The following is a 70,543-nucleotide window of genomic DNA, read 5'->3' as shown; positions in this document are numbered from 1 at the left end:
CAAACTTTCCCGATGAGGGCAGCATGCCGGGCAGGTATTTATTGAGGAAATCAACCAGTCCGCTGTCATAACCCCACATCAGCTCCCCTACTGTCTTGGTCAGGAAGGGCCCCTCCTTGAAAGTCTTAAAGGTTGCGCTGATCATTAAACGCACGGCGAAGGGCATGTTTTCCATCATGACCGCTGCGCCCTGAAAACACAGATGGGGGAGGGCGAACACAGCAGACAAAGTGAGGAGACGATCGAGAGCGAACTCAAAGAAATGTGCGATAGAGAAACCTGGCCTCACCAGCACCAACATGTTGGGGATGGTGACGACGTCGGACTCGTTGCCTGCAGACATGGACGGCTCGAAGAAGTAGCGCCTGTACTCCCTGTAGGACACCGTGTTGTTGGGGTGAAACGTGATGTTGTCTTTCTGAATGCGCTTCCTGGAAGAACAAGGCAAAAATAAAGTTCTGTACTTTTATTCTAAACGTTACAAACACGACTTTATCTGTCCAGAAGCATCAGGCACAGAACATGACCCGCACACGCCTTTACATAACCGGGGCCGTCATTGTTATACCACCATTCTTTTGCTGGCAAAAGAAAATATGCAGACAAAATGAAGGTTCTGTGTACAAGGTCTACGCTCGGGGTCAAGGTACACGTTGTACACAGGATCCTTCTGATGTGATAAAGCGATAACGAGGACGACGGCAGATAAGAAAGACGAAAGGAAGAATAAATCGCTTCAATAATAGTCCTGTTATTAGTCTGCTGCGTATTAGACCTCAGCACTTCTGCAGCACCGACCAACACGTGTCCAGCAGAGGTGCAGATAATCAATTGACTAGAAAATGTTCAAATTCTCAGATTCCAGTTTGTGAAATGTGAATATTTTCTGGTTTCTTTTGTCCTCTGTGACAATAAACTGAACATTTCTGATCTGTGGCCAAAACCAGACATCTGAAGACGCCCCCCCCCGGGCTTTGGGAAGACATTTAATGGACCAAACAACTGATCGATTAATCAGGAAAATGATTGATAATGAGAATGATGGTTAGTTTCAGCCCCAGTGTCCAGAGCAGCAAAAACTGTCCCATTTCCAGCTTCACCTTCTTTGTTCAAAACACTTCCAGATGAAAACCAATTTAACAGCTGCTTGTGTTTTTAACAAGAGAGAACTTTGACTTCTGTTAATTGGAAAAAAAGGAGAAACATGTTTATATTTTGAATCAGAAATCTGGATAAAAACATCTTTACATGAAACCATAAGCTTAAAAACCACATCAGGGAGCCTCACCGATGTTCTGGCTGTTTCTTCATCACCATGAACACTCACACACACACCTGCCCCAAATACTCACTAGAGCACCACATGTGAATTAATCCACCGCTGAAAATAGTCCCCAAATGCACCATTTCCTCCTGTTTGTTTGATTAAAACCTACAGTGAGCAGCAGCTTAAATAAATTACTGAGCCTTCTTCTTTTTTATTGTTATTAATGTCTTTTGATTTATGTCTTCAGTAAGAACCAATGAGCTGAAAGTATTCGGAGCGGCTCTACCACATTATTGGTTTTTCACAGGATTTATTGACCATTTTTTATTGGCTGATACTGCCCCTCTGGGACATTACAATTTTACTCTACTCTGCTTAGAAATACAAAGAGTAACACCATCGGCACCCTTTCAAAATAATCTATTACATAAAGCAGCATGGCTGAACTTTTGTGTGCAGTGACGAGAAAAGTCTCAGTTCACCAAGTTTTTGTTGGTTACAGGACAAAAGAAAAGTCAAAATTAGGTCAAAACCAACACGGCTGGACCGTGTATGAAAACCTAGAGTGCTTTTAATTTGAAAGAAGGGACAAAAGAAGCGGTGACACTCGGTGACGGACAGACATCAGTGTTTTCACAGCTGGCCGCTGCAGTTATTATTATTATAGTTAAGAGACGGACAGGGAGTCCAAAGTGTGGGATCATACGTGCTGGATGGTGCTGAAATAAATGCAAAACTCATTCTGTGTGTTTGCTTGTAAAAATGATCTCTGAATGTGGCTCATTATTTCACATTTTTATTTATATTTCTCTGTAACTGACTCAGTTGAATGGTAACTCTCTCTCAGCCCTGGAGCTAAAACCATCTTCTGAAGCCCTAAAAACACATTTAAATAATTAAAATCAAACGTGTGACGACTACTGTCGCTTAAACGACACCACACACTTAACAACTTTCCCCCCTCCATCATTATTTGCCACCTTTCTTCCCTGAACATTGTAAATAAACTTCAAAACTACTAAAGAGCAGGTTCTGAATGTGTGAGTTTAACACTAAAGTCCTTCTGCTGCAGCTCCAGCGTCCACATCCCTCTTCAGTTAGTCAGAATCTAGGTCAGCACATGCTGCCGACAATGAGGAGAGCGTAAAATACAGAATGTACAGATTCAGCTGCCCCCAGTTTCTCCCTCACGCTACATATGGCATAGTTGCATAACATTTGGAGAGCTCCCCAGTAGGGCACTGGGGAAAGTCTGTAGATTGACCTACATATTGTAACTGCAGTACACAATGTTCCCAAAAGTGAGCCAATCAGACATAAAAAACACATGTTTGCTTCATCACATCAGCGCCATACGGCCAGTCTGGGTAACATCTATATGGGATACGATGGACGGATGGATGGAGACAATGAGGACAGGTCGTCTAAATTTCAATGAAAACATCTTATTAGACGATTAGTGGGAGAATCGAAACATCCAAAGCAGAGACGATCGATGGCAACATCTTGCAACACATGTAGAGGCTGCAGGACAAAGTGGAGTGAGATGAAGTGCAGGGAGGTGTGTGTGTGTGTGTGTGTGTGTGTGTGTGTGTGCGTGTGTGTGTGTGGGTGGGGTGAGGTGTTTGCCTACCTGTACACATAGGGTCCTTTCTGCTCCACCATCGGCTTCTCTCCGTTCAGGATCTCCTTTGGGTTGAGGACATTGAAGAAGTAGACGGACATGTAGAACGGCACGGGGACGTCCTTCCACATGGTGTAGGACATCTCGTTCTTCGGGTCGATCACCGTGTTCTGACATGAGGGGGACAATTATACAGTTATGCAACGACCCTTTACTTCCATTATTGTCTCCGTTAGCCAATTTTAATTGTGAAAAATCACCTGTGTCATTTCTTAGATGTTCAGACAACAGACCATCATGTTAAAGAAAAGCAAAACTTTACATTTAAAGAGGCAGGAACCAGCAAATTGTTGGTATATTTGCATAAAAACTAATAATTTTGTAACCTAATAAAGTCTGAATGGCACCAAACAAACATATACACTTAATATTCAATACAAACACTGTGTCCAGTCACTTTATTTGAGTTTTAACTTGGTTTAATTCCTTATTTCAGCATCATATCTGAGCCTGAGTAGCTTTTTCAAATGAGCATCTTTTTGGATGTAAACAGGAAGGAAGTTAACATGTGTGTTTAATCTACAGCTGCTCTGACTTACATTTATCTTTTTATTACACATCCATCACAGCTGACGCCTTCAAACTGTTTTCATACTCTGAACTAAAACTATTAAAAGTTCTATAAAACAGAAAAAAGCAGCAAATCTTACAAAGATGTCAAATGTGTATACTTTAACATGATATTCAACATTTAAATATGAATAATTCAGTGATGCTTGAAGAGATTTCTTTAAGATAAGAAAACCTTCTCACAGTCTTACAATCGGACAAACTCCTTGTTGTATTTCTCCACTGCAGCAGAACTGAAAGTTTTTAATTCTACAAAAAGCATCAGATTAAGCTGAATGAAAGGAGGAATCCCTGATGAAACACCCAACATCTACTGCTCATATGCACACATATACACAATATATACACACTTTGCATCATTTTACACTGAATTTCTACCCTTTATAGAACATTTTTCATCAATCACACCTCCGGATTATTGTGTGCGGACGTGAGAACTTTGACTTAAGTTGCCTTATTGACCTGAACATCATGGATTTTGATGCCAGTTCTGCTTACCTAAGGAAGCTCCTGCAGAGGACAACACTGACCTATCTCAGCAGATTAGATAAGACACAAGAGAAGAATTGACATAAAACACGAGGACTTTTTAACTCTGAACTCTGTCCTTATTAATCTAAATCTAAATAGATTTATCTACTCTGCGCTTTTCTTGCTGTCCAACACATCTATAATCAATAATCCATTAAATCACATGTTTTTATAACGGGGTTCTGCACAGCCTTTACATTGCACTGCACATGTTGCTTTGTTTATGAGACAAATACTCGTGAATATTGAATTGCCATTCGCAAAAGTTCATCTAATTAATTACAAGCTTTTTTATTTGCTTTCACGCGTCTTTTATCATTTATTATTGCTCTCACGTGGCCGTTTGAAGAACTTTGACACTTCGGCTGTGATTAAAACTTGACTCAGCACGAAAACATTGGTTTTAAACCAGCTAAAGATCCGTGACAGGACGCTGCTTACCTTCACTATTTGGTCATCGATGATTAGCGGTCCCACAAAGGTGAGCACCGTCCCGAAAAACACCATGAGGACGCCCACCACGATGAACCCGACAGCTACTTTGGCTTTATTGATTGCCATCGGTGGTTATTGACAGCTCACAGTCGGTGTTATTGGGACAGTTAGCTTTGTTTGAGTCCGGCTAACAGTTCGGCTACACGCAGCTAGCTAGCGGAGAAACTACAAAAGCGTCCGAGCTTCAAACGACGTCGCTTCAGCTGCTGATAAACGGTCCAGCCGCCTTATTAATACTCCTGATCGATATTGATGACTGCCTGCCATACTGGCTCAATTTATACTCTGCAGGTAACCCCCCCTTTCTCCTCCTCTCCCTCCTCCGCTGCGCCGAGGATTCTGGGAAATGCAGTCACCGCTCATTATCTCCACACTGGACACCCAGATTACAGCAGTAGAAGAAGAACTCTCACCCTCCAGATACAAAGAGTACAAATACTACAGTCTAAAAGTACTCTGGTATAAGTAAAAGTACTGAAGGCTGCTTAAGTAAAGGTACAAATACTACAGTCTAAAAGTACTCTGGTATAAGTAAAAGTACTGAAGGCTGCTTAAGTAAAGGTACAAATACTACAGTCTAAAAGTACTCTGGTATAAGTAAAAGTACTGAAGGCTGCTTAAGTAAAGGTACAAATACTACAGTCTAAAAAAAATACTCGATTACAAATCCTGAATTTAATGTTACTTAAGTAAAAATACTACAGTCTAAAAATTACTCTGTTACAAGTGAAGTAAAAGTACTGAAGTCCTGAATTAAAAATGTTATTTAAGTAGAAGTAAAAATACTACAGTCTAAAAATTAAAAGTCTAAGAAGTAAAGTCCTGAATTTATTGTTATTTTAGTAAAATACTACAGTCTAAAATACTCTGTTATGAGTATAAGTAAAAGTAAAAATACTAGACTACAGTCTAAAAATAATATATATATGTATATATATGTATATATGTATATGTACGTATATATACACACACACACATACATATATATGTATGTATGTGTGTGTGTGTGTGTGTGTGTGTGTATATATACATATAAATGTATATAAATACTGTGTTACAAGTAAAAGTCCTAAAATCAGAAAGTTACTTAATTATAATCAAAAATACTAGAGTCCAAAAATACTCTGCTATAAGTAAAAGTCCTGAATTCAAAATGTTACTGAAGTAAAAGTAGCTTGTACTTAAAGTATAACAGTAAAAGTACTCATTGTGCAGAATGGCCCATTTGACAGTGTTATTATATAGAGTATGATATTATTCTGTTTTTTATCACTAACAAATACATTTTACTGTTGTAGTTTGTCAATACGGAGCCAGTTTTAGATTCTCTGTGTACTACTGGGTGGATTACAAGCACAGTACTGCAGTATATCATAGAAGTACATCATGTTTTTGTGTAAAAATATACTGTAACTGAAATGGGGAGCATGTAGGGTGCAGAACATGTGACATTTCCCTCTGAAATGTGGGCCGGTAGAGAAGAAGTATAACAGAAGTGTTTCATGATCGTACTGTAGTAAAGTACTTGGTTATGTAGCTGCATACCACCGCTGGTCAACCTGGGGGTCGAGGCCCTCCAGAGGGTCACCAGATAAATCTGAGAGGTCGGCACATGATTGATGGGAGAGAAGAAGAAACAGCTCTGACGCACAAATCTGATCAATTTATGGACTTTTTGTGCAACATATCAGATAATATTACCTCTTTGGGCGTCGATGAGATGGTTAAAGTACTTTACTGGAGTATTTTCTGCGTTGTACTTTAACCTCACTGCATTTCAGAGGGAATATATTTACTCCATCTAAAGCTGAATACTTTTCAAATTAAACTTTAACACACACAAAATATGATCTTTGATTAAAAATATCATATAGATATATATATAATCCAAATAATATAATACCATTCTGCTTCATTAATACTTTTACTTTTGGTACTTTTACTTGTATTAGGAGTATTTTTAAAGTGTCCTGCTGCTACTTTTACTTAATATATTATCAAAAAAACTTCTTCCACCAGTGATAAAACACAAATGTAGGGTATTTTTGACATATAATAACCAAGAATCAGCAAACAAACAGTTGCATATTGTAAAAAAAAAATACAAATAAAGTCAAATAAATTAAAAAGAGAGCTAGATTCTTTGCATTCAGCCTCCTAAATGCGTGAATTTAGCAGGAAAAACTCGCTGTTCTTGTTTTTAGCGCCTAATTGACACCACCTGCATGCATAACACCGATCACTGAGCAGAGGTGACACATTAACTACAACAAAACAGGACGCTGATCGATACTGGAAGCCTTAATGTGTCCGTGAGGGTGCAGCAGTCAGTGGATCTGCATAGTAATCAGTAAAGTTACAGGGTAAATATGCAAAAACACAGTGTGGATTTAAATACCCACTCCTTCACTGTGGGGAACATGTGGAATAATTTGCTTTTGCTCAAAGAAAAAGAGGAAATTATGAGTCTTTTTTTGCCCCCAAACGCTGCAAAGAAGCAGGAAACAGACGTTGTTTGACTGTTTATTGGCTGATTTGTCACTCAGATTATGACTCACCTTTATTATTTGGTCTTTCATCACCGCAGGTCCCACAAACAGCAGAACGGCTCCAAAAACCACCGTCAGACTCCCTGCCACCATAAATCCAATGGCCACTTTGGCTCTGCTGATGGCCATGGCTGCTCTGACTGTGTGACAGGAGCAGAGGAATGGTACTTCCAGAGTGTGCAGCAGCAGCAGCAGCAGCAGCAGCAGCAGCAGCAGCAGCAGCAGAGATGTGTCCAGCTGCCGTGGCTCGTGCAGCCTGTGTTTATACTCTGCAGGCCCCGCCCATCATGTCACACCGTGGGGCGTGTGGACGTGATGGGCATCTTCATCCCAAAGTCGTGCAAATTCATGCCAAGTCACATTTCAGTCAGATGACAGCTCCTGTGCCATTTTTTTTGTTAGTTTCTGGCCACGTTTTTGCAGAAGGGGTGTTGTTATTATTAGTAGAAGTATTCATAGTTAACTGCACCTGATCATAGTAGGTCCACTAAAAGTGCTTGTTTGATCCACTGACAGGCTCAGAGTGTTATTCTAAGTGTGTGACAGCATCATGGAAAGGATCCCTACAGAGAGAGACCTGGAAGATCCTTTTGGTTTAACCACAAACAGCACACACACCAGACTACATTCACAAAAACAGGGATTTTACCTCTCAGAACTCAGGAGCTGCTGGTCTGCTGCTGCCTCGATTTGGTTAGTTTGTTTGTGTTATTGTGTGATTTTAGTGTTTTAAAAGGTTAGGTTGGATCCAACATGATATAATAATAATACTAACAAACTACCAGGTCAAGGCAGCAGTAGACCAGCAACTGTGTGTTATGCGAGGTAAAATTACTGTTTTGGTCAATGGAGTCTGGTGGCTTTGAAGAGATCGATGTAAAAGGCCGTTTGTGGTTAAACAAAAAGGATCTCACAGGATTTGAGTTTTGCTGCGTTGTTTTACTGTACTAATTCCAAAACTTCTTGTATCTGACAGTCATTTAAAACCCAAAGAATACAGGTTTACCAGACTCCATTGATAAAAGTAGTAATTTTACACGGTACTTTCTGGCCTTGTTTGCTAATGTCAGTGTGTGACTTTGGGGTGTTAAAGGGTTAGTTTGGATTCAACACATTATTATGGAACAAGCAATAACACAAACAAACTAACCGATAGAGGAAGCGGTAGTTCAGCAGTGCCTGTGTTATTGTAGTAAAATTACTGTTTTTTTCAATGGAGTCTGGTGGTTTGACACAACGGTGATCTACTGGACCAATTCAAACCCAGAGTATGTAAAACTAGGATACTGTGGAAAGTCTGACAGCAGTGGCACTTCCTTCTGTCATTGCGTGATGAATATATGACCAACAGCTACCACTTCTCACGTGTTTCCTCTTTTATTTGACACAAAATTGTGTGGTTGACAGGGACTGTCCTGGATTTAACTCTGCGTACAGCCCTTTAACAAGGAATCAAAGCATAAACACACATGGAACAAAGACTCTAACATGTCTCCATTGATATTTATCCTGATATCTCTTAACTGAGCAAAGCTGATGAGTGAAAAACGAGCTTTGATGGTGTTTTCCTGTTTGATTTATCTCGATACAGGGATCTTCACTCTCCTCATCTCTTCCTGCACTTTAAATTGTACTGCAGCTTTTTCTTGTGTGCATCCATCTTTTAGGGTAATGAGCCTTAAAACTTAAAAAGGACTGGATTTTCTATTTATATCTTTATATTATATCTATATATTTAAGTATTATCAGCAAAATGCACTTATAGTATAAAAACAACGCAGTAAAAAGTTCCCTGTCAGTGTTTCCTTGTTACATCTGATGATATATATCACTGCTGCATTAGTATGGACGTGTCATTTTACTGCTCTACATGCTTAAAGTTGAGCTCATTTGAACTATTTTATATCTGTTGGGTAGTTTAATCTACAGGAATGCATCATGGGACATAAGATCACCATATGTTCACAGTGTCGCCGCCCTGTGAGGACGACATATCTCTAAAAACATCTTTCATAAGCTCAGAAAAACAGCCCGGTTCTATAGTCGGTGTTCGGGGAGAGGACAGTCCTGTTAAAGGAGCTAGTTGCACAATTCTATAATCTTATTAGCATGCATGCATTGATCCCCCCAGCCCCCCCAGCTGTATCTATGGTTACGAGATGTAATACAGCACTAAGAAATACAAGAAAATACAGAAACGCAGGTTTAGAAACTTCCTGGTTCTGCACTGAATCAAAGCTTCACATCAGTGAATCTTCTCACATTCACCTCCTGAGCGACCTTTTCCTGTGTGAGTGTGTTCCTCTGTCAATTAACTGTTCTTTTTTTGCTCTTTAGTTTGTAAAACACACAAAAATTATTAATGTTATTTGCATTGAACTCATCAGCTTTAAGACGGTTTTCCAGCTGATCCAAGACCTTTATTTAAAAACAAACTTCTCTCAGACTGGAGAACACGATCATCATGCAGCACGTTGGTAAAGTCACATCTGCAGCTCTCTGCACACATTTTTGCTTGAAAAGTAAATCAAACAATTATTCTGTTATCTAAAATAGCTGCTGATTAATCGATCTGTCCATCGACAGATCGATTAATCGAGTGCGGCTCTGTTTTTCCATTTATTTCAACCTGATACTGCTGCTGCTGCATTTCTGCTTCTCACAGAGTGGAGAGCTGAAGCTCTGCAGTGGAAGTAAAAGTCCTGCATTCACAAAGTATTAGCATCAAAATACCGTCAAGTGCTGGACTGGTAAAAGGTGCTTTTCTGGTTCTGCTCTGTGAGCAGCACCTCACTGGTGTGAAGACCCACGAGTCTCCGTCAGTTCGCTCCCCATAACCGGCCGCCCGACCGCCGCCCGACTCCTCCGTCATCTTCTCCAACTGCTGCTTTTATTATTTCTATTTCCAACGAGCTCATTTCTGTGTATTCTAGTTTAATGTTTTTAATTTGTTTCATGTTTGTCTGTTTAATGTAAAGTAATTAACGCAGTAATGTCATCATATAATAATAATTACATATTATTATTATGAAGTTCATCATTATTTATTATTAGTATTATTATTTTACTACAATCTGTGAGGCAGGTAACTGTCTTTTGGAAAGTGTTGTATGAATAAACATCATCATTATTAGTAGTATTAGTAGTTTATGGTGTAGCTTAACTCATATTTGATTAAATAATATAACTAGATCCATATATTGAATCAGCTGTAACCTGTCTAAACAATAATTAGCCATGCAACAGCATGGTTGCAGTTATGTGCTGAGCTCTGCAATCATCTGGCTTTAATTGTGAAATACTGTTAAAGCTGACGGAGCTGTGGGGCGACGGCTTCATCAGCAAGTTGTTAGTGAGTTATTACACAAGAAATGACGAAGAGCTACGGTGCGTTCATCACAACAATACTGATTCAACGTACTTCATTTTCCAAACGATTTATAATTACGCCAAACAGATGGTGGAGCTGGTGGAGACCAAAAACAGAGCTAAAAGGACTCATATACTCAAATTTCTCTTTGGCTTTTTTAAGGGTGATCAGAGTTGTGTTGACAGCTTGTTCCCGCTGCCTCAAGTAGCCAAAAATACTAGTTATTGCATCCTCCTGTGAAGAGCTTTAAATCTATTCTAAAGCTAATTAGCTCATCATTACCATCAGAAGTGGTTACGCAGCACCTGCAGGGTTAATTGCAGAGCACTTCGATCTCTGTGTTTTACTCTGAAGGGCTCGAAGGCGTCTGGGATAAACACAATAAACATGCTGTGGAATCCGAGACACTTCCACCTATTGTCCCCACAAGGCTCATCCATGATCTTTAATCCCTCAGAACTAATTTGTACTTTTCAATCTGTACTTTTTGTTTTAAAAAGGGACAGACTATTTAAATTAATTGTATTTTATTGTGTCTAATGTGTTCAATTTTGTATTTTAATATTTTGTATTGTTGTGACGACCTCTGTACCGCACTCTGGCACAACAATTTCCTCCAGGATAAATAAAGTCGGTCTTATTCTTATTCTTATTCTTAAATATTGTTGTGCATGATGATAAGAAACCTGAAGAAGGACTTCTGTCCAACAGGAAGCACTTTCAGGTGGATTCAGGTGGATTCGCCACAAGGTGAAGTTGTGCCAAAAAGCCACAGCAACAGAAAAGATTAATTAATGCAGTCACATCATGGTGATAGTAAGATCACTTCAAACCTGATTATTGACTGGCTGCATGTAAATCAGGCTTTAGAGGAATCAGACTGCTGGAAATGCATCCCAGTGAGGTGAAGGCAGCTCATCAAAGAAGAAGCTGTTAGCATTTAATGAGGTGTCGAAGACGACATGGAAAGTTTGCTTGAATGGCATCGGTCTGGTCTGGTCCCCGAGAGCACATACAGGAAAGTACTTAGAGGCGGCCTCGGAGTGAGATGAGGGGGTACGACGAGGAGGATGCAGCAGAGGAAGCTCAGACACCATTCAAGTGTGGAGGATGTGGATGAGGTTCTCAAGGGCGGCTCGGGGTGGGTCGCGTTTAATTCTGGAGCTAAGTGGAGGAAACAGGATTGGGCAGAGTGTGCTGTTTGATTTCCAACGTGAGAAATTGAGGTCAGAACGACTCCCAGGTTGTGGATGTGATTGTATTGGGGAGGAACGCAAGGTCGCTCCCGATGGCAAAGGTCGGAGGTTTTGCCGTAAGAGAGGCGCTTCAGATTTTACCCACGGGGGCCGTTGTCACTCTGCTGTGATGTCCTCTGGTGGCTCTGGAGGACAATGACACCGGAGGGGCTTGGGAACAGTGAGGCGAGAAGGGGCCGAGGGACAATACAAGGCACAAAAGCACAATGAGGACGATGCCGTCTGATGCAGAAGCCTGTGCGATAAGACAGAGAGCTCCAGAACAGCTGCTGGAGGCGCTTCACTCTCAGCGGCCCCAGGCTGGAGCTGCAGTCACATCAGTCGAGAACATGACGTCCGAGCGTCTTTTCCAAGACCAGTTTTCCTCGACCTCGAGGGGAAAACATCAGAAGGTCAAGGATGGATGTGACGGAGACGACAGGAGGAGGAAAAGACCACTGCGGCGCTGAAAGAATCCCACTTACACTGTTTTAGTTTTCTTTCTGAGAAGAGAAAACCAGGAAAAAACACTTTAGTTTGTTACACACAGCGTATTAGATGTGTTCAATCACCTGAAGGTCTCAGCAGTGTCTCTGTTCTTAACTTTAAACACAACAATGGTGCTATTTCGTTCAAATTCATTAATACAGTGCAAGAAAGTTGATTAATCAATGTGTTTTTCCAAAAATAATGACTTGAGCGTGTGATTTTCAGTCTTATCTAGACTAACAAAGTTTTACAGTCAGTTTCTTTTTAGGGCTTTTGGCTCCATCGATCCAAATACAGTGAAAATCTGTCTCGCTCTACATAACCTGCCTCCCCAGTCTGTCCCCAAGTCTTCCTTCCCGTCTCTAAATGTTGGATTTTACTTGATTCTATGCTGCTTCTATTTATTTTGACTTTCCTATTATTCATTTTCTTTATTTCCAACGAGTCTGTCTGCAGTTCTTTATCATGCATTCTACGTTTTATAGTTTAGGCAAAGCAGCTTTATTAAAACAGAAAGGAAAGACCCTCTTTTTCAAACAGTCACTTAGAATCAATATCCAGTTTGAATCTTTCTAATGTGCTTTACTGGATAAATAATTCTGCTTTAATATGTCCTTAAACTTGGCTGGATGGTGCATCGCTTTAATTGTTCCTGCTGCAAGGAATTGTGGGACGGCATTCTCTCATGTGTTTGGGTAAACTACAACAGATGCAGCCCATGCTGAAGGAGATAAGAGAGGAAGCATTGAGGCTCTGGAAGTTTCCCGTGATCACCATTTATTGTAACATATCTGCATGCTAACATTTGCCAATTAGTAGTAAAACAAAGTATTCACACATGAGTTTGGCCTGATGGAGGCTTCAGATAAACAGGCAGAGGATCAATGAAGCTTCTACAATTCAGCCTGAGGGGAGAATAAATCACTGATACTCAGCTGGTGACACATTTTCTCTGGAAACCACAAAAATATCTCCTCATGACGGTGCTGGAGTCAAAGTCAGATGGTCACCGTTAGTCACAGCGGTTAGGATTCATCCTCTGGGGGACACGAATGTCTGCACAACTTCAACTTCACCAGCAGACGTGGAGATGAATGTACGGAGCCCCTATTTTAGTATGAAATGGCCCTTTAACTGCACCGCAGCATGCTGCTAGCTGGATGTTACAAAGAGATAAACTCTGACAATGTTTTCAGTCGTGCTAAACGTTTCCCCGCAGGGTGAACGTAGCAACTGTAGCTTCTTAGCTGTAAAACTTTACTTTGTTCTGTGTCTTGGTCTGTATGTTGTTATTCTCTGTGCAGTTCTGAACGTCTTTATGCTTTTATTCATCTGTTTTCTCTGTTTTTCTTCTCCTTCAGGTCCAGTCTTGTGCCAAACAGCGAGATCCACGGCTTTTTCATGACTTTTCCTCTGTGTCTAAGGCTGGTTAGTGTTAGTGTTAGTGTTAGTGTTAGTGTTAGTGTGAGCCCTGGCTGAGGCAGAATAACCATAACGTCTTCCTCATTTTCCTGGTTCATCCTCTTCCTCCTCTTCAAAATGCCCGGCCTCGAAACGCTGCTGTACTTTTTATGGTTTTCATCAAGATTTTTCTGCACAGCAGCTTGTGAACCTTGTTTGGGTGCTAAATAGATAAAGTTAAAGTAGAAGAGGACAAGAACATCAAAACTTCTCATTGCTGTTTGCCATATTTGCGTCATCGGCGTGTCACGTGGAGCAAATCAGCCTCTTGTGTTGAGCGATGGGAAGAAAACGACGGAGGTGTTCCAACATCACCTGGATGACGAGCGACTGTGTGTCAAACATGGACGTGAGGTTTCAGCGTGACGACACACGTGATGCCCGAGTGCAGAGGGAAGCTCCAGGGCCTTTTGTCACTACTTCCTCCTTTCTTTTTTTTTATGAAACGCCATCATCAGCATTTAGGAAGGAAGACATGTGAGGACAAAGTCTGCTCGAGCGCAGGAGCACAAGTGCTGCTTTTACAGTGTGGGGCGATGAGGGATTTCACAGAGCAGTCAGATGAGGGGCTGTGGTGGGCCGCCGCTCTGTGGCCTTATGTCTCTGTAATATGTATGAAGCGATCATGAGAACGTTCAGCAAGAGAGAAACTCTTCATCTCCCAAATTCACCAAAGCCATGAATAAAGACGTGTGGGTCATTAAATATCACCAGCGGTTCAGGCTTTTACTCTTACTGCCTCAGTGGATGGGATGACTTTTGTTATGAGAATTGCCATCCAAGGACATGCTCACACGTTGCCAGACAGAGTGGCAATCGAGGGTGTGCTCTGCAACGGTGGGAAGCCTCATACCTACAAGGACAAGAAGAAATTCTCACGCCAGTAGATGATGACACGATGTGTGAGAACTACACCCACAACGCCCATTATAAAACCTAACTGTATATGCTCACCAGATGAGCCTTTTACTCTGTAACCTCTATGATGTTGTTGCACTGTCAAACGCTCCTCTTACATGTAAGATTAAACTTTGTTATAACTTGCAAGCTGGCTCCAATCTCCTCTACCTAAAGAAGAAGTCTTTTGACAATTTGGCGCCCAACGTGGGGCCCCAATATCCATTCTCTTCCTCCGGTGAAAACCACAGACCTTGCGCAAGGCTGAGTGAAAAAACTCAGAGGTAAGACCTCCACCGCGGGATTCCTAAAAACCCGTTTTGGACAGGGAGGCCAGGGCCACTGGAGAGAGGGATGGTGACGGGGTGTAGCAGAGGAGTGACGAACCAGCTACCCTGAGTCCGGGACTCAACAACAGGGGTGAGTTAAACAAAAGGATAGGTCAGGGACCTATAGCAAGTCAGGGACTTGTGGTAAGTCAGGGACTTACGGTAAATGTCTTCAGAAAGACTGATAGGTCAGGGACCTAGGGTAAGTCAGGGACTTACGGTAAATGTCTTCAGAAAGACTGATAGGTCAGGGACCTAGGGTAAGTCAGGGACTTACGGTAAATGTCTTCAGAAAGACTGATAGGTCAGGGACCTAGGGTAAGTCAGGGACTTACGGTAAATGTCTTCAGAAAGACTGATAGGTCAGGGACCTAGGGTAAGTCAGGGACTTACGGTAAAGCGTCTTTAGAAGGACGACAAAAAACTAATCTCTCAGCGCCTGAGTTAACAATAATAGACGTCGGGAAGTCAGGGACTTCAGGGAGTCAGGGACTCACAGAGAAATAAATAAATTTTCCCTAAAATTAAAAAAAGAATAAAAAAATAAAATAAAATAAATAAAAAGAAAAAGAAAAAAAAAAAGAAAAAAGAAAAAATTAAAAAATAAAAAGAAAAAAAATGGGTAATTGCTGCAGCAGTTGTTATCGGAGTCAGGGACCTGACGAGGTCCAGTATGAAGGGGATGCGAAGCGCATGAAACAGGAAAAAAAAATAATGTAAAATATTTGAAAAAATGGCAAAATAAATATGAGTTTAAGGGAAAACTGCAAGTAGGAGATTGCAGAGAATTAGTGGCAAAGATTGAAACAAATACAAAGGGGAGTAAGATAAAAGCAAGAAAGGAAGGCCTCACAGAAGCCCAGGTGTGGTTAAACAAAGCACTCAAACAAGCTGGCCTTCAGCGCCAGAGGGAGAAAAAAGAGGGGGAGGAAAAGCAGAGACAGAGAGAAAAGGAGAAGGAAGCAGAAAGGGACATGAAAATTCCTAACCTTTATCCTGTGTTGTATTCTGCCCGAGATAAGCGAGAGGACCACGAATACAGACCCCTGGGTCCTTTCCCAAGTCTACCGCCATACTCGGATCCTCAACAACCACCTCTGCTGTCTAGGCCTCTCCTGGGGAAAGTCACTTTAAAGTCCTCACCTCCAGGACCGTCCTCCTCCTCATCTGCCTCCCACCACTTGCCTCAATCATCCATGACTGCACAACCATCTCTGTCCGGGGTGGACACACCACACCGGACCCGAAGCGGTAATGTATACAATCCTTTACATTACCTCAGTCCAACACCACCACCAGTACCTAATCTAGGACTTAAAGATGCAGAAATGTTTCCTATGATAGAAATGCCAAATCCCAGAGCAGGACAGAGTAATCAACCCCCCACTGTCAGAGTGTATAGACCATGGACTGATGCAGATGTAAAAGAAGCTGCTGCTGGCATCGTCCATCCCAAATTAAATTCAGAAGAATTCCTAACAGAGATAAAGAGACTGTGTGACAGTTTCAGGCTGGACACAGTGGAGACTGAGAGAGTCCTGCGATGTGTTGTGAAACAGGATTGGTGTTTGGTGAAGGGGACATGGGACCCCTTCGAAAATAATGCACCCATCTCGTTCGGACATGTGCAATACAATGAGAGGACAGAGGCACTGTATGGTAGAATAGTCCAACACTACAGAGGACAGGCTTGTTACTCTAAAGTGTTAGAGTGCAAACAGGGACCAGAGGAGACAGTGCTAGTCTATTTCAATAGGCTGAGTCAGATTTTTGCATCTCACAGTGGTATACCTGTAGACTGTGCAGACACGAGTAATTACAACCTACAGCTAAAAAATGCATTCCTGCTTGGAATGCATCAACAAATCTGCAATAACATTAAAAAGCACCTCGTAGGGTGGAGGAGTGCAGGGATTCAAACCATCAAAGATCATGCAGAACATGGTGAGGAACAAATGAATGTAAAGAAAAAGAAACTTAAAGCTAAAAGTAATGACACTTTTATTGTTGATGACTGTGATGAATTTCCCACTGATGAATATTATGATGTTTGTTACCGAGGAAATGATCAAAGAGGAGGAGGTGGACGAGGATGGGGACGAGGACACGGAGGGGACGGCAGATGCTACAATTGTGGCAAATTTGGACATTGGACAGAGGGCCAGAACACAGAGGGGGATCATGAGGAGGATGACGAGTGGCAACATGACAATGATCAGTCAGCAGAATCATTTTAGATTTGCAGCTATTTTTGATCCATGGGATTTCACATGTCTCAACAGGAGGGATGGTATCTGTGATAAATAAAACATTTACAATCTATGGTTATCAAAACTACTCCAAGACAAGGTACATTTCCTGAAGTAACCTACTATTTTCAAATTGTCTGTATGGATTTCATAGAACTAAACAAAAATTGAAGGAAAAAGATACTGTTTGGTGATAATAGATATGTTCCCATATTCGCATCCATGTTTTACTTTGTTTTCGTCTATCAGGGAAATAATGATTAGTTAGTAGGGGCAGGTCCACTTCACAGGTACGATGGGATGACCAGCCTGGAGGTGGACAGTTTCTGTTCTTTTACGGATGTTCCCATACTCAAAGTTTCCAGAGTAGACAACAGCTATTTTTCTCATTGTGTACCGTTTGTGTGCAGTTAATTTTTGACATTATTGTGACCCTCTGGGAGTGCCATAGTGCGGTCGCCGGGGCAGCGGGACCGTAAGAGAATTTTCCTGTCCAGAAAGATTGATTGTTCTGCCAGACAGGTTTTTCGCTCTTACACTCCATGTGCTTTTGATATACATGTAAGGTAAATTTCTTATATGTTATGTGGAAAGTTGCACTCTCGTGAGTGCAAACAGGAGGGAATGTTATGAGAATTGCCATCCAAGGACATGCTCACACGTTGCCAGACAGAGTGGCAATCGAGGGTGTGCTCTGCAACGGTGGGAAGCCTCATACCTACAAGGACAAGAAGAAATTCTCACGCCAGTAGATGATGACACGATGTGTGAGAACTACACCCACAACGCCCATTATAAAACCTAACTGTATATGCTCACCAGATGAGCCTTTTACTCTGTAACCTCTATGATGTTGTTGCACTGTCAAACGCTCCTCTTACATGTAAGATTAAACTTTGTTATAACTTGCAAGCTGGCTCCAATCTCCTCTACCTAAAGAAGAAGTCTTTTGACAACTTTTTTCACGCTTTGCCCAGCAGGGAAATGTTTGGCATGATTAAAAATGACATTCAGAGTTCATCATTTTGTAACATGCAGTTAGCGACATGATGCTAACTCATGCTAACACGTCTGTCGGCCCTCCACCTCGATGGAGACTGAAATATCTGTTGGATGGACGTTGTGCAGACATTCGTGTCCCCCTGAAGATGAATCCTGACAGCTGTGACTAACAGCAACCATCTGACTTTCCCTCTGGCTCCATCATGAGGGGACGTGGGTGGTTTTCACAGAAACGGAGGCTTTAAAAGTCTGGAGCTGAGATGGTGAACGGTGAGCTGTGGTGACGGAGGAAGAGGAGACAGAAACACCAGCTGCTTTCTTCTTCTACTCTTCTACTCTTCTACTCTCTCTGAGAGAAATATCTTTCTACTTCTCTACACTTTATCGGTGTCGCTGTCAGACTAAGATCTCTTTTACCTGATAGACCTGAGGCCAAGCAGCGTTCACCCAACAGAGAGAGAGAGAGAGAGAGAGAGAGAGAGAGAGAGAGAGAACAGTGACGAGTCCTGAATTCATCACTTGTAATAAAGCTGAAAAACACTCACAGGGTTCAACTGCTGAGCGTTTATGAGACCGCAGAGTCCAGAACAGACTTAAAGGTTGATTACACGACTGTGTTACAGTTTACAGAGACAGACTTAATGTGTTAATCTGATATGAGAAACTGTTTTATTTCTCATTTCTGAGGCAAATGTTGAATATAAGAGTCTTGAATGAACCCAGAAGTACCTGTATGACTCAGTAAGTGTGATTTTACAAACAAAACGAATGCATATCTTCTAAAATATGATCCATTGTTACAAATTAAACTACCAAGAATATATATATTAGTTCAGATTGGACCCACTAAGCAGCATTAAGGTACCGCGTACATCCATAACAATGAACTACTCAGCTACCAGGACTTTAACCTGAGTGAATGTTGGGGTGCAGGACTGTATTTGTCTGCTACTTTGCCTCCCACCAGTGGAACACTTCCTCCTCCACTGGAGATAAAGAGCAGCTTTGTTTCTCCAGAGCGACACGAGTTGCCTGTTTTCTGAGGACACATGCTCATCACAGCTCACATACAGCACTTAGTGCACAAGCTGCCAACGTGAGGCAGCAAGAGCCAAACACACAGATTTCCTCTCCGACTGTGTCACTTTGACTTGATGTGAATGTGGAGGAGTGAATAACAACCTTCCAACGGTCGGAACAACAAGCCTACTGCAGAGAGCAGAGACGAATACATGAAGTGAGTTTATCTACCAATACGTTTAGAGATGTTAAAAGAGTGAAGCGTAGTAGACACACACACACACACACACACACACACACTATCATTAGCAGACTGGCAGTGTAATCTCATTTGATATAACAAGAATAATGACAAGAAGAGAAAAAACAAATAAAAGAAGAAGAGAAAGAAAAGAGGCCATCTATCTATCTATCTATCTATCTATCTATAAATATAAATATATATATATATATAGATAGAGTCTCACACAGGCAGTCTGTGTGGAAAATACTGGCAGATTTAAAAATAATAATACTAAAATAATGTAATGGTAGAAACGTGTGGATCCTTTAGCAGGAGAATCACAAAAAGGGCAAAATGAAGGGAAGAGTCTGTAGAAAATGTAGAACTTTGAACAAATGATTTATCCATTTTTCTGGTTTTCCTTAAATCCACACTGACCCCCCAGGTTGGAAACCACTGGACAGAGAAGGAGCTCATTGTTCTGGAGCGCTGTGAGGAAAAGTGTCACCTCATTCAGTATTCAGGCGTTTGGTTGAAAGGCATCTGGAGAACAGAAGCTTCTCCTGTTCATTACTTCTATCGTGGCAAATATCTTTATATGACAAGTTTTGAGCCATTATAGAATTAAAAATGAACTAATTTGCATTATTCTGATTAAACATCAGAGCCAAAGGTTTTTACTGAGGAGCATCTTTGTTTTAAATCACTGCATGAATTAGAAAATGCTGTTTGGTGTCTGCATGAGCTGCTGAAGATGTGAATTTATCAGAAATCTACAAACAAATAGACAAAACGAACTAAAATAATACGTATTTTGGACATTTTCCTTCCTCTTGTCTGAAAGAAAACACATCATGGACGTAAAATGGCCCAAAAGGAAAATTATTTTGGACGATGAGGATGTTTTCTACATGCTGCCTCTTGAGCACTCCAGCTTTTAGATTCTGTGGACCACAATGCTTTGCAGTTTATAACCATCCCTGTATCTCACCTCTTCATCAGACACTTCTGGACCGGCCGTCACTACACTACACTACACACACATCATTTCTATATTAAAGTGACATGGAGCAGCAGGTAGCGTCCAAACACTTGGTATTTACTAGAGCCTTGTTTGTGTGTGTGTGTGTGTGGACGAGGACAAATCAATAATCTGCAGAGAGCATCGTCTCCTTAGTAAAGCAGGAAGTCCAGGTCTGAGCAGGGTTCAGTCTCAACCCACTACATACAGAGTCTCCTGTGGAGCACCAGGTTCAGAGAAAGGAACCGGAATCAGAAAGAGTTTCATGAGAAAACACTTCAGACACGATGAAGATGATGATGATGATGACGACGATGATCAGAACAGAACTTTGCATGAGAGACGAACTGAGAAGGAGCAGAGGATGAGGGGAGGTGATGATGGGAGGGGAGACACGTCACATTTCACAGGACATCCCTGTGTGTGTGTGTGTGTGTGTGTGTGTGTGTGTGTGTGTGTGTGTGTGTGTGTGTGTGTGAGCAGTGTGGACTCACATGGCTCTGCAGGACCTGTCTGGGCGTCTCTGGCTGTCTGCTGTCACACATGTACCTATGGGAGCATAAAAACACGTCAACAGACTCAAACACACACATGAATCAACATAAAATCCCTTTAAAGTTCGGTCAGAAGACGATAAATGACAAAAACCAAACAGCGGACGTGAAGTTTCAGAGCAAAAGGACGTTTTCTTCGTACCAGACTGTGACTGTAACACTGAGAGTCCAGGTCTGGATCCACAGCTGCATTCGGCCTCTTCTCCTCCAGCAGCGGGGGCCGTTTGGGGGCCGTTTGGGGGCTTCTTCCTGCCGTTAAGATAAACAGGACGTGATTAGAAAACATGTGATGATACAGACGATGAGCGTCACACCTCATAAACACATTTGATATGTATTATCAACACTTTTAATATGAATAGACTTTAAAAACATCATCAGTCATATGATTTTATTATTATTGTTAATTCTACGTCTTCTATATCTACTTTTTTAGTTTCCATCTCACATTAATATTCTTAATATTTCTATTTTTACATTTTTATATAATTTGGTTTTCATTCTATTTATTTAGTTATTTTTTTATTATTAGGATATTTTCTGCGTTTGAAGCGTCCCGCTGCATGTGCATGTGAAAGATGATAAATACAGTTTGAAATGTTAAACGTTATGTGACAGGATGAACTGAATCAGCCACCAGATCCTACAGATCCAGTCGGAGGTCACAGAAACATTTCCACAAGCTTTTTCTTACACTTTCATTTGGTTTAGCTAATTATTATTATTAGTCACCGTCTTTACTGAGACATTCAAAACACACAGAAGAATAAAACCACTTTAATCACTTTAATCAGTGCCAGTAAAAGTAGAAAGTTGTCCCAAAGTGTCCTGACAAACTACTTTAATAAAGTTAACATTAGAAAACCTGCCAAGGAAGTTTGTCTGCTGGTGCCGACCTCACAGGAAGCAGCAGTTTGTACAGCCACAGCGCCACCTGGAGGATGTCCACACACATAAAGGTGCTTAAAAGCTGTCTGACGTCTTCTGCAGGAGTCAAACACATTTTTATCAAATATAAAGCCACTGGTAAATCAAACCCACGTCGCTCTCACACTTTATATTAAATATTGATGGAATGGAGCTTCGTCCTGCACCTCCAAAATGATTTGTGGGTTTTATTACATTCCTGCACTGTACTTACTTCTTATTTAGCTTATAAACTCAACTACATTTATTCAGGTTCTGTATTTAAGTACAATTATAAACCTTTATTTTAAAAGTCAGGAAACATTAAACACAAATAACTTAGTCAGTATGCTGTTGTTTTATTCATATATATATAGACCTCATTGAGGAAACGCCATGATGACCTGATAAATCAATAAATTCATGTTAATATTTGGAAGCTCGGCCTCCTGATTATCTCATCATCTACAATCTTTTTTACTAAACTTGTTTTTCATACAATCATGAAACAGAGAAAACACAAATATAAGTTATAACAGGGGACACCTGAGCGTCACACACAGGACGTGACTGCAAAACCCAAAACTAACTTTCCTAACTGAAGAAAAGGAAATGAAAGGAAACACAGACTGACTGGTAAACTCCTACCTGTGTGTCTCACCTGTGCGTCTCTCCTGTGTGTCTCCTGTGTGTCTCACCTGAGTGTCTCACCTGAGTGTCTCACCTGTGTGTCTCACCTGTGTGTCTCACCTGTGTGTCTCACCTGAGTGTCTCACCTGTGTGTCTCACCCCGACAGTCGGCCCTAAACACAAGGTGGCACAGCAGGTCCGTCTGGGAGCCGAGGAGTGCACTGACTGTAGGAAAAAAACCTGAACTATCCCTTTAACACATCCAAACTCAGATAACCCTCTGTGGTGTGTGTGTGTGTGTGTGTGTGTGTGTGTGTGTGTGTGTGTGTCGTTCCCTCCACACCAGACAGTCTGTGTTGTTGCTGTGCAGTAAGTGATGAGCGCCCTCAGCCCCGCCCCTCTGACAGGGGAGTGACAGGGGAGTGTCCCGTGCACAAAAGGAGCAAACTCACCTGCACCTCCATTCACACCTGGGAGCCTCGGGGACTGCAGGTGAGCCGGCGGCCAGCAGGAACTCCTCCTCCTTATCTCACCTCGGTCAACTGCTGGTGATGAGCTGGTGTGCATGAAGCACTTGTTTCACACAGACCGGGACGACACACACACTCCTACATGGAGATCGAAAGCATGGTGGCAAACAGCGCTCTGATCAAAGCCAGAGAAGGTAAGAGTCCTCCTTCATGCTCCTTCTCCTGCACAAAGTGTTTGTAAAACTTGTTGAGGCAGGCTGTGGATGCCAGGTGCTCCTTCTTCATTATTAATACACTCATTTAGCCACTTTTCCCTCCACCCTTCATGACACGCTGTCTTGGCTTCCCTGAGCAGCGTGCTGCTGACGGAGGAGGGATGATGAAACTGATCACAGACCAGTCATGTGCAGCTCAGCCTTCTTTCCTTCCTTTAATTAATCCACACCGGTGCTGCTTTCAGTTTCCCCTCCAACAAATCTTCTCTAGCTCTAACCTGTTAGTCAGTGCTCGTCCTCAGGGAGGCTTCCCTCTGGAGACCTTGGGGCAAAAACCCATTTACAGATCAGAAACACGTCAAAGAGGAGCTTTAAATTCTCCCAGAGTGGCCTGAGAGCTTTAAGTGCACCAATAAAAACATTAAACAGACAATTTAAATGCACAATATGCATAAAATAACAGAAATAAATCAATTAAAACAACAACAGCAGCTAAAAGTAACCTTAAACACACTTCAACTCAGTGATGTCGACCATAAGGGAACTTTCTGCAGAAGCCTTTTCTGGATTCAAAAGAAGAATTTGCTGAAAATGTTGTGTTGCCTCTCAGTTGTTACACAAATGTGCTTTGGGGAAATTGAGATGTAATCTTCAAGTAGTAATGTGGTCCCACAGGCTCTGCTTACCTGTTCCTGGAGCTATTAATAGTCCATTCACTGTAGTGGAGCTATCGCTATGCTATTGTCTCAGACAGGCCTGGCACACACACACACACACACACACACACACACACACACACACACACACACACACACACACACACACACACACACACACACACACACACACACACACACACACACACACACACACACACACACACACACACACACACACACACACTGCAGCCTGAGGTGGTTTTATTGTGTCTGCAGGAGGAAGGAGTAAAGGCCGGAGCTGGAAGTGGAAAGAGATGCTTCGCTTCCCTCAGATCAGCCAGTGTGTGGAACTGGCCATGAGCATAGGTGTGTTCTCTAAAAGTCAGTGTGTGTGTGTGTGTGTGTGTGTGTGTGTGTGTTTTCACGGCACGTTTGCTTTCCTTCTCCTCCGTCAGAGCGGGATTACTACAGTCTGTGTGTGCAGCAGCCCATCGGCAGGAAGCTCTTTCGGCTCTTCTGTCAGAGTCGGCCTGAGCTGCAGAACTACACCTCCCTGCAGGACGCTCTGGTATGACTGACGGTGTAGGAAACGGGATTATACACGAGATAATCCACTAGTAGGAGCAGCTCAAAGGCCACACACAGATATAGAAATAGAAAATATAGATAAAAACATTATACACAGGTTTGTACTGTAAGAAATAGAGAAGTTCAAGCTGAGAAAAGACATTTTAGACAAACGTGTGTTCAGATGAACTGTGTCAGAGGTTAAGTTTGCACTGAACACTGAAAACACTGTACTGACTGTATGGATACTATTATTATATATGAGCTGGAAACCCGTCCAGGAAAACATGTTCAAACGTGATCACACACCATAAAAAACATTTATAGAACAAAGGCTTCCTGCACATTTTTCAGCTCTTACGTCCAAAAATCTGCTAATTTGCTAATTTTTCAGACTATTTTTTGACATCTGAGTGCAAATAGCTGGATGTTTATGATGTAAATAAAGGGGTTTTAAATGCAGCTGAGTCACCAGGCTCTATATTTCATCATATTATGAAGCCAGTGCTCTGAAAACCTGCATCTACAGACACCGACGTACGTCTGTCTGTCCTCCCAAAGAGGAAGCAGACTGACAGGACTTCCTGCACTCCTGTTTTTTTCCCTTCATGTACTAGATGAAGAATATCATATGATTGCTTCCTCCATATTTTTCAGTCTGATGTAAAACGAAGAGCTGAAAGTGAGTTGTCCGTTCACCGTCTCCATGGAAACGACGATGAACGCAGCCATAAAGGTTTAAAAAGACGTTTAACAGACAGTCTGTTAACTCTTCTGGTCACTACATCACTTCATGTAAAGTTATTTCAGACTAATCTGGTCGCTCAGTTCTCAATTTTATATTACTTTTTTATTACTTATATTACTTCCTTTTCTTTTTTTTCACACTTATCCAGACGTGGAAATCAGATTCCACACTTTTCCAGGCTGCGTAGGACCCTGAACGCAACATATAGACGGCAGAATATTGGTTCATGGGTCAAAGGGGATAAATTATAAAGCTATAAATCAGACCCCACTGTTTTAGAGTCAGGATTCAGGAGCATGTGTGAGCTACAGACAGGAGAAGTGTGTGAGAAGCACTCGTCTGTGTATTTAACAACCTTTACGACAGTTTCTGCCATGAGTTTGGAGTATGACTTTAACAACACATCACTTCTATCTACTTAAAACATGCTGGAGCTGGTTGATGAAACTGAACCTGAAAGCTTTGAGGAGGTGACCTGCACATCCACATTCTTCTTCTCTACCTGTCTGTTTCCTCAGGACGCCTTTGAGACTAAGTCAGACGAAGAGAGGAGAGACTTTGGCAAGAGCATCATTCAGAGATTCCTCAGGAGTCAGGTCTGATACCCACACACACACACAGACAATTAACTACTCAGCGTTATTCATGCAGCACAAACACACAACCTGAGGCGCTTCACAGAACTACATCACAGCTATAAAATGTTAACAATCACTGAAAGAGAGTGAATAAGATCAACACCAGGTGGGAAATGTGTAAAAAGTGACTAGAACTTCAAACTGAGGCTACAACATGACTAAATAACATTAAAACAAGTCTTTGCTGCTTCTAAACACATTAAATTATGTGTATTTTGTGTCTGTGGACCCTTAAATTCACTCCACATCCCAGCAGAAAGCATGTGGATGCTGCAGCTAACAACCTTTTAGTCCGCTGATATCTTCACAGACAGCCACCTCAGTATGTTTCCTCCACGTCTCCTCAGTCCAGCCAGAGTGTGAGTTCGGCCGTGCTGAAGCACCAGCGGAGCTGCGTCCAGAGCCTGGAGCTCGACCCCTGTGGGGACGTCTTCCACGCCTGCAGGGAGTAGGTCCACACTTTTCTGACCATCTATGTGACTGACAAACATTTCTGCATTAGATACAGTTGGAAAATGTACATGTTCGTCTGAGATGTTCCATCTTTAGATGTTTTACACAATAAGAAAAGCCAGAAAAACATAACAAAAATGACTTTTTGAACATTTTTCCCCTCAAAATACAATTAAAATTAAAGCACATACAAAATAAAGCCTTCAGGATGCTACGTAGTCAACCCAGCGTGACAACAATAGCTCCAGTTTATGGTTAATGTGAGCCAAGTCCATAAAGACGGTTTCATTTAATCGGTGAACAACAGCTCACCTAGTAAATATTTGCTCTCCAGTCACTAACGTCCTGCAAGGCTCCATGTATTTCTCAGACCCAGAAAACATGGGTTTAGTAATCTGTAGTAATAATCCACCATGCTGACAGGTTAGCATCAGTTTATCCACCTTATCAGGTCTGTGATCTGTTCCACTTGGTGGTATTAAACAAAGTGGAGTGTGTTTCAGGGTTGATGACATACTACAGGTGTGTGTGGGGCCTACTGACTTCCCTCTCTGCTGTGTTCATGGACCAGAGACCTGCACAAGTATCTCAGTGGAGAGCCCTTCCTCCAGTACCAGGACAGCATGTTCTTCGACCGCTTCCTGCAGTGGAAGACGTTGGAGAGGTAAACATGTTTTACACTGTGGAGGATTAACAGAAACAACAATCAGATGCTTTGAGTGTGGAAACTGTTTGTGTGTGTGTCTCTTGAAGGCAGCCCATCACCAAGCATATGTTCAGACAGTACAGACTGCTGGGGAAAGGAGGGTTTGGAGAGGTACGACTGCTCAAATGACCTTTTTAAACCTTTCTAAAGCGTCTGTGTGGTGTTTTTTTATGTGCTGCAGATAAATCAGAAGCAGGATCAGGTTTGATTTCACACCACAAAGACTTTGCCTTAATATACTGGTGCATAATAGTATTTATGATACAGAATATGAAAAGCAATAAAGGAGGGAGGGTCGACTGAACCACGTCACCTCGCTCCGCTCCGTTTCCAGGTGTGGGCCTTTCAGGTGCGCGCCACGGGGATGATGTACGCCTGCAAAAAGCTGGAGAAGACTCACGTGAAGAAGAGGAGGGGAGAAGCCATGGCGCTCAACGAGAAGCAGATCCTGGAGGAGCTGGACAGTCGCTTTGTGGTGAGATAAAACACTTCAGTGAGCCTCACTGCTGCTCTGGGAGTCACACACACACACACCGTCCTGCTGCCCCTAAATTAGTCCGCCGCTGAAAATAGTCCCCAACAAATGCACTACATACTCCTGTTTGCAGTGTTGAGACAAATAACTTCCCTTTGCTTAGAATAAAATATACATGTGAGTCTTTAAACACTTAGAAACACCTCACACATGTCTCATCTATATCATGTAGGAGCTGGAGAGCTTTGAGCTGAGAGTCAAAGAGTCTCCAGAGATTTTCTCAGGATTTATTGATAACAAGGAAAAATCTAAAACATCACCACCTCCCTAATCTGTTTAAGAGATTCGGTGACATTTTCTGTTCCAGGACGACCTGTCTGAGGACGTTCACACTTTAAATCCCTTCTAAAAACAGGTTTTTATGTGACCCTTACTTTGGTGTTTCAGCCTGTTTCTAATTATATCTCTGAGTGTTTGTGTCTTTATTGTTGGACCTCACACACAAACCTTCTACTGCTGCTGATTTGCTGATTTCAGCCTTATCTGTGATCTCCTCGTTCTCCGCTCAGGTGAATCTGGCGTACGCTTACGAGACCAAGCACGCCCTCTGTCTGGTGTTGACCATGATGAGCGGCGGGGACTTGAGGTTTCACATCTACAACATGGGTGCGCCCGGCCTGGACAGGGACAGGGTTCGGTTCTACGCCGCTGAGGTCTGCTGCGGTTTGATTCACCTCCACCACAAGTCAATATTATATCGGTCAGTGTCATTCCCACGTACGCCTCCTCTCTGCTCTCCTGGACGCCTGATTCACCTGCTGTGTTTGATCTTCCAGGGATCTGAAACCAGAGAACATCCTCCTGGATGACAGCGGTACGTCTCAGTGTCCCATAAACGGCTCCACAGCAACAGCACTATAAGAATAGAAGCAGAACGTGATGAAATCTTGTTCCTCGGCTATTCTTGGCTCTGTAATTTACTCTGAATGAGCCAATCAGGTGCGTTCTCCTCTCCTCGAGGAGGAAGTAGAGCCGGTGAGTTGTGGGTGTGTCGAAACAAAGGCAGGTGGAGGAAGTGAAAAGCCTGTGGGAGTCAGGTGTGGTGCCGTCTATTTTAAGAAACCTCTACACCTGTTCCTGCATTCTTGGCAGCACGTCTGTGAGCCTGGAACCACCTTTGTTTTGCCTTTCTGTGATTAAATAAGATAATGCCTGTCACGTGGGGGGGGGGCTGTTTTAGATCTGAGTACAAGATGGACAGGAGGGAAGTAGGAATGGACTGAGCAAAAGGGAAAGTGCGTCATATCAGCAACAAAAAAAAGAAAGCATCTCAAACCAGTTCAGTGGATTTTTTGGTATTTGTTCCCCCAAGGACACATCCGCATCTCTGACCTGGGCCTGGCTGTGAGGCTGTCTGAGGGGGGCCTGGAGCGAGGCAGGGTGGGCACGCTAGGCTACATGGGTACGTATCTCCCTGATAACTCTAACCCTAACCCAGCCCAAGTCTACGGGCCAAAGGTGACGGCACTTTGACCCTAAACAGGAACAAATCAGTGAACAAGACAAAGAGTCGACACGTCAAGTCAAATTCAAGCACTTTTCAAGCATTTCAAGGTGCATTTCCAGCACCATGCAGCTGTGGTGAATTGAATATAGTCAAATCAATTAGGCTGTCTCCAACCTATTTTATTTCTCCATCTAAAAAGCAGAACAATAACTCTCGTGTTCTGTGAGCTAAAATTACTGTTTTTGTCAATGGAGTCTGGTGGATCTAAACTAAACCCTACAGCATCAAAATCACACAATAACACAAACTCACAGATGGAAAAAAACAGTAGACCAGCAACTCCTGTGTTCTGTGAGGTAAAATTACTTTTTTTGTTATTACTTATTAGTTAATTACTTATTATTACTTGTTACTTATTAGTTAGTTTGTGTCAACTAATCCTACTTCCTGTTCTCTAAAATCCCTGTTTTAGTGAATGTAGTCTGGTGTGTGTGCTGTTTGTGGTTAAACCAAAAGGATCTTCCAGGTCTCTCTCTGTAGGGATCCTTTCCATGATGCTGTCACACACTTAGAATAACACTCTGAGCCTGTCAGTGGATCAAACAAGCTCTTTTAGTGGACCTACTGTGATCAGGTGCAGTTGTCCCAAAGGATCATGTTGCAGCCTGTTTGGTTGCTGCAGGCTGAGGTGATCTACTGGACCAGTTCCAACACTTTTACTACCTACCTGTCACTCACACACCAGGATATGTACTAAAAATAGGGCCACGGTTTAAAAATAGCAGATTTACAACTCAGGCATAAAATATTATTGTAATAAAACAATACTAAGTATGTTTTTGAGCCATTAAGAAAGAACAAACATCCTCCGTTGTTGACTTTCTAATAAAGGTTTATGGTGTTGTGAGGAAGACCGTGTTGAGAGATGGGGGTGGTGGTTTCACAAAGTGTATTTGAGTAAGGAAGGCGTGAGCAGAAAGGTCAATGTGTTACTCACGACATTTTATGACATTTCCACTGTACGAAGTGTGAGGTGAGCCAAGACGTGAAGAATGAGACGGAGAGATTTAAGAAATACATGCAAAAAAAAAAAAAAACCTCCTCCATGTTCTTTCAGCTCCCGAGGTCATCGGCCACAAGCGTTACGGCATGAGCGTTGACTGGTGGGGCCTGGGCTGTCTCATTTACGAGATGACGGCGGGGCAGCCGCCATTCAGGGCCCGAGGAGAGCATCCCAAAACCCCGGAGATGGAGAGGAGGGTCCAGACGGAGCAGGAGGAATATGGAGACAACTTCAGCAGCGAGGTCAAAGACATTTGCTCCTTGGTAAGTTCAGAAAAATAAAATCAACAGGTTCACCAATCAGTCCTCAAATAAAGCACCATTATTGAAGAAATTAAAGGGATAGTTCAGATGTTTTAGTAACTTATCCATAAGCTGGAGAAGCCCAGTTGTTAAGCTGCTGAATATATATTTTCAGACAGCTGCTGTAGCCGTTACATCCATCTATGCTTTCTTCCGTGGCACCAGACTCCATTGACAAAAAGAGTGATTTAAATGGCAGAACACCAGAGTTGCTGGTCAGCTGCTGCCTCCTCAACCAGTCAGTTTGTGTCTTTGTGTCACTTTGGTGTTTTCAATTATTAGTTTGGATCTGAACTCGTGTGTTAAAACACCAAAGTCACAGCAACTAGACCAACAACTCCACCACGCTCTGCCAGGTAGAATTCCTATTTTTGGAAATGGAGTCTGGTACAATATAAGCGCTTCAGTTCCCTGTTGGAAAAGGGCTGTCTGACAGCAACATGAAGCCATAAAACACTCTAAATATAGTGTACACTTACACTAATAGTGATTTTTTCGAGCTTTCCCTTTAACGCGCTTCGTTTCCTGTATTGTAGCTGCTGACCAAGGACCCAAATCTTCGGCTGGGCTCGCAGAGCTCAGAGGGGAGAGAAGTGCGGTCACATCGTTTCTTTCGGGAAATCAACTTCAGGATGCTGGAGGCAGGACTCGTGGAGCCTCCTTATAGACCTGATGCAAGTACTCCAGCTGTTTATGCAATATATACAATACAACGGCACAACTACATGTATTTATCGGGTCTGGAGACGTATTATTCAGATAAAAATAAAATACAAAAACAGTATAAGAATTGTAGTTAAAGAAAATATAGTAGTATACTATTATAGTCAATGAGGGTAAACAGTTTTAAAGCTTTGTTATTTCAGCTTAAGTTTAGTTGTGTTAAACTTTAAACCTCATTCTTCATATATGTAACACAGCAACATGTAATATTTGCCTTGTTCTGCAATTGAAATGTACTATATCATTATATTAATGGAACACTATCTCTATTTTCTCTGTAATTGGTACCAAATTACATTGTTATGTTTTAGGAATAGTAGGAAATTATGCACCAACTACAAACTTTTACCAGTTTGACTGATGGCCTTATTGCTGTTTAATAACACCTTTATTAACTGTTTATAGATTTGTTATAATAGGCCATTAATAAAACTACCTTTGGGTTGTTCAGACTGTTATTCTAAGTGTGTGACAGCATTATGGAAAGGAGAAGATCCTTCTGGTTTAACCACAAACAGCCGTTATATCAATCTCTGCACACACACCAGACTCCATTCACAAAAACAGGGATTTTACCTCGCAGGAATTAGGATAAAATAATTAACAACTCCTGTGTTTTGTGAGACAGGAATAACGTTTGCTGGCATATAAACTCAGTGGCATCAAACATTTTAAACCTTTAAGTTATTTGAGGTGGCGCTAATTTGAACTTCATAATGTTTTACAGTTAAAAGCTCAACATACGAGTAACTCATGCTCACGTTGTGGAGGTGGCAGTTGAAAGCTGACTTCTGGTCTGACTTTGCTCCTACAGCCCAGACAGGTGTACTGCAGCGATGTGCACGACATTGATGAGTTTTCTTCAGTGAAGGGAGTCACTCTGAACCAAATAGACAACGACTTCTACTCCAAGTTCAACACTGGCAGCGTTCCCATAACATGGCAAAACGAGGTTTGTCCACTTGTAGGTTACACCATCTGTTCAGACAGAACCCACTCACAGCTCCTCATCCTCCTCCTCCTCTTCCTCCTCTGTAGATAATAGACACGGGATGTTTCAGGGAGTTGAATGTGTTTGGACCAGAGGGATCTCGATCTCTAGACCTTGACTGGTCCCGGTCCCAGTCCCCCGGGAGCCCCAAACGCAGCCTGCTGAACCGAATCTTCCGCAGAAATGTAAGAACTCAGTCTACGGTTTCCCAGAAGAGCACGTGTTGTTGTTGTTGTTGTTGTTGTTGTTGTTGTGCGAAGGCTGAATCTTTCTCTCCTCAAACAGCATTCTTCAAATGCGGCAGACGAAAGCAGACAAAGCTTGGTGTCCAATGAAGGCTACACGAAATCAGAGCTCCTCAGCACCACCCTCTGAGCACCATCAACGCACTGAGACTGATTTTAAGACACTGAAGTACAACCAGGAACCATCCACTGTAGCAGAAAACCCCCATGGAGGCAGTTCTGTTTGTCCGTTTACAGGATAACCTCAGTAGTTTTAAACTGGGGCCTTGTTTTTTTTTTTAACATATTTTGGGTTCGAAATGGCAGCAGGTACAAAAAGTTTTGGAACTGGTCGAGCAGATTGCCTCAGCTAAATCCTTTGGGGCAACTGCACCCCATCAAAGTACATCCATTAAAAGAAATAAACCTGTAAGATCCTTTTTGTTTAATCAGAAACAGCTGTTATGTCGCTCTCTGCAAACACACCAGACTCCATTAATAAAATCAGTAATTTTACCAAGAGTTAATGGTCTACCGCTGCTTCCATCAGTTAGTTAGTTTGTGTTATTGTGTGTTGTGCAAATACCATGTTGGATCCAAACTATCCCTTCAAAACACCAAAAATCACACAATAACCCCAACAACCTCACCCTTAAAGGCAGCAGTAGAGCAGCAAGTGCTATGTCCTGCGAGGTAAAATGACAACTAATCCTACTTCCTGTGAGCTAAAATCCCTGTTTTAGTGAATGTAGTCTGGTGTGTGTGCTGTTTGTGGTTAAACCAAAAGGATCTTCCAGGTCTCTCTCTGTAGGGATCCTTTCCATGATGCTGTCACACACACTAAAATATGCAAACTTAGGGCCGTGGAGTTGTAAATACTGGAGCTGTCCTTGAAGTCGCAGCATAGCATGTTTCCTTTAATCTGTGTTCGTACAGTTCTGCTTCCACTCACAGCTACTCTCTGAATGAGCACTTTGTTTCAAACTGTACAGTCCCACCGTTCTGTCAGTCACACTCATACAAATAATGTTCGTTTAGTATAGTAGCTGTTTGCTTTTTGTTCAGTACTTGAATTTTGATAAGAATAGAGCACAAGATGTGAAGCTACTTTATAATGTTTGAGATAATTTCACCAGTTATACAGATTTATCTGAAATGAGCCTTAAATAAATCTGTTTTTGTTTAATACAGTGTAATCAACCGGCATTTTCTCCACATTAAATGGATAAATAGGAAAAGCTTGTATATCAAAAAGGCTAATTTAATGACTAAACTCTATGAAACTCTGGACACTTTGGGGAAACTGCTCACAAATCATTTTGGTACCTGATTAATGATTAAATAAACAATCAATAAACAATTGTAATCAAATTACAATAAAACTGCACTGGTGTCACATTCCCCTCCACTTCTAAATGAGAATATGTTCTAATGTCTTCTCTGATATGATGATAAGTTAAATATCTTTGAGTTTAGACATTTTACACAACATACGATCAGTCGATTCATTTGAGAAAATACTTTGTTTGAAACCCAGATTTCATTAATCAGTTCAACTTAGTCCATGAAGCATTTTTTTTTATTATTTAGAGTATAAAACAGTAAATAACTTGACACACATTGTAAAACAAATAAAATTAGCAAAAAGACTGAGCACACTAAAGAACCGGCTTGTCTACAGACGGACCGCGTGACGGCGTCTCTCTACGGCGCGACGACAACTTCAAAATATACATATTTCAAAGCGGAGCACCAAAAAGAAGTAGATTTAGTCTTCGACTGCTCAGAGCGGGATGTCAGCTGATGTTGATATACAGACATTCATTATTAGCTTGGTGTCGTCGTTTCTAGAGCACATTTATTCAGGTTCTCACTTCCTGCTGAAGAGCTGAAATCAGGCACGACTTCTCTGAGCTACAGTTTCCTGCAGCGCGCGGTGCTTTGTTTCATTTCACTGTCTGAAGGCTGAACAATGTTTTGACTGGAGGAGGAGGAGGAGGAGGAGGAGGAGGAAGGGGGCGTGTGTGTGTGCGTACTGAATTCAAGCTGCGTTCAGCCTTCCCACGGCGGGCTGCGTCGTCCGTCCACGTCCGTCTCCACGTGGTACAGCATGTCAGCCAGCGTGTGCTCGATCACGGCTCCCCAGCCCATGTCGCTCATCTGAGGGGGAAGGAAACACAAACACAGGAGGGGGTGAGGCGACGGAGCAGCAGGTTTGGAAACAAGGACGAGACAGAAGTCTTTACAGAAGCTCTCACCGGCTGATATTTGACCTCCTTCGGAGGGTGTTTGAAATGTGGCCCGAAATTGACGGAGACCTGAGAAAAGGAGGAGGGTCAAAGTTTAGTGAACTAAAAACAAAAAATAAAGCAACCACACATCTGCAAAGACAAACTTTCAACAGTTTTCCATGACTTTTCAAGGATCCATAAGAAAACTTCCCTGAAAACCATAAACTTAAATAAGGGTGTTGTATGAAATCAGTTAAGCATTAACTCTTTTAATTCTCATTTTCTGTAATATTGTCAAGTCAGCAGGCACTAAAATAACATATCATGTCAATTCAACATTATAATATAGTGAGTATAAGTAGTTCAACAGTTACTGAAGGTCCCTCGTATGTGACGTCTTGAGATTCCAAATATTCAAATAGTTATTTTAAAAAAATCAAATGGTTGATATAACTATTGTCTTGTCTTAAAAAATATATCCTCCTGTGTTTTTCCAGCTCCTGGTTGCACACAGGTCAGGAGCTGTAGGTCTATAAAGATGTGAGCTCTGCTGCTTAGTCCCATTTCATCCAGTCGATGTTCCCATGACCAGGCATTAGCCTGAGGTTAGCTTAGCTGTTAGCTGCTCTGCTCCTGCTGCTGCTGCTGCTTGGTCTGAGTTGTCCTAAGATATCGTGAGCATGATCGACTCCAGGTCTGCTTTTATCCAAATGATTGATTCAAAAGTGTAACTCTGCTGTAACTAATACGTGTTTTAGCAATAAAGGTGAAAAAACTGGCAACAAAAACCAACGATGGAGTGAAGTGTGAAGAAGCTACGCCTGCTGGGGGTTCATTAGAATAATCTTTGAGTAGGACTGTTGCTTCAAACGTACATCCAGAGCATCAGGGCAGATCGGAGGTACGTCACAGCAGCGGCTACTGACCACAAATATGCAGCTATGTTACGTTACCTGGAAGTTTATCGGCTACCAAAACTCTACCAGGTCTGGAAAACAAGACTTTGAAATTCCAGCTTTTCTAGTTCCGACACACCATGTGTACTGACCGTGCAGCTCTTGTAGAGCGAGATGGCGGGGAAGTAGAGACCTTCAAACAGGTTTTCAAAGGCAACACCTTGGCTCACTCCGTTTTTGTAGAATATCATCTAAAAACAAAAGAAGAGATCGATGAGTTAACAGCAGCAGGTTTTCTAGCTGGACTTGACCTAGAAGAGGCCTCCTCACCCTGCTGGGGGACGTCGCCTTCAGGCTTTTCTCTGCTTTGTCTACATAGTCCTTTTCCTCAAAGTACAGGTAGCTCTTGAACTTAATCAGCGCCTGAAAAGAGCACAGGTTTCAGTGAGGACGTGGGGATAACGGTGTGCGTTGGTGCGGTTCTTGGAGCTCTCAGCATCTCTCACCTTGTCCTTGTACGTGTCAGGCAGAGCCTTGGCCGTCTCGGTGCCGTCGGGCAGCTCTATGAAGAAGCCCAGCGTGTCTCCCTGACCGTAGCCTGAGGAGTAATGCTTTCCTATCGACTGGTGAAAGCGCGTGCCCTTCTTGCTGCGCCACGAGTAGCTGAACTTGTCGTAACCCAGAGGTGCCTGCAGGTTACCTGGAAGATAACAACAGGACAACAACATTTTCAGCCAGACTGCATCCACAGGAAACATTTACAACATGAAAATTAGACAGAACTACTCTTTATTCAGCACATTAGTTCTAAAACAGAGATTATATTTGATCTATATCAGATCGTGACATCAGTTAAGATTAAGATTTAAGAATTTCCATGTTAAACAAGTGCTTTTATGTTGTGTTTTATATTTTCTACAGGCATCCCAATAAAACACTCATTTCATTTCCTATTTATCACTAACTAATATATCAATGTATTGTGTATCTATTGTGTCTTATACTTATAGTTTGATCCAATATTTCTGATTAATGATAACTGTAGTATTTTTAAACCTTGACCCTATTTTTTTTACAGAATTTGGTGCAAAAAGTGTTGGTCTTAGCTTTGGTTCTTTTCAAATCTTGGCCTCATTTTTTTTTTTTTTTACATATTTTGGGTTTGGTGGACACAAGAAGTGTTTGCTCAAACCAACACCTCAGCTATGAAACTGCTGCAACATGATCCTTTGGGACAACTGCACCTGATCACAGTAGGTCCACTAAAAGAGCTTGTTTGATCCACTGACAGGCTCAGAGTGTTATTCTAAGTGTGTGACAGCATCATGGAAAGGATCCCTACAGAGAGAGACCTGGAAGATCCTTTTGGTTTAACCACAAACAGCACACACACCAGACTACATTCACTAAAACAGGGATTTTAAAAATGATCTACCGCTGCCTCAAATGTTTGTGTGCAACACAATAACACAAACAGACCAACTGATGGAGGCACCAGCAGACCGACAACTCCTCTGTTCTACAAGCTAAAATCCCTGTTTTAGTGAATGTAGTCTGGTGTGTGTGCTGTTTGTGGTTAAACCAAAAGGATCTTCCAGGTCTCTCTCTGCAGGGATCCTTTCCATGATGCTGTCAGTAGTACAAATGATTCACTACTGACCAAGTGGTTGAGACCAGCCGAGCCTGGCTGCAGTCTCTGGAGGCATGTCATCAACAGTAACCTCAAAGTACCAGGAGCCCTTCCGTATGCCGTGGGAAGCTCGCACCATGGAGTAGCCCTTCTCCCCGGTCACCGTCAGACGGTCGTCAGAGATCTTCAGCTGAGGCGCTGCAACGAGGACATACGTCAGTTTGCATCATATAAACATGGCTGGAGCTCTGACTTGACAACCACTTGGGACTTGGGAAAAGTGTTTTGGCTGCAGAGCACCTCTGTCGTGTAAGGCCAGCAGCACCCGCTCATACAGACAGGCCCTGTACAGATCACCAGGGATGGGTTTGCCGGCCCAGCAGTCCAGCTCGAGCTTCTCCGGGTCCGGAGCGTGTGGATCTGGTTCTGCCAGGATGTAACGGTATCCGTCTTTATTAAAGGGGTGCTCTAGTGGGTAGCCATGAGGAGGGAGGCGCTGGGCCGAGAACAGAGGGTCACTGCAGTGAGGAGGGAGGAGGAGAAGTGTGAATTTGTTCTGCATGTATGTGTGTGTGTGTGTGTGTGTGTGTGTGTGTGTGTGTGTGTGTGTGTGTGTGTGTGTGTGTGTGTGTGTGTGTGTTCACTGACAGCTCGTATACCTGCGGGTTCTCTTGGTGGCTCCTGCAGCGGTGCCCTCCTGTTGCTGCTGCTGTTTACGTTTGGCCCCCCGTCCTTTTCCTGGGCCAGGAGCCAGAGCACCTTTAACATCACGGGAAACAAATTACACTTCTGGACATAAAGAAATTCACACAAACACACAAACAAACACACACACACACACACACAAGTACACAGGCAGTCAGTGGCAAAGACAACATACATATACCACAGCCAGCTGCCAGTTTATTAGGCACGTAGCTAAAATCAATGCGGTCTAATACAAGAGTTCTGCATTAAATCCAACCTCACCATCAGTCATTTTGGAGGCTGTTGGCTGCATTAGACTAAGAGGTGTTTCTAATATTCTGTCCACCCCATTCGTGTCAGTGAGCGTAGACCAAATATGTAAAACACCTGTTGTATTAGACTGAAGCAGTTTTGGCTAGGTGCTCTTAATAAGAGCAGCAGGCCAAGTCAGAAAGGCAACACTTCAAAAGGGGAACTTGGGTGTTTTTATATCTGGGCCCCATTTTTACACATTTCTGGTTCAAAATGACCAACAGATACAAAAAGTTTCCCTTAGGTGTTTTAAAGGGTTGGTTATGGTCCGGCACAATATTTGTATAACACACACACAAACTAACCGATGGAGGCAGCAGCAGAGCAGCAACTCCTGAGTTCTGTGAGGTAAAATTAATGATTTTATCAATGGAGTCTGGTGTGTGTGCAGAGAGCGATATAATATAAATATATAAAACACTTAGAATAACACTCTGAGCCTGTCAGTGGATCAAACAAGCCCTTTTAGTGGACCTACTGTGATCAGGTGCAGTTGCTCCAAAGGATCACGCTGCAGCCTGTTTCATACCTGAGGTGTTGGTTTGAGCAAACACTCCTTGTACCTACCAGCCTGTCCAAACCCAACATATGTAAAAATGGGGCCCAAGATTTAAACATACCAAAGCTACCCTTTAATGTCTTTGAAAACCGTCTTTCCATCATCTTTCCACACCAACTATGCCAAGACTGCCGCTGAGCGAACACACACAAGGACTTGCACGAAAGGTGAAAGCAGGTTATTAGGCGTTTGGTGTACACGGGGAAAACAGCAGGCACAGAAAGGCAGGAATTAGTTCGCATGGCGTTTTCCAAACACTATCAGCCTCTTCAATGTGTCTCACATCCGGCGTTAAGAGCTTTAGGGAGCCAGAAGATCTACCGATGTCCTAATCAGATTCTCTTCTTCTTCTTCTCATGAATAACACTAGTTAGATGGAAATAAAACCTTATATATATATATATGATGTATACGTGCAGTTATTCCTTCAAACATGTGAATAGAAAGAAGGACTAATCTTACACACAGTTATACAACATAGTTCTTACTCATTTTAATCTGCAAACAACAACCATCCCATGATCCTGTGCAGGTCGATGCATGGCCACTAAATCCTTCCTACAAACGGCTACGCAGGGAAGTGTTGAGAGTAGTTTTTACACTTTTAACTTCTACCTTTAGAACTCATATCTACGATATTCAGCAGAATCAGTGTGTGGCTTAATTACCTGATGCAAAAGGAAGAGGAAGAGAGAGGATGAGGCTAATTAGCATTGGATGAAAGCCAAAGGCAAATTAACAAAATGTCACTCTGCTCTCAGACACGTCGTGGTGTTGCACCGTGGAGGGCAGAGCGTCATTTCAGGGGGGAGATTTTATTCTTTAAAGGGGGTTTTTAGAGCCCATTAGCAGCAAGCCAGAGACGAGGAAGATATATTCACCGATCAAAGGGCACAAAGCTTTTGGGATGGGAGGGGAGGGGGTGTACCAAACAGATGCAGAGAGCAGACAGGGAGGTTACAACTGGACGTGGATGAAGTTGCCCACAAGATGCTTATTGAGGATCAGTTTGACTCGTGTTTGGTTTGAGCTAAGGGGATGGAGGGGAGGGAGGGGAGGAGGGGGGGAGTAGGTCTGATTGGAACCTCAGGGCCAACTTCTATCCAGAGGGTTACAAGACACAGAGACACACTGATCAGCTCCAGATGCCAAAACACCGCATATTCACCTGAGAAAGCAGATCCACCTGGAACACAATGCACAAAATCGCCATGGTCATCACATTTAGCACGCGCTCACTCTCAGGTTCAGGGAGTTTATGCTCGCCAGTGATGTGAAGCATTACCCCTTTGGGCCTTTGCTGATACAGAATGTCAACTGCAGATTCAATTTGTATCTGTGTTTTTTCCAGTTTTTAGTGTTTTTACATCCTTACCATTCAGCCCGCCGGCAGTGGGCGCAGCAGTGGTCTGTTTCTGAGTGTCATACGAGGGTCCGATGTTTCCCAGGTCCTTCAGAAGAGGAGCACAGACTCACATTACACTTCAGATATATGCAAACATCCTTTGATTTCTGAAGCCCAATTCATCCACTCTGCAAGAGTTCAGGAGAGGATACCTGGTCCAACAGGCCAAATTTGGGGTACTCCTCCTCAGGGTCTTTACTGCCAGGATCAGGGTGCTCCTTCACCAGGAAAACATCTCGCTCTTTACTCTGGAAAAAAGAAAGAAAGCAGTATTAAAAAACAATATATAGAATAACGGCAGTAATACCACATTGCTTTTGATCCATGTGGAGATTTCAACATTAAGGAAAGAACCCCACAGAGACAGACCTGTAAGATCCATCTTGTTTAACCAGAAACAGCTGTTATTTCACTCTCTTCAAAGCCACCAGACTCCACTGACAAAAACAGCAAGTTTACCTTGGGGAACACAGTTGAGTTGCTGGTCTACTGCTGCCTCAAAAAGTATTAACAGCTGTTTCACAACATCTCTTTTAGCAGACATACTTTGATTGGGCACAGTTGCCCCAATACCACAAACAAACTAACAAAGACAGCAGTGGACCAGTCCTGTGTTCTGCAAAGTAAAATCCCTGTTTTAGTGAATGTAGTCTGGTGTGTGTGCTGTTTGTGGTTAAACCAAAAGGATCTTCCAGGTCTCTCTCTGTAGGGATCCTTTCCATGATGCTGTCACACACTTAGAATAACACTCTGAGCCTGTCAGTGGATCAAACAAGCTCTTTTAGCACACCACACCATAACATTACCATTGTCTTTACTATGTTGTTGGGCCATGTGAGCTTCCCCGGTCTCTGACGGGTCGTCATGCACTCCCAGTACTTGTCAATGAACGGTATGATGTCCTGCAGAGAGAAGTGAAGAACAGACGAATATTTCCAATTAAGAAGTCACAACATACACCAGGGAGCAAAGAGTGTAGTAAAATAATGTTGGATAATGCAACATACATGTAGATATAGCAGTGTAACATTAATTCAAAATCATAACTCATACCAACTTATATTCATTTACATTCAAGTGCACTTTATTTCTATTTTCCTTATACTGCCCTCATCAGCACCAACAAAGGTTTGTGAAAACACACCGTGTCCTTGGAGAACATCGTCTTTGGGTGTTCGTCTTGTTTTCTCGACCTCCATGTCAGGTTTGCCAGGGCTGTGAGACACATCTCTTTCAGGTCTAAAACACAAAAAGTGAGTGAGAAGTTTGTGAAGTGTGACTGATGATGATGATTCCACGTCATTTGTAAGACGCAGGACACCTACTTGCTTGTTTCCTGAGGAAGTACGTGTTGCCGCTGTGATGGCACACGTTGCAGTGAAACACGTAATTAGTCATGAAGGGAAGACAGGTCCTGCCGAGAAGGAGACACCTACAGCATTAGTACTATATAGTCACAGAGCATCTGATGCCTTCACTGACCATCAAACAACATGGCTTCACATACGAGGTGTCGATGCCAAACGTGTCTGCAGTGAACCACTTCATGCACAAGGCACACTGCAGCTCCACCTCCCCCAGCTGCCTCCCGCTCTCCTCGTCTCCAGATCCAGTCAGAGCATCGGCTGCCTCGGAGCCTTCGCCGGCCGTCTCCTGTCACAAAGAAAGTCTGCTCGTAAAAACAGCTCGTGCATCATAATTCATAGTAAAGCCTCAGGCGGCACGAGTGAGTAAAAATAAAAGGCATAATGTTTAATGTTACCATTCCCTCTTTGCCGTTGGACGATTCGGTATCCATGCTGGTGGGGAGATCCCCAAATGCAGCATCTCTAAAAGCCAAAGGAAACATTAATCAGATGTCTAAACATTTATCTGGATATATTATTATATCATGTCAACAGGTAAAAAGACCAGAATAAAGTCCTGAAAGGTTTGGTTTAGTCGAAAATGAGAAATGTGTAACAGTATAGTAAGCTTATACGTTTGTCTGAGAGGACAATGGACATTAAATATCAAGAAATAAACTCATAGAGAAAATTCACCAACCTATAACTTGTACAAAGTATTCTTAATGTTCCCCAAACAAGGAGGCGCTCTGTTAGCATCGTTTCTAAACCACCCTCTGTTCGAAAAAACCCACTTTTTCAGCCGATTTGCTCATTTCCACCAATATAATCGATACATACTAGTTAGATGATTTCTGGGGTCAACTAACAAGTTCTCACCTGTCTTCCCGTTACTATTTACTATGCACTGTTTGCTAAAGTTGGCATTATTTAAACGGAGTCTGGTGTAACGTTAAAGGATGTGCATATATGAATATTAGAGGAGCATATGAACGCATTTAAAGTCTTAAATCACGCGTCGCAGACTTCAGAGATGAGCTGGCATACAGGGCAATATTAAACTGTCAGATATTTCTATGTAGGGATGTTTTCTCTGTACAAAGAGCAGCTGAAACATATTCACTCGGTGAGTCTGTGCAGTGCTAACGTTAGCTAGCCAGTTTGCTAACAGCGTCTATGGCTTAACAAAAGAGTATAACCGCGGTTTATATTATCCCAGATGATCTCAAACATCACCTGCACATTAGTAACAATAAAACATATTTTGCATAAAAGAGACAAACCCCTCTCCGGTCTCCGGTTCGGTTGTAGCAGCACTGCCCGCCTCTCCTTCAGACGCCATGTTTGAAAATCAATGAAAACAACAAATATCGCGAGATGAGAGTTGGAGCATCAGCTTCCGGGTTGCTGCCGTGGTTCCGCTCAGCAGCGCCACTACAGGCCAAACAGGTGAACTGCATGTGACAATATAATAATAATCATAACTTCATCCTAAAAACAGTAACTAATACATTTACTCAAGTACTTTATTAAGTAGATAGATTACATAAAAACACACAGACAATGAGGTTGTAAAATAAAAGATATTGTTAAAAATGAATCCTGCCTTTGATGGTTAATAACTTACTGTTAAAATCATTTCCAACCCTTTACACACTTTAAGCTTTCCTCTAATGTAGGTTTGAGTGTTGTAAACTGGGATTATGATCAGCGATTCAGTGTAAAAATGTCATGGTGCAGTAAAAAGTGCTTCAAATTAGTGCTGAAGTACAGTAAATGTACCCATTTACATTCACTGATCTACAGTGTGGTCCTGACATTTACATCCAGCAGCTGATCTGGTTTTTGGACGTGCAAATGTCTCTTTTTCCGTCTCAACTTTGCATTATTTCCGTCCCCTGTTTGCAGAGTAAAGCGATATAAAAAAGCTCTGTGGTGACGTGAGACCACCCCACGTACGTTCTGGTAGTCAAACACTATTTAAAAGTTTTGTGGGGGCCAGTAAAGTCACGTCGAGCACAAAGGCAAAGTGTGCCGGCAGACGTCTCACAAAGGAACACGGGAATGCTGAGAGCACCCCTGGGTGCTGCCATAAATGCCTTTAAGCCTTTGTAAGGAGGATAATAGTTGTGTTTTCTCCTCCTCTTTCCTGCTGCAGTGGAGACACATCTGTGGCGTTGGGGATGAGTGAAGGAATGAGATCTTTGTGTCACATTACTTATCTATTTAAATCAGGATTAGACTTTATGATCCCCAAGGAGGAGAGAGGGTCAAGTTACTGCTGCCTGCATTAGCCAATAGACATATATATTAGCATGAAGACATGAGAAGGACATAGAAAATAATTAGTATGCAAAATGTGTGCATTTTACTACAATATATGATGAAATAATAATATAACAATAATACTACAACAAAAATATGACATAAGAAGGTATTTGTAAACATATTTGCATTATACTACAATACATAACAACAATAATATGAGAATAATAGTATTGACAATAACAAAATTATGTTTTAAGAAAATAAGAAATAAAATATGTATATGTATATAAAGATACTTGAATTATACTGTAATATATAGCAAAACAATAGTTTAACGTAAGTATAAGATATGACAAGGTATGTAAAAATATGTGCAACAAACTACAAAATAACAAAATGATATCAATATAATAAAATAGAAATAAAATATGTAACATGTCAATGAAAGGATGTGCATTATACTGTAAAACAATAACATAATAAAATAGTATAACCAAAGTATAAGAAATGACAAAAATATGTACATTATACTACAAAACAAGACAGTAATAATATAACAGAATAAGAATAATGTTCAAATATGTGCATTAAACTACAAAATAACAGAAAAATAAAAATACATTAGAAAATAAAGTTTAAAATATGCAATATGTAAATAAGCATGTGTGCATTTTACTGCAATTTATGACAAAATCATAATATAATAATAATATAAAATGAGAGATAAGTAGAAATATGCTCATTATAATATAATATATAGAAACATATAATATAACAAAAGTATACCTGCTGGCGCTGTATGAATAAAGACTGATTGATTTATTGTTTGATCAATAACAAATAGTGTCTTTTAATGGGACATTTAACGGGATGCTCTGTTGCCGTGACGATGCCGTGAGTCATAGATCCACATTAAAACACTTCCTGTGTTTTTCTTCTTCTCTTGTATTTAATGTCTCTGCTGCTCTCCACACCAAGTCACACTTTCTGTCTTCATCATTTCTTCATCATTAACCCCCCCCCCCCCCTCCCCCCTCCATGAGTCTGTCCATGCCCCCCCAGGACAAAGCCCAGGGTCAGGGAGGGTCAGGCCCACTGGTGACATCTGCTAATTGTCCTGACGGGCCGTCCTCTCCGGGCCGCTCCGTAGGTGTCTGTGGTGGGGGGGGCACACCGACAGCTGCCACCTTTAAGAGCCACCTCCACAGGAGCCATTTACCCCCCCAGCTCCAAACAACCCCCCCCCCACCCAGGAATGATCACTCTGGTTATTAGGAAACTATTAACTATATAATATATATGTTTATTAACTATAAACTATATAAACTGTAAGGTGGGTTTAAACATGTGACCTGGACTGAACATGAAGCAGCTGATAAAACTGATACTACTGATAGTACTAATGATAGTACTACTGATACTACTGATACTACTACTGATAGTACTAATGATAGTACTACTGATACTACTGATACTACTACTGATAGTACTAATGATAGTACTACTGATACTACTACTGATAGTACTGATAGTACTGGTACTACTGATAGTACTACTGATACTACTGATACTACTGATAGTACTGATAGTACTGATAGTACTGGTACTACTGATATAGTACTACTGATACTACTGATAGTACTACTGGTACTACTGATATTACTAATAGTACTGATAGTACTTCTGATAGTACTACTGATAGTACTGCTGATAGTACTACTAGTACTACAGAGTACTACAGAGTACTACTAATAGTACTACAGTGTACTACTACTAGTACTACAGAGTACTACTAATAGTACTACTAGTACTACAGAGTACTACTAATAGTACTACTAGTACTACAGAGTACTACTAATAGCACTACAGAGTACTACTAATAGTACTACAGAGTACTACAGAGTACTACAGTACTACAGAGTACTACACAGTACTACAGAGTACTACACAGTACTACAGAGTACTACAGAGTACTACTAACAGTACTACAGAGTACTACTAACAGTACTACAGAGTACTACTAACAGTACTACACAGTACTACAGTACTACAGAGTACTACACAGTACTACAGAGTACTACACAGTACTACAGAGTACTACAGAGTACTACTAACAGTACTACAGAGTACTACTAACAGTACTACACAGTACTAACAGTACTACACAGTACTACACAGTACTACAGTACTACAGAGTACTACAGAGTACTACTAACAGTACTACAGCCCCCCTGCTCCGGTCAGTCCGCTCTTCGTGGAGACGCTGCGCTCTTTGGCACAAACGGCTCCATGGAAACTGGCGCACAAGAGAAAAAGCGCAAACTTTCCTTTAGTGAGTTCATCAATTAGCATCACAGGCGGCGCTCACGTGTCCTACCAGCGGAAAATCTCACATTTGCAAATAATGACAAGCCAAAGCACAAAGAGGAACACGGAGGGGAAGAAAGGGGGCACATTTTAACCAGATGCCCAGTAATAAATAACCGGCCCAGCGGCCCCCCAGCTGAGAGCCGACATTTACATTTTGAAGTGCCCACACGGGGGTCCCACGGGGCCGGAGCGTGTCCGCGCGCTCTCAGAGGAGGGACAGAGGCAGTGATTGTTCCGGGACACGGCGCTGCTTCATTTGGGTAACTTTTTGAATGAAATGTAAATGTGCGCAGAGGCTCTCTGGGATATAAAAACCCCCGCAGGAGCGCAGGACCGGGACACTACCAGGCCCTCCTGAGTCCAGATCGGTCCTCCTCCAGCTGAGATGCAGCCGAGTGCAGCCAAACTACCGCTCAGCCACAGCAGGACCCCTTTCTCTGTGGAGGACATCCTGGACCCTGCGAAGTTTACGCGGAGAGTAATCAGTGCTGAGCATGCGACGGCAACAGGTGAGGCTCAAACTCACAGTTGGAGGAGAGATCCACGCGATCCTGTTTCCTGTGAATCCATAGATCGGCTCATTGGTGACCGTCTGTTCCCTTCAGGAGCGTCTCCTCCCAGAGGGGAACCCAGAGCGCAGCAGCATCCTCCGGCAGGTGGAGGCTGCAGCCCGGAGGAGGAGGAAGAGGAGGACGAAGAGGAGGCTCCGTGTCCTGGGAGGCTCCACCTCAGGAGGTCGAAGGCAAAGAGCCGACGGATCCGCACCGCTTTCAGCCTGGAGCAGCTGCAGGTGCTGGAGCGCAGCTTCCAGCGGTGCCACTACCTGTCGGTGCTGGAGCGGCACAGCATCGCCTCGGCGCTACGCCTCTCCGAGACCCAGGTCAAGATCTGGTTCCAGAACAGGCGCACCAAGTGGAAGAAGGAGCGGCTGCAGGGGAGGGAGGCGGAGGAGGAACACGGCCTCTGCGTCTCCTCACACCCCGCAGCCCTGCGCTCACCTCTGGCCTGCAGCCCGCTTTACTGCCAGCAGCGCGCTCCGCTGCCGCTGTTCGCACCACTGCAGCTGGCACCTTTTGGCCATTATTACGCATGATGCGTAAATCTGCAGCCAGTGACTGAGCACATGAAGGACCTGCAGCATCTCCGGGACAAGTTTCTGCAAAACAAGGCACTATTTTCTTGATCCAGGAGGTCTGTTAAAGTGCCAAACAGGACTGAGATCAGATTCTCTGATGTAATTAACTTATTTTGATACACTTTTTTTAAAAATACAAGTTGTCCTTCTTTGTTTCTTAAAATATAACAACTTAAAGTCATTCTTGACCCCCACATTGTGCCGGAATAAAAGTGAAAGTTTTATAAATCAAAAATTAACTTGTTGGAACAAAAGAAACAAACAATGGATTAAAGACATTTTATTTTCATACACATTCCTGAAGTGTGATTATTATTCCTGTGTTGACTGAATGAGGCCACAGCTGCTCACAGCGATGGTCTAAAGGCCCAAAAAAACCTGAATGAGGGTTTAACATCATTAATCCAAGAAGAATCAAACATTTCCTGAACCAAGAATGATCTCTGTTTACCATTTCTGATCATATCAACAGCATAATAGAGAAGAGAAAACACATAACCACAAAATATCATGTTCTCTAATCTTTTTCTGTCTAACCAAGTAGAACCAGAAGAACCGAACAAAACTGCAACCATCACCTGAGGTGTTTCTCACCAAGCTTTATTTTGAAAGTGTATCAGGACCCGGCTAAACCAGTTCAGTGCTGCTATAAGAGGATCCTGGATATCAAGAGCTTGGATTTCCAGATCTGGATTGTTCCGATCCAGATTAAACCTATTGAAAAATGTCTCCAGAGCTAAAATCTAGTGAATGATTACATAAAGAAACAACAGGGGACCTGAAGTATCCTGTAAAATAACGTTTCTAATGCACATGATGCCTGTTTTCACCTAAAAACTGACAGAAACAGGAACAGATTTATGTGAAAAAGGTCATTTTGTAAAGTAAAATAAAACTCCTTGGACTCCGTGTGTGTGTGTGTGTGTGTGTGTGTGTGTGTGTGTGTGTGTGTGCAAGACTAAAGATTAAAGAAATACTTTTAGTACAAAATGACTTTAACTTGGCACAGAAAGTGCTGGATGGAGTTTTAGCAGTAAGGACGTCCACTGCAGACCATCTGTTTATGTCACACACACACACACACACACACACACACACACACACACACACACACACACACACACTCCTGAGCACATCTGTATGTGATTTAGCACACACTCTTATCCTCAGATGTCAGGGACTTCTGAACTCTCCAGTGTCGATCCATCACAGCCAATGAGACAAATAGGTGAATGATTCCACTTTGATAAATGATTTAAAAAAGAACAAACATCAGGACAAATAACTGAAGCTGAAAATAACTAATTCAGCAGAAAAAGCTCCTGATTTTCTTTTTCTTCAGACACCAGAAATGAATGTTAAGAGGATGAAACGTCACATTACCATCATCCGCTGCTGTGATTCTCTCCCCCGGCAGGCTGGATGTGAGACTACCTCCATCAGCGAGGTATTGGAACCAGATGGAGGCAAAACAAACTGAGACGAGTGGACAAAGACGGGTGAGAGAGGAGGCTGCTGTTACACACACACACACACACACACACACACACAATGAAAAAAGAAACAGCACAATTAAGAGCGTGAGCGGGGAAATGAGTCAGCCTCTACTGGGAACACATTAAACTGCTCTCCATGATAAAACACAGTGACGCTCAGCGAAGGCTTTTCTGTCACTTTCTGCAGGAAACAAGATCTCAAACTAAAACCAATGAGCTCAACATCTCAGAGGCGTCTGACACAGCTGCTCTCAGGCAGGACTCCTCTCCTCTCATCTCACCCAACTCTCCAAGCTCAAGTCACGACTTCAGAAGTGAAGACTGAGCGGCTGCAGCCACGTCAGTGTCTCCTGTGACTGTTGGACCATCATACGATCAATCACCACATTATTGATCCTCATCACTGATGGAGAAGCAGGTTTTTACTGTCGGAGCTCATTTTGAACTACTTAGTATCAAACTGCAGCTCATGATTGTTTTCTTCCTCTAATGGTAGATATTCAGACATGAAAACATGACTTAATGATTATTAGGATCAAGGATCGATCACTAAGAGACAAAAAAACAAACACAAAAAGATGCAAAACACCATAAAGATGCTAAAGTCACTACAAAGAGACTCAAAATGACACAAAAAACTATGACTAACTATGATTACTGTCATGGATGAATTAAGATGGCTGACATTTCTTCCTGGAAGTCAAACCAAATGACCATAAAGAGACACAAAAACATTAAAAACACACATTCACATTATTAAACTTAAGCATCAGCACATTTGATCACTGATTAAATGCTCCTCTTGTTGCTTTTTACATTTATTCCTTTTATATCCTGTCTTTATACTTTTCTCTCTGATCCTCATCCTTGTACATCCTTGCAGCACGTCTTCATATAAATAAGAATAAATCTTTTATTTTGCTCTGTATTTCATCCTTCACCTTACTGACACATATCTGTTGTATATTATTGTTACGAATGAATGAAAGAATCTAATAAAACATCTTGAATCTGACAAGACGGGTCCATGAAATGTTTTTACACCCCCACACACACACACACACACAGCTGCAGAGTCTGAGGTCCACGTTTGTTGTACTGCACTCATCTTTGATTGTTTATTGTCTTAAACAAAGTGTGTCGATCACCCTCGTGTCTCTGCTGGCTTCATAATGTGACTCAGCTCGTTCATTCGGGAACAAACTCTTGAGTCTGAACATCTGGAAACACTTTCTCAGACTGAGGTAATGCTGCGTGACCCCTCGCTGACCAAGACTACAATCAAACACGTTCTTCATCAGAGTCTCACTTTCTAATCTTTTCCCTTGAAGACATCTTGTCAGCATTAAGCTGTTTGAATGCTGCCTGTTTTACAGAGTGTGTAGGATCCACTTTGGTTTTGCTCCAGGAAAAACACTTTGAGTGAAGAAGGTCGCCGCCGACACACAAGGACGTGTTCAGGATTTAAATGTTTAGTCTTCACTCTGGACATCAGACCGCTCGGAGCCGACACAAGTACCCAACGTGTTTGATTTCTACCACGAGAATCTGGAAATGTTGCTGTAAATCTACTAAAATCAGTCTGTAAAGCTGCTCGAACCAACATCCACGTGTGAACAACCAATTAAAATGTGAGTTATAGCCCAAATCTGCAGCTCCTCAGGACTCTGTTGTCTCTCTCTCGGCTCTTTGTTTTGGTTTTTCCAGCCCTCGTCGGCCTCGTTCCCAGCAGCAGTGTGAAAAAACCCCACTGTAAGCTGTTTGTCTGCCACTACACAGCTTACACAACACAAAGTGAGCACTGGTTGGTGAATTTAGTCTGATATTATTCTCAGGAGTTGGTGGAGACCAAAACAAAGCTAAAAAAGAAGGTGAATATTGAACTTAAAGTCCAGCCGGGTCTCACTGGGGCGCCCTTTTTTTTGCTTTTCACACCATTTAGTCACTACTGATGTTTGCTGTGCAACAACGGTGTGTCATCTTACGTTCAAATCTCTTAGAGGAAACGATATGAACGTAGCGACAAGATGCTCATATGTTCACACAGACACAAGGACGTTCAGCATTTAAGTGTTTCAACTACAACCACCTTCCACTGCTAACATACTTACTTTAACCCAACCTGTGATCTTTCCCTAAACTTAACCACATAGTTCTGGTGCTTAAACTTAAACGAAATTGTTACGTGAAATGTCTCTCTGCGAGCTTTATTTTGAAAGGGTAAATAAATGTAAATGCATATTCATCATCGCCGAAAGTGAAGTGAGGTGCTGACGTCTGTGTGTCTTCTCAGGAGAAATGTGGAGCCTCGGCTTGTTTTAAACGTCTTTCATGTTGTGTGCTCAGTGGTTTCGTGTCCTCGCTGAGGTCTGATCCACATCAGTCACTCTGGAAACAGCAGCAAGCCACATTCAAGTGTCTTTCTTTAGTTTTGTTTCTTCTTTCTTTCTTTCTTTCCCTCCTCCCTCATAGGAATGTCACATGTGGCAGATGCTCCTCCCCTCTGCTCAGAGATGGGTGAGGGGAAAAGGGGGTGAAGGGCCATGAGGGAGAGATGTGACTGAGGAGTATGTGGGAGAAGAAGAGGAGGAGGAGGAGGAGGAGGAGGAGGAGGGAGCAGGGAGGTGTGTTGTGCTGCTGCTGCTGCTGCTCCTGGAGAAAATCCACTCCAGACAGATGCACTTCCTCCACTCCAACGCGAGCAGGAGGCTGCTTTAAAACCTCCAGCCCACAACGTTTTCTTCCTCTGTCCATGCTGACTCTCCGTCAGAGAGGAGGAAGCCATCTAGACCTCCACACGCTCATCCTTTTGTTCTCGGCATCCCTTTCATGTCTTCTGGGACTTCCTGAGGACCTCAAAGTCTGGTGACCAGAGACCCTGCAACTGCATCTGCAGGTCACATGTTGGTTGTTCCTGAGTTCTTTTCACAGCTGGTTTAAGATTCATGACTTTTCTTGGAGTGCGTCTCGTCCTCGTCAGCGTTGGGTTTCCACTGGAGAAATGAGGGCCGAGGTGCTGGTGGTCTGGGCGGGTCTGACCCTGCTCTGCGCCCTCGTCTGCGCTCGGGAAGATGTGAAGGAGGACAAACCCTCCGGAGGTCGGGTTCAGGTGAGAGCGCCCCGAGGACTGGAGGAGCGCCGGAGACGGGGGGAGGAGGGGGATGTTGAAATGTCTGATGAGCCCGCTGAGGTGGTGGAGGAGGACAAGGCAAAAGCAAAGAAGAAGAAAACACCTGAGGAGATTGAGGCAGGTAAGTAGGAGCTCATGCACAGCGGCACCACTAACACCCCCCCTCACAGACTCGACTGTTCACGCTCTAAGATATGCACATTTTCTTGACCTGTCCTGCCCTCCGCTCTGCTCGGAGCTTGCAGCCAAGTCACCGAGGATACACAGGCAGGAAAGGCTGCAATCAATCTCTGAGGGAGGAAAACATTTGGTTTGGACTCTCTTATCTGCTCCTCAGTCTCCAGCTTCTCTCTGAAATCATCCAGAAATCTCAGACGACTTGTTCGCCTCCAACACAGTCACAAAAGCTTCGTCACAGCCTTGTGTGTTTCCCAGATGAACTGCTTTTCTAAAAGAGTTTTGAGGATTTGGTTTTGATGAAAATATCCCGGTGATTCAGAGATGACGGTGCAGAAACTTGCAGAGATCCAGCTGGTGGTCTGACATTTTCTTGGCAGCCTGACCGCACTGCTGATTACATGACCTGCTTTCTCTGCCAGGAACACCGGTTCTGTAAAACAATTGTGAAAAACTTTTAGTGGCTCGTTTTGTCGAGCACAGCGATCGGAGGATGAGCGTTTTTCCATGCGAGCGGCGCCTGGGCCTCGCTCAGGTCGACAAGACAGACACATCTGTGAAAAACACAAAGTCTGAGCAACAGCACAAATATTTCCACTACGAGTTTCCATAAGTGAGCAGACAGGATTTACGAGGGGGGGCCGCTCCTTCAGTAGCATTCATGCAATAGGATTGATGTTCTGAAATGTTAACTTTCCGCTGCGTGAAGCAAAACCACATAGCCTCGCAGCCACAGCTTCTCATGTGTGGCTGATCCTGGTTACATAAAAGGCCGTAATTAACAAAACCCAGAAGACCCAGAAACAATTTTTCATGTCTTTCAAGCTTTGTTTATCCACGAAAGGCTCTGCGGAGCATGTAACAACTTTATCAGCCCTGTTTCAGTCATCTCTTTAGAACTGTGGACATGTTTACTCTTTTGCATGGCAGGAAAATGTGGACTTTAGTGCAGAGCAGGCAGCAGATTCAGTGGACGGAGCCTCAGAGGACAACCAGCACTACCAGAAATACTTCTAGTTGTCTCCAGTGTTTCTGTGTTTTTAATGAAACATACATTTATTTAGGAATTTTGATTCAAATCGAGGCCAATTTTACATTTTGACTGGAAGAAATGCACAGATTACATGTATCTACACTTTTCTGTCTGTCCACCACTTTGGTCCAGAGTATAATGTTTCAGGAACCTTAATACGTCCTATACTTTCATTTATAATCAAATACATGCAAAACTACTCCCAAACAAGGCGCTGCACTGAGATGGGGAAGGGAATCATGCTCTATAAAACCAGTAGAGCTGAATGATCTGTTCATGCAGCTCTTAACGTTCTTACTGTCGTCAAACTGAGTGGATCAAACTCTGATAGTGAAACCAGTCATTTTAAAGGAGCTGTGAGGTCTTTGTGCATCATGTGACAGACGTCATTGTTGTATTTACATTATTTGGCCACTAACTGGTTTCAGAGCCTGGCCCACCTCCTGGGGACCACGGTAAACAACTAGTGCTATACTATAAATGCTGACACTAGCCCTTTTTAGCACAACCCCCAATGTCTGCCACTCAAATAAAACCCTTTGAGTGTTGAATCTGGAGCGTGCACCACATGAGCACAGTACAAACTAAATACTCAAAGTCTTAAATTAGACTTTCACACAAGGTTAACTGCAGCCTGAGTTTGTGGTTTCCGAACAAACAAGCAGTTATTCACAGTAAATCACTAGCAAAGCTCTGTGGCCTGCTGTGCCTGGTTGGTAATCCAGCTGTGATTGTTCTGTATGTCACCATGATGCATGTCCTTTGGCAAAAAACAATGTGCCATGAAAACTATGACTGTGTCTGAGAAAGCAAAACAGGAACCAGCTTTGTGGCCTGATCCCAACACCGAGGCTGGAGCACATCAGGAGCCTCCCTTCACTCCACTCTCATGTTGTGGGATCTTATTTCCAGCACAGTCGCAGAAAACGCCAAAATAAAGGTGACTGGCAGTAATGAGAAGCGGCTCCTGCGTGCAGCCAGGGTGAGTAATGGGCTGGCTGTGAGGCGCTGTTGTGTTTAAGGACCGGTGGAACATCAGGAAACATGTCTAGCAGAAGAAAACAAGACGCCCTCTGTGTCTGCGTCGGAGGCTGATGATGTTGCATAACGTCGGTGGACTGAACCCCGAAGCCCTTTGAAGACCTGCTCTCTGTAATATTCCATGTAGTTATACTTTTACGCCTTTAAGCGGTTTCTAATCAGACACTTGAGGAGGTGGAAAAGCTGCACTGAGCTGACTGAAGATCAAAACATTTGGGTCTGGAGGTTCGAAGATGGCCACCATAACATTATTTATCTCAGGATGTCGGAAACTACAGGCTGGATTTGGAGGATAATTACTGAGCACACTGGAAAACATTCAGTCCTGAATAAATATCATTTACTTTGCCGTCTTAAAATGGTTGAATTTGGTCCTAAATAGTTCACACCTAGGGCCGAATAAGGTTTGGTGCTTCCACTGTAGAAACTCACCTCCTGCCTCATGACTTTGTATGTGAACAAGCCATTAAAGTCATGCTCCCAGGAGGAGAAACCTTTCCAACAGACATACCTGGTGACCTTTCCTCAGCAGACACTCTGCTCTTATATAACGAAGACCAGCTTTCTGGGGGAGATTATTAAGCCTTGGCATTGGTCTGCACTCACTGAGTGAGGCTCTCTTGTTCCCTTTCAGACCAAAACAAACCAATGAGCCGGCTGAACTCTCCGTCAGAGCCAGACCCTGCTGAGCATCACAGTTAGAGCACCGTCTGAGCTTCAGCGTGAACTTGTTTTACATCATGACGCTGTAAATACACGAGTGCTAACAAAGAGACTGTAAAGAAAAAATCATTTGGCAATAAAAGCTAATTTAACCTTATAATAAAAGAAGCTGCTTCATGTGGCTGTGAAACACACACACACACACACACACACACACACACACACACACACACACACACACACACACACACACACACACACACACACACACACAGTGCTGGCGTCAAATAACTGTTTCCCTCTTTTAATCCCTCTCTGCAGCCCGGGCAAAGAAAGCAGCAGAGAAGGAAGCCAAGGCGAAGAAGCAGAAGGCCCCGAAGCCCACCAAAAAGCCAAAACCACCAAAACCCACCAAAAAACCCAAACCGCCGAAGCCCACCAAGAAGCCGAAGGCGCCCAAAGCCACCAAGAAGCCGAAGACGACGACCACAGCACAGCCAGGCGCCGGGCGTCCTTCTCTGGAGGAGGAGGAGGAGAGGCTGCTGATCGAACTGGGCTGGGACACACGTATGTACATGATAAGTCTTACCATGAATGTACTGATATACTTCATGTGTTTCAGATTTAGGCCTTTTGGCTGGTGTCTTTGGTGTGATGGGACGGGGGCAGTCCTGCCTTCTAACTCTTTAACTTCATCTGTGCAGTGCTGCGACCTGTGACCCCGAAGGGGCCTGAAGGGGAAGAGCCTGTGGAGCCCGACCTGGGTGAGGAATTATTAAATTAAGTTTTAGTCAGAAAAGAGCAGAGACTCAGACTCACTTTAACGTCTCATCGCACAAACAAGAACTCCTGATTCACTGCTGTGGTGCAGCTGGCTAACATACAGTGGTAGTGGTAGCATTAAACATTAAAACATTAGGAATAATCAAAAAAATACATTATTATCTGTCATTATTGGCTCAGATAGAAACTTTATTGCTCTTCAGGGGTGAAAGTCACAAGTTACTCAGCAGCAAATAAAGTCATTAAAGTGATGAACACATTTAATGATCTATAATTATCATCCAATAATATAAAATGGACCAGTCTGCATGATGAGTACTTTTACTTTTGGTACTTTTAGTATATTTTGATACTGATAATTTTGTATTTTGAAGAATGCAGGACTGTAAGTTGAGTATTTCTGCACTGCTAAAATGTAAAATAGTCTGAACTATGTGCTAAATGTTACGATACTGAATCAATATTAATGATTTCCAGACAGTTTTAAAGTTAGTTATGACTGAAAATCACCGTGCTGCTGCTTTTCTGCCTCTTTTTACACCTCCAACAAAAACTGTCAGTGAGCCGACCACTGGGACGCCAGACGTAGGTTTCATCAACATGTTCTCATTCAGAGCCAAACATTTTTTACGAAGCCTTTTATGACGGCGCTCGGGGCTCCAGCGGTTATGAGGGCTGTGAAAATGGGAGATTTTATGTAGAGAAGCACAATCACAGCCGGATACAGCTGTTCTCCCTGGAATACATTTATCATTGAAGTGTTTTCAACAGGAAAATAAAGCCACATTACTGCGTCAGGAGGAGACTTCTTTAGATGTTCTTCAGTTTTTCCTGCAGGTGGACTTCCCCTCTAGTGACGACGGGCTGAGTAAAGTGCTGCTGGGTAGTTGGTGTGTGTAGACTTTGCTTTAAGATGACTGTGTTCTTCACAGATGTGGTGCCTGGTGGACGTAAGAAAGAAGCCACCACTACTGAGGTCATCATGTACATACCAGGTACCCCTTCGTTTGAGTCTTTATGTTTTGTAAATGACAAGTTGGGACATAAAAGTTAGATAGAATTGTAAAAATGCACTTTTTTGGGTTCGTTTAAAGAGTTTTGCTCAAAAACATGTTCAGCTTGTCCTCATATTGAAGACAGCAACAGTGGTGGGTTTATTTCAAGGGGTGTAACGCTAATGTTCATGCAGGCGACCTCTAGTGGCCGTAATCACTGACGGGGGCAAAGGAGGACGTCAAAGAGTTCAGAGGAGGTCGAACATGGGACGCTTTGTTTGTGTCCCGTGTTAAAAACCACCATCGACTTAGACCAGAACTTAACTAACTTCATCTGAACCCAAAGCATGATCTTTCTCCCAAACATCTGCAGGATTGGTGTTATGAGGTTTACGATAACTCTCAGCGCACGACTTAATTCACTGGTGGTCACAACCTGCCAGCTTCAAACAGGAGACATGTATGTGGTTGTGTTCCACTAACAATGTACTTGCAGCCCTGCATCACCAGATCAATGTTCAAATACCAATTAGTCTCCATTTCAGTCTCCAAGGAGGCGGCGCAGACCGAAATGCCTCAGCTGCAACCAGTCAGAGCAACAAATCCTGTCAACACATCCATCTGATCAACTAAAGACTAACTAAAGATCAACTGTTCCCTGTTCACTTAATAATGACGTGACATCGGGTTCAACAGAAAGTCCCACCGTCGTATCTCACTGGGAACAAATTAAAGCAGCAAATAAAACAGTAGCTTGCAGATTTCCTGCCCTGTGATTGGCTGCCCAGCACTGATAGTGGATCGATGGACTAAAGACACCAAAGAGTTGACCAAAGAAGAGTTTATTTAAGTTCCCTTTTTGTTTGAATGAATCAAAGTCTAAGCTGAGATCATCTGTTCGCTTCTGTTCCAGAGGAAACCACCACCGTCCCCTTCGTCGGGCCCTGGTACGAAGAATACGACTACGCTGACTGTACGTCCATCATTTGGATGACTCCCTACCAGTAACTGACAGAGCTTCGTATAAATCACATGTGCTGCACTGCCGTCACCGAGGCGACGAGATGAGCCGTTTTCTGTGTCTGATTCTCTTCACAGTGGCTGCGAAGAAACAGGAGGAAGAGGAGGAGAGAGCTCGAAAAGAGAAGGCAGAAAAAGGTCTGTATGATGTTCAGTATCTTTCCCCATGAAAACACAACCACTCTAACAATGACTGCATCCAGCTAGTGACTGCTGTGAGGGTTCAAGAAGCTCGATTCACAAATATTCACTGCAGCACTAAATGTGGATTCATCCGCCGTTGAAAATAGTCCCAAACAAATTCACCTTCTCCTCCTGTTTGATAAAAACTACAGTTAATTTAAAGTCTTGCACAACATTTGGTTCTTTCAGAGAAATCAACCTTGAAGATTTGAACACAAACAGACTAAAGTGACCCATGTTTTAGATAAAGAGCAGGACGAAGGTGCGCTGTGGACGCACATGTTTTCTGACACACGTTGTTTTCTCGTTACGCCGTGAAGCCGAGCGGCTGAGGAAGCAGTGGGAGGAGGAGGAAGAGGAGAGGCTGAGGCAGATTTCAGCGCCCGCCGAGCCAAAGAGTAAGAGGAGAACTACCTTTTGTTCACTTGTTTCTCACTTAGATTAAACACAGGGAGAGCTGCAGCTTCTGTGTTCTCATTACTTCATTACATTCGTCTGCAGTGGTGGAAAGTGATTAAGCACCTTTACTCAAGCAGTAAGTACAAGTTTGAGGTACTTGTACACAACTTCTACTTCACAACAGGGAAATATTGTACTTTTTACTTAACTACACTTTTTTAAAATACAGCTGTACAAATGAAGATAACAGCTCGAATAATCAAACGACAGGAAATTAATTAGAAACTATTTTGACATCGTTTTCCTGTAAAAACATTTTCTTTTATTATTATTATTTATTTCTAATAAAGTGGAGGAGTCACTTTGGGCTCATTGTTTCTCACCATCTTGAGCTCCAACAGTAAAATCCTGCTTTTCAAGTACAAGTACTACTTTTAATACCTCAACTACATTTCACTTGTAGTTTGGTAATAGTACTTCTACTGCAGTGAAGGATCTGAATACTTCCTGTTTGTCGGCGTATTTCCACAGTACTTTTACTTGCAGTGAGTAAAACACCACCACTGTTCGTTAGTTAATCCATTGAGTCTTTTTTAAACTACATGTGTCCTCGTTAAAAAGAAAAATGCTTCTCCTCAGCAGCTGCACTGCTGCTGAAGCCAGCGAGTGTTTTGAACTAAGAGTCTTTCTGGAACATTTGTCGGACAGATCCTGTTTGTGTGTTTGCTGTTGTTCCTCCCAGAGTGTCCTCCTCTGGGCTTGGAGTCCCACCGGGTGGAAGACGACCAGCTGCTGGCTTCCTCTCAGTCTCACCACGGCTTCACGGCTCAGAGGGGACGACTCAACATGCAGGTACACGCTCACGCAACTCATCTGAGCCCAGCGGCCACCGGGAGAACAGGAGGGCCGAGCTGAAAGTTATTGTTTGGACGCCTGCAGGGCTCCGGCAACGAGGAGGATCTGTACGGCGGCTCGTGGTGTGCAGAGCCGGAGGAGAGGAACCACTGGTTCGAGGTTGATGCCCGCAGAGAGGTGGAGTTCACTGGGGTCATCACTCAGGGAAGGAACTCAGAGCTACAGTGGGTCCTGCTCAAACCTCACTCCATCAAATGTAATGTTTCTGCCCCAAAAACTAAACCATAAGCACATAACGCTTCAGGCTAGTGTGAGGAAAAGAAGCAGCAACGAGCTGAAGGAGGCTAAAATGCTCCATTTGATGAGTGCAGCATCATTCTGACATATTATGAGAAGACTGTGTGACACCATACAGGTCGCTACAAACGTGCACTCATTCATGTCATTTCCTTCCCAGTGAGGATTTCGTGTCCTCCTACTTTGTGGCCTTCAGTAACGACAGCCGTGACTGGACGACACTGCATGACGGCTACGCTGAGTGGGTGAGAAGGATAACTGTACTTAAAGTGCATCCTCTACAGAGAAAGACCTGCAAGATCCTTTCTGTTTAACCACAAACAGCCGTTTTATATCGCTCTCTTCAAACCCACCAGACTCCATTGACAAAAACAGTAATTTTACCTCACAGACCTCTGGACTTTCCATGGGGTGTCCTGCGATCTGAACTAAACCTTTCAAACATCAAACACAGCGATATAACAGCTGTTTGTGGTTAAACCAAAAGGATCTTCCAGGTCTCTCTCTGCAGGGATCCTTTCCATGATGCTGTCACACACTTAGAATAACACTAACAGTAACAGAAAGGATCACGTTGCAGCCGTTGAGGTGATCTACTGGACTGAAGTGTTTAACACAGAAGGATTACAGCTTTACTTTTCTGTCCCGTGTGCTCCTCCTGCTGCAGTTGTTCTACGGGAACGTGGATAAGGACACGCCGGTGATGAGTCAGTTTTCTACGCCCGTGGTGGCGCGCTACATCCGCATCCTGCCTCAGAGCTGGAACGGCAGCTTGTGTCTCAGAGCAGAGATCCTGGCCTGTCAGCTACCCAGTCAGTATCACAGACAAACACCACTTCTGCTCTCACGTCTCCAACATCAGCAAAAACAGCCTTTTAAAGCCTTACATGGGTCACAGAGGTGTTTTTTATCCCTTTAAGGAACTTGGAGTCAGATTATTTCACCCAACAGTGGTGATGAGAGTCTTGTTCACAACATGAACTTCATAACCTCAGTGTTAACAAGTGTTTTGTATTACTGCATCAGAGAGCAGCGTCAAAGTGTTTCCACCACAGCATTAACATCTAGTCTACCATCATCAGCGCGTTGCTTCTTTCAGGTAGCTACCGCAGCGAGAATGAAGTCAACCCGTCAGACGACCTGGACTTCAGACACCACAACTACAAGGAGATGAGACAGGTCTGTCTGAAGTCTGACTATCACAAGATGAAGCGTTATTAAACGACATCACAAATTTCTTCCTGTCTCGCTCTTCCAGATGATGAAGGTCATAAACGAAGAGTGTCCCAACATCACCAGGATCTACAACATTGGTAAAAGCTCTCAGGGCCTGAAGATGTACGCCATGGAAATCTCTGACAACCCCGGAGAACATGAGACAGGTACCAGAGTGTGTTTAATGTTGATCCGTCTAATTTGTTAAACACATTTCTGCAGAGTCAACAACAAAAACGTGTCTAAATGTTGGAAAACCGAACTAAAATATAAGATAATGTCACTTCTAGTCAAAATAAAACAATGTGAGGAGCAATGTGTCTACGAGCTGCAGAGGTCAAACTCTAATAAACAGATTTAATCTATCAAACATTTGCCAACCGTTAGCATTACTGGGGAAACTAGAGAGAAAAAAAGCAAAGTCTAAATAAACTGTTGTCAAATTTTACTTTAATTTTTTGCCACTTCTGCATATTTTGGATGTGAACGACTTGTTTGCCAGATTTTTATCAAAAGCTCTTTTGCTTTCACGTCCTTTTTGTTCAAATAAATCTTGCAAAACTTACATTTTCATATCCTTGGCAGCATCAGAGCACATCGTCATCCCTTAACTCCCTCTCTCCTCTCTCCTCTCTCTCCCTGTCCGCTCTGTGCTGGAAGGACAAACTACCTTAAAAAAATGTAGGAAAAAAAAGACAGAAATGTTACAGAGTAAGCAAAATAATGAGCCACAAGACTTTAGCTGCAGAAACATTGACTGTAAAATCACCATGAATCTAAGGTCTAAGGATGGAGGGTGCCGTATGTTGTGCAATCTGGGGCCGTCAAAATAAAACTGACTTGGCAGAAACAGGTTCCAGCCAAAACACAAATTTGGTGCCAGAGTCTGCACAGCAAGAAGAACTTGGCTAAAAAACATGATTTTCACTATTTTTACTTCATCGTACCTCTTGTTTTAGTGGAACTTCCTATCTTTCTCTGTATTGACGCATGATTTACAAATGTGGGTGTCGTTTATCTCCAGCAAATGTTTTCCTCAGAAGAAATTCTGTCACTGTTTTGTTTTCCTTGATTGGTTAGGTTTAGGCATGGGTAGTGAAATGCTTAGGGGGGGTAAAAATATCAGCCAATCAGAGGCAGAGAAGAGGCGTGACTTGACTTCACCATCCTAGGAAAAAGGAAAAACGTGTTCTGAGCACATCTAACTGTCCCCATCATCACACGTCTCGGTGTTAATAAATCTACGTACTGCTCCTTTTGCTCCACCGTCACTAGGCGAACCTGAATTTAGGTACACAGCCGGTCTCCATGGAAACGAGGCGCTGGGTCGCGAACTGCTGCTCCTGCTGATGCAGTTTCTGTGCAAGGAGTACAACGACGAAAACCCCAGAGTGCGCCGCCTGGTGGACGGAGTGAGGATACACCTGGTGCCCTCACTCAACCCCGACGCCTACGAGCTGGCCTTCGAGATGGTATGACGGCCTGAAATGTACATTTCACTGTAACTACAGCCTCTTGAAAAAGTAAGGCTAGGGGTCATCACTCATGCCATTATTATTATTATTATTATTATTATCATTATTAAAGGAGCAGTCCACCAATTTCACACATAAGGTTCAGCCTGCTAGTCATGGGGATTTGTACTCATCTTGTAAAACAGTTGTGTAATGTCTTCTTTGGCTCTTGAGGAGATTTGGCTTGCCCTCAGAGCCAAACTAAACCACCAGAGAACTCATTTAATGTTAGTTGGCACTAAATCTAAGACATTTTCTTGTTGTTAGCACTTGTGAAACAAATAAAGAGTTTTCAACCAACCCCAGTATCACACAGTATATTTAAATACAGAGGAGATGCTGGCGAGACTTTTCCACAACAGCTAATGTGTTAATGCAAGTCAGACCATTTTCTCAAGTTTTTTTTAATAATATGTGCATAAAAAAGGGGTAAATGTCAATTTAGTCAAATGAGTTCACACAATGCACATTAAGCCCATTACTGCCAGCTTCGAACAACCGTAGCGACGCAGTAGGATAAAGCAACCACGAGAATCCAAGAAAAGTTTCTGATGCTTCAGATAAAAAAGAAATTTGGCATTCAGAGGAAGGACTGCAGTCAAAAAAAGCAAAGCGATCAGCAGCTCAACCGCAGGAGTTTGTCATAAGCAGGCATCAACGGTGTGTTTTTGTGATTCCTCTCACTTACCTAATCACCATCCTCCTCCTCCTCCTCGTTGTCCTCCAGGGCTCAGAGATGGGGAACTGGGCGCTGGGCCACTGGACTGAAGAAGGTTACGACATCTTCCAGAATTTCCCAGACCTCAACAGCATCTTGTGGGGAGCTGAGGACAGAGGCTGGGTCCCTCGGATAGTGCCCAATCATCACATCCCCCTCCCAGAAAACTCCCTCAACGGCTCTGTGAGTTTGTATTACACCACCGAGGACCCATTTACCACTCCAACCCTACACAGTGTATTGACATTCAAATGTTTTCTCTACTTCTTGCTCTCACAGCTCGCTACAGAGACAAAAGCTATCATTTCTTGGATGGAGCGCAGCCCATTTGTGCTCGGAGCCAACTTGCAAGGTGGAGAAAAACTGGTCACCTATCCTTTTGACATGCAGCGTCCACCAAACTCTGTAAGACCATTTTATAAAGATGAACCAAATAAACACACAGATCACCGAGTGCACACCCATATAATAATCTGACAACAACATGATGTCGTTGAAGTTAATCGATAGCCGGCGTTGGAGAAGTAACTCCGAGATGAACGAGGAGACGTGGGCTCGCATTCAGCGGCAGAACGAGGGAGGTCTGAGGGAGACGGCCGACGATGCCATGTTTCGATGGTTGGCAATGTCTTACGCCCACAGTCACCTGACCATGACGGAGACGTATCGAGGCTCCTGCCATGGAGATGATGTCACCGGGGCTCAGGGCATCACCAACAGAGCCAGCTGGAAGCCAGTGGTGGGCAGTAAGTGTTAAAAACTGTGAGAAGGGAATAAAACGAGGAAAAATAAAGTAAATATTCATAAAAGATCATTTTCCAACGTATCCCCGTGATATAAACCATAGATGGATTAACCTGTTTGATCCTTCTGTCCTCTGAAGGTGTCTTTTATCCTCCCTCACAGGTATGAACGACTTCAGCTACCTGCACACAAACTGCTTTGAGCTGTCCATCTTCTTGGGCTGTGACAAGTTTCCCCATGAAAGTGAACTGCCTCTGGAGTGGGAGAACAACCGCGAGGCCCTGTTGTCCTTCATTGAACAAGTGAGAACTGGACTGATCAATATGAGTTTGAACATCCTTTGAGCATTAATTCACCTCCTGCAGACATGTGGCCATTTCTGTTCGTCATATAGAAAGCAGCATCATCAGCATAGAATAATATTGGTTGTAGTGGATTCCAGTGGTGGCAGCTTTGAAGGCTGAAGAATTAATTAGCTTTTGAGGGACTAGCAACCCATTTTCAGCCAGAATCAGACATGAAATGTAGCACACAACAGGAGTCAAAAGCATCGTCGTGTACTGGAAATACTGAGTTTGGCACCTCTGTAGAGCACTCAGGAGGCAAAACATGACTCAAAAAGTTTTGTTTAAAGCACATCAAAGATGGCAAAGTTCCTGAATCTCATCATCTGTCCAGTTGGCAGACATTTCCGTTGATATCTGGGTGGAATTACCCTTTTTTCTTCACCCTTGTATTCTCCAAGTCTCGTGCCACTCTCATGATAAAAACATCAACACGCCCCCTCAGTTGGTGTGAATTTCCCAGACAGCGACCGGCTCTATTAGACATTTCACTGACTCTGAACTCAGGAGCTGGCAGGGTAAAATCCGTCCACCTGATTTGGACATTTGCGTTTTCACACACAGCTCCTCCAGATATCGTCCAGATGAGTTCAGGGTTGCAGTGCATGTGTGAAAGGTACTGATGTTACATACACTATACGCTTTCACATCACATTTCAGGGATCAGAGTGATGCTCTCAGCCTGGCTGTAAACCAGCTTTCCTGGATCATAATTCAACGTCTCCACTGGTACATGAATTATATCCTCACAAATGCAGCCTGTCAGTGTGAACACTTCTGGGTGGAGCATCACTGACAGCCACCATGTGTAGGATTTGAATGTTTATGACTCTGGCAGCATCTGGTGGAAGTACCACACCGCAGTGATAGCTGCTGCCTGCCCTGCCCCAGTGGATCTGATCCAAACAAAGACCAACAGGCTGAAAGAAACTTCCACCATCAGAATAATTTGAAAGATACTATATTCTCATAAAAAGCTAATCATAGAGGCTTTAAGTCTTGTCTGAACTAGGTCTTCATGCATCTAAAATGACATTAGATCCAATTAATTCTGAGATCTGATTGGGCCTGATAATGAACACAGAAAGCAAGATGTTACTTAAACCTGGTAACTAAAATTCCTCCTATAAATGCGTTTCTACTGTTAAAAACTCACCAACATACACAGTTGTGTGTTTCTATCAGAATCAAGGGTCTTCTCGGATCCACTCGGATCTTGCATACAACTCCAAACAGACTTGTGACAAGCGGAAATAGAATAAGACCCGACTTGGAAGATCATAGGAGAATATAAAACCTTAGGATCCAAAACCCAGGAGCAGATCTTGGAAACAAGACCTGTGAAGACTTTGAGTCTAAAGCTGAAATTGGCCGATATGGTGTTTTTCATACCGTTTCCTGTGCAGGTAAATCGAGGGATAAAAGGTGTAGTGAGAGATGTGGAGGGAAACCCGCTGCCTAACGCCACCATATCTGTGGAGGGAATACGGCATGATGTCAGAACTGGTATGTTGGGTAGAACTACAAATATATTTTAGATTACAGTCTCAGATGTTAACCAGCGACCCTTCCAAATGTTCTGAACTCATTTCAGCCGTAGGAGGTGATTACTGGCGCTTGTTGAATCCTGGAGAGTACAAGGTGACCGCCAAAGCCGACGGCTACACCCCTCAGACCAGACTGTGCATGGTGGGCTACGATTCTGGAGCCACCCCGTGCAGCTTCACCTTAGCCAAGTCCAACTGGGACCGCATCAAACAAATCATGGCGCTCAACGGCGGCAGGAGGCCCATTCGACTGGTCACCAAAACCGTAGTGAAAGCGACACCGGCCAGCACGGTAGGAGTCCCCAGCACCGTCGCCGGGACAGAAAGTCACGCCAGCTCTCAGAACGCAGAGAGACTCAGGCGGCTCCGGCTCATGCGTTTGCGTCGGCTGCGTCTGCAGAGATTGCGAGCCGGCCTTAGCACCACCACTCGTACGACGACGACCACGACCACTACGACGACCACGACGACGACGACAGCCCCCACAACGACATCTGAAATAGAGAGAACGACGTCCTGGTACGACTCCTGGTTTCCAGTAGACAGCTGGTCGACTGAGAACCCATTCGATAGTGTCATCTTTGACTCAGGGCCCACGCAGGACTATCCTTTTGAATACACTATCGATTGATCACTAAGTTCAGTCCTCTACATCTACGTTATAGCAAGACCTTACTAACCACTTCAGTTTGCTGCAACACGGCAGCTTTAAAACTACATAATAAAAAACATAGGTTGTTCAGAGTTCAGGCCTCAGTAAGTCGTCACTTTGAGATGTTTGTGACTTTGAGGGAATCTCCAGAAGACAAGTGGAGCAGACAGCTTCTGTTGAGCAGAGACTATTCAGCACAACAACAATATACAGAGCGGCTGTATTTGGAACCGCCTATTACATAATAATAGGTATGCGGTATTTACTACACACTGCTTTTAATAGTTAAACGCAGTATGAAAGTGTTAAATCAGTTTATTCTGCAGTGTGCTTGGCCAGGCGTCGCCAGTTTTCCAGTAGATATGTTTGTTCCAGACTGTAGCTGAGCCACAATAGTGAATTGTTCCTCTACACAAGATTAAACTGGAAGGAAACCAGAATAATATCTGAGTATTTTTGGGCATACTGCAGATGTTCTTGGCCAAATCAGTACACAACACTAGCGGTTTCAAATACAGCCCGTGTCACAGTACAAACAGCATATGATTAAGTACTTCTCCATTAGAAATGTATGTATATCTGTATGTTTAACGGCTTTACAGTGTGTGATTGCTGGCCACAGTTAAACTGATCTAATGATGTAATGATGAATGCATTTGATTAAAATGTTATTTTCTAAATTATCTTAGTCTGTGTTTTATTTTGTGGCACAAATTAGGTTGTAATGTTACTTTAAAAAGGTCTAATTATTAGTAGAAAAGTGAGATTTTGACAACAAAACTGCAAAAAAACATCAAAAAAAAAAGCTCCATCTGCTGAAGAAGATCATGCAGTATGATTAAAAGCTCCAGAACAACAAGTGAATGGATCCTGAGGTGAGATTATTTTGTCATCTACACATTAACTTGCTTTATCTTTTTATTTTCATGTATTTATTCTTTTGTTTCTAGGCAGAACCACCAATGAGCCGTGACGAGGAAGAGGCTCATCCTCTTCTCACTTACTCAATAATCAGTTTCTACATTTACTCAAACACAGGAGCTTTCAGCAGCCGTACAAATGTGAGGAGTTTGTGCTTCACTTTTCGTGCTCTTTTCTACTTCTGTCCCACGAAATCTTAAATATGCAGCTACTTTTAAGCTTCAGTTACTTTACAGATTAAGATTTTTGAATGCAAAACACGTGAAGGTCGTATAAAATGATGCTGTTAAGATGAAGGGATTTGCTGATAAATTGATTAGTTGATTGACATTCATGTAAAAACATTTTGTGATTCCACTTTTTCAGGTTTGGACTGTTGGTTTAATTGATTACTGAAGAAAATATTCAGCATGAACAGAATCAGCAGCTGCAGTTTGATACTAAAGAGACAGTAAAATCCTTTTTCCATCGATGATGAGGATCAATAATCTACTGATAATAGTACAACAGTCACAGGAGACACTTTTCTGCTCCTCTACTTTTACTTTAAACACATTTTCCTCATTAGACTCTCAGACTTTTACTGCAGGAACATTTCAAAGCAGGATTTATTTGGACTCGAGTACTTTTACCGAAGTAAAACCCAACGAGGAGTCAACGTCTGACGAGTTAACAGAAAATATTCAGACACCAAAAACCTGCAAGTGCTGTTTCTACACCAAGTTCATTCTTGCAGTCAAAGTGTCATCCGAACCAAACAGGAAATAACTACCCACAGTTTAATTAGTTCCTGATGATGGACTGAGAACAAAACACGGCCATTTCCTCGTGTGTTTTCTTCCTTGTTGTGACTAGAACATTTCAAGTTTCACCTCGTATCGTGTGCAGACGTGTTCCTCAAGCTCACCTGGAGGAAGTGGACTTTTTTTTTTCCCACGAACGACAAACTGATCTCTTACTGTTTTACAGGTGGGCAGTTCAAAAGGAGACAAAGCAAACACAGAGATAAAACCGTAGGCGTGGTTGCACTCGGATGTCGTCTCTATTAACGGCTAAACTTCTGGATCCTCTCTGCTCCAACAGTCTTTTCTGATGCTGCCATCCAGTGTTGTTACAGTCAAATGTTCAAATCCTTCATGCAGAGCTCTTGATGAAGTCTTTTGGTTGATCCACCGACTGAAATGTCTAAAAAACTATTTGATCGACTGCTGTGAAATTTAGTTTATGTCGTTTATGATCCCCAGAGGATGAAGCTTCATTTCCTCCATCGACAGATCAAAGTTTTCTCTTTTCAGTGTATTAAATATCTCAACAATCATCCAATGGACTCCCATGAAATTTGGCTCAGACATTCATGCTCCCTTCAGGATGAACCGTAAAGACTTTGGTGCCTGACAGTGGGGTCTCTGCGCTCCTCACCATCTCAGGAAGGTTGTCAGTGGAAATACTGACTTACTGCTGACACAGTGGGGTGTTGATGTAGAAAACATTTAATGGAAGTCTATGAACGTGTGTGTGTGTGTGTGTGTGTGTCTTACTGAGGTGAGTTCTTCAGGTGAGACGTCACAGCGGCAGGAAGGAGATCGTGGCCTCGTCTCGCCGTACGTCTGAGTGAGAGCAGAAACATCCAATCAACACTTCCACCTCCTGCGCTCACGTCCCTGAGGAGGAGGCGCCGACACTCACCTGAGCAGAGCAGCTCCTCTGATCCTCTGATCCTCTGACGCCGTCAGCAGCTCCAGTTTTAAACACACAACACAAAACACTCGCTGCTTCAGAGGATTCATCGTTTTAATAAACATGTTTAATGTCTCCACAGCGGACGTGTTTAGACATCATGATACAGATCTCTGCCTACATACATGTGCATCATGTATCATGTAACGTGACGCTGCTCACATTTCCTTCTCGTCTTAAAGTCCACACGTGTCAGCGTTCATAGTCCATCCAGTCCACAAAGCTCCCACAGCCCGTTTAATCCAGACATACAGTTTATATTCATCCCGCCTGAGCCGACAGCGCAGGCTGCTCCGTCCTCCTGGGGAACGTCTCGGCTGAGCAGCAGCAGCTATGACTTCCCTGCTTTGCCTTTTCTGTTCCTTCCTCCGGTGTATCGGAAAGTCTTCAGCGGGTTCTTCCCCCCACTGTTTTTCTACGAGACACAAAATCACACACGTGCATTTTTGTTTTGGGGTCTTAATGAACACTCGACTTGAAAGATGGTTTGACCAGTTAAGACCAGTGAGATATGAGGCTGCAACAAATGATTACTTCCATTACACATTATTCAGTTTCTCAGTCATACCAACAATTGTTTGGTGTATAAATCAGAAAAGGTCAGTGTTTTATCACAGGAGACCAAGAAAACAAACATATTTACATTTTAGAAGGTGGAACAAGTGAATAAACTAAATTCTGACATATAATAATAATACATTTATATTGTGTTTGAAGTTTATTCTTATTCTTTTGGAGCTGTGTGTAACACCTGAGGATTATTAAAGGAATTCTGATAAAAGTTTGGAAATATGTACAAACATTTTGTCACCATGCTAATGCAAAGGTTTTATTATATTTCACTGAGCTAAAATAGTAATCCTGGTGCTACAGAGCACCGTTTGGACCAAACCATATTAATAATGTAATATTCTAATGTGATATTGTTTCTAAATGTGTATCAGGGCCTGTACAGCCGTCACACCAGACCTGTAACACAATGTTCCACAGTTTTCATCAGTCTCACCTTGAAGCTGCTCTTGGCGACTCCGCCTGCTTTTGGTTTGTCCTTCCTCTTCCTCTTCCTCCTTAACAGTGGATTCACCGTGCCCTTCAGTGTCTCTGGGACTGGAAGAGGACGGTGGAAAGTGAGTTATCAATAAAAGACACCACCATGAATTCAGCTTTAGCTCCGTCTGTGTGTTTTGTGCCTTACTGAGGTACTCGGGGACGTTTCTCAGGTGGGGCTTGACGACGGCTGGATGGAGGTCTTTGTCGTGTCTGAGCAGCTGCAGATCTCTGGGGTTGTCCTCAAAGTAGGTCTGAGTGACAGCAGAGACAAGCAGTGACAGAGAGGACAGGGGGTTGTGTTTCTATCTGCAGCTGTTCAGCGGCAAAGTTATTTGTATCGAATAAAAGGAGCAACAATCCTGTTTTATTTCATTATACTTTGAATTTTAGGATATTAAACTATTAATACAAGTGTTCTTCACCAAAATATGATGATAAATATGAACAATAAAATGTAATATAGGTTTATGGTTTTTCATAACCAGGCAGTAACCTTGAATATCAATGAAAACAAACGTTCAGTTCCTAACTAACGATTAATTTAAACCAGTGAACTCAACTCTAAACTAATAAATCCATATTCACAGAAAAACAAGAGACAGGTAACGTTATAATAAACCTCAGCAAATCAGTTAAGGTAAATTAAGTTACCACAGTTAAATATTTAAGACGTATAGTAAGATGTAATTTCCTATTTTTGTGTCCACCCCCTCCGTTTACCTTCAGTTTCTCTGAGTTGAGCAGCTCCTGCTTGATCTCTTTCAGTCTGGCCTCCCTCACTGCCTGCTTCGTCACCGAGCGCATGGCGTCCTAAAACAAAGAGTCGTCATCATCACACTTTCACAGCCCTTAATAACGCTCGAGAGAAGATTCAGCCGACACTTCATGGACACGATGAGGAGACTCACCCTGCAGCGGTACCTGAAGCCTTCGATCTCCTCCATCTTAAACTCGTACGGTTTCAGAA

The 70,543-nt window shown here is 42.8% G+C and overlaps 6 protein-coding genes across 10 annotated transcripts in view; 3 read left to right on the top strand and 3 right to left on the bottom strand.

Moving 5' to 3' along the window:
* Positions 1-7,225, bottom strand: part of scarb1 (scavenger receptor class B, member 1) — a 238,870-nt gene extending 231,645 nt beyond the window's left edge. For 3 of the 5 annotated variants that reach the window (XM_070849987.1, XM_070849983.1, XM_070849984.1), the window contains exons 1-4: positions 4,494-4,613; positions 2,901-3,061; positions 290-431; positions 1-190 (exon numbers count right to left, since the gene is read on the bottom strand). The exon at positions 1-190 is cut by the window's left edge and continues 14 nt beyond it. In XM_070849987.1, coding sequence (XP_070706088.1) covers positions 1-190; positions 290-431; positions 2,901-3,061; positions 4,494-4,613 — 613 coding nt within the window. Of the gene's footprint in view, positions 191-289; positions 432-2,900; positions 3,062-4,493; positions 4,614-7,105 lie in introns of those variants that run through there. The other 2 variants (XM_070849988.1, XM_070849985.1) reach the window with 1 other exon arrangement.
* A 15,818-nt stretch (positions 7,226-23,043) lies between these two features.
* On the top strand, positions 23,044-32,707 carry grk5 (G protein-coupled receptor kinase 5). Its single transcript, XM_070850280.1, has 16 exons — positions 23,044-23,146; positions 24,103-24,192; positions 24,282-24,394; positions 25,660-25,737; positions 26,127-26,227; positions 26,804-26,896; positions 26,986-27,049; positions 27,273-27,413; positions 27,983-28,173; positions 28,250-28,287; positions 28,786-28,875; positions 30,038-30,246; positions 30,822-30,959; positions 31,823-31,960; positions 32,047-32,184; positions 32,285-32,707. Exons 1-16 carry the CDS (start codon positions 23,095-23,097, stop codon positions 32,372-32,374), a joined length of 1,764 nt encoding a protein of 587 aa, XP_070706381.1. The 5' UTR covers positions 23,044-23,094; the 3' UTR covers positions 32,375-32,707.
* A 1,077-nt stretch (positions 32,708-33,784) lies between these two features.
* ash2l (ash2 like, histone lysine methyltransferase complex subunit) lies at positions 33,785-42,631 on the bottom strand. The gene is made up of 17 exons (XM_070850460.1): positions 42,573-42,631; positions 41,706-41,772; positions 41,451-41,596; positions 41,269-41,357; positions 41,088-41,182; positions 40,750-40,845; positions 40,096-40,191; positions 39,914-39,989; positions 39,707-39,724; positions 37,640-37,739; positions 37,281-37,498; positions 37,011-37,178; positions 35,857-36,050; positions 35,681-35,773; positions 35,503-35,601; positions 34,482-34,541; positions 33,785-34,383 (listed from the first exon to the last, which is right to left on the bottom strand). Exons 1-17 carry the CDS (start codon positions 42,629-42,631, stop codon positions 34,276-34,278), a joined length of 1,782 nt encoding a protein of 593 aa, XP_070706561.1. The 3' UTR covers positions 33,785-34,275.
* A 1,964-nt stretch (positions 42,632-44,595) lies between these two features.
* On the top strand, positions 44,596-47,020 carry pnx (posterior neuron-specific homeobox). The gene is made up of 3 exons (XM_070851070.1): positions 44,596-44,632; positions 46,308-46,436; positions 46,533-47,020. The coding sequence occupies exons 1-3, from the start codon at positions 44,596-44,598 to the stop codon at positions 47,018-47,020; spliced, it is 654 nt and encodes a 217-aa protein (XP_070707171.1).
* Positions 47,021-56,322: 9,302 nt separating this feature from the next.
* Positions 56,323-66,516, top strand: aebp1a (AE binding protein 1a). The gene is made up of 17 exons (XM_070849980.1): positions 56,323-56,380; positions 57,294-57,353; positions 57,479-57,538; positions 57,904-57,981; positions 58,725-58,834; positions 58,922-59,061; positions 59,295-59,379; positions 59,802-59,946; positions 60,234-60,313; positions 60,393-60,516; positions 61,625-61,821; positions 62,591-62,764; positions 62,861-62,986; positions 63,081-63,327; positions 63,488-63,627; positions 65,076-65,175; positions 65,264-66,516. Exons 1-17 carry the CDS (start codon positions 56,368-56,370, stop codon positions 65,845-65,847), a joined length of 2,463 nt encoding a protein of 820 aa, XP_070706081.1. The 5' UTR covers positions 56,323-56,367; the 3' UTR covers positions 65,848-66,516.
* A 2,046-nt stretch (positions 66,517-68,562) lies between these two features.
* ddx56 (DEAD (Asp-Glu-Ala-Asp) box helicase 56) overlaps positions 68,563-70,543 on the bottom strand; it is a 6,458-nt gene continuing 4,477 nt past the window's right edge. Inside the window, exons 10-14 of the mRNA XM_070849982.1 lie at positions 70,485-70,543; positions 70,297-70,386; positions 69,722-69,827; positions 69,533-69,633; positions 68,563-68,941 (exon numbers count right to left, since the gene is read on the bottom strand). The exon at positions 70,485-70,543 is cut by the window's right edge and continues 15 nt beyond it. Of these exons, the coding sequence (XP_070706083.1) occupies positions 68,858-68,941; positions 69,533-69,633; positions 69,722-69,827; positions 70,297-70,386; positions 70,485-70,543 (440 nt within the window). The 3' untranslated portion in view covers positions 68,563-68,857. The remainder of the gene's footprint in view (positions 68,942-69,532; positions 69,634-69,721; positions 69,828-70,296; positions 70,387-70,484) is intronic.

The sequence above is a fragment of the Pempheris klunzingeri genome, chromosome 19 (genome assembly GCF_042242105.1).
Source record: "Pempheris klunzingeri isolate RE-2024b chromosome 19, fPemKlu1.hap1, whole genome shotgun sequence".
Classification (NCBI taxonomy): domain Eukaryota; kingdom Metazoa; phylum Chordata; class Actinopteri; order Acropomatiformes; family Pempheridae; genus Pempheris; species Pempheris klunzingeri.
This window is presented reverse-complemented; position numbering and strand designations above follow the sequence as displayed.

Bases quoted from the DNA above. Each gene is read 5' to 3' on its own strand.
- grk5 (XM_070850280.1), top strand. From the start codon at position 23,095: ATGGAGATCGAAAGCATGGTGGCAAACAGCGCTCTGATCAAAGCCAGA. The intron at 24,193-24,281 runs GTGTGTTCTCTA...CTCCTCCGTCAG, and splicing joins GGAACTGGCCATGAGCATAG to AGCGGGATTACTACAGTCTG. The intron at 30,247-30,821 runs GTAAGTTCAGAA...CCTGTATTGTAG, and splicing joins TCAAAGACATTTGCTCCTTG to CTGCTGACCAAGGACCCAAA.
- ash2l (XM_070850460.1), bottom strand. From the start codon at position 42,631: ATGGCGTCTGAAGGAGAGGCGGGCAGTGCTGCTACAACCGAACCGGAG. The intron at 34,542-35,502 runs GTCAGTACACAT...TCCTTTTCTCAG, and splicing joins CGCTCTACAAGAGCTGCACG to GTCTCCGTCAATTTCGGGCC. The intron at 34,384-34,481 runs GTGAGAGCTTCT...CTTCCCCCTCAG, and splicing joins AGGAGGTCAAATATCAGCCG to ATGAGCGACATGGGCTGGGG.
- aebp1a (XM_070849980.1), top strand. The intron at 59,380-59,801 runs GTGAGAAGGATA...CTCCTGCTGCAG, and splicing joins ATGACGGCTACGCTGAGTGG to TTGTTCTACGGGAACGTGGA. The intron at 63,328-63,487 runs GTAAGTGTTAAA...CCTCCCTCACAG, and splicing joins CTGGAAGCCAGTGGTGGGCA to GTATGAACGACTTCAGCTAC.
- pnx (XM_070851070.1), top strand. From the start codon at position 44,596: ATGAGTCTGTCCATGCCCCCCCAGGACAAAGCCCAGG. The intron at 44,633-46,307 runs GTCAGGGAGGGT...GTCCTCCTCCAG, and splicing joins CCCCCAGGACAAAGCCCAGG to CTGAGATGCAGCCGAGTGCA. The intron at 46,437-46,532 runs GTGAGGCTCAAA...TGTTCCCTTCAG, and splicing joins TGAGCATGCGACGGCAACAG to GAGCGTCTCCTCCCAGAGGG.